The sequence below is a fragment of the Papaver somniferum genome, chromosome 11 (assembly GCF_003573695.1).
Source record: "Papaver somniferum cultivar HN1 chromosome 11, ASM357369v1, whole genome shotgun sequence".
NCBI lineage: Eukaryota > Viridiplantae > Streptophyta > Magnoliopsida > Ranunculales > Papaveraceae > Papaver > Papaver somniferum.
Window position 1 is genome coordinate 102,451,404 of NC_039368.1, and position 72,089 is coordinate 102,523,492.

General features: G+C 37.6%; 4 protein-coding genes and 1 long non-coding RNA gene across 6 annotated transcripts; 1 reads left to right on the top strand and 4 right to left on the bottom strand.

Annotated features, from left to right (window-relative positions):
- Positions 1–5,302: 5,302 nt before the first annotated feature.
- Positions 5,303–21,051, bottom strand: LOC113320764 (lipid droplet-associated hydrolase-like). Of its 2 annotated transcripts, XM_026568660.1 has the most exons (13): positions 20,843–21,051; positions 20,672–20,745; positions 20,475–20,546; positions 20,319–20,347; positions 19,944–19,994; positions 19,186–19,236; positions 7,562–7,621; positions 7,338–7,420; positions 6,697–6,844; positions 6,525–6,575; positions 6,042–6,146; positions 5,790–5,931; positions 5,303–5,681 (listed from the first exon to the last, which is right to left on the bottom strand). In XM_026568660.1, exons 1-13 carry the CDS (start codon positions 21,019–21,021, stop codon positions 5,653–5,655), a joined length of 1,074 nt encoding a protein of 357 aa, XP_026424445.1. In that variant the 5' UTR covers positions 21,022–21,051; the 3' UTR covers positions 5,303–5,652. The 2 variants fall into 2 exon arrangements, with proteins under 2 accessions (XP_026424445.1, XP_026424446.1); XM_026568661.1 differs by lacking the exon at positions 19,944–19,994.
- A 400-nt stretch (positions 21,052–21,451) lies between these two features.
- LOC113324840 (oxysterol-binding protein-related protein 3C-like) lies at positions 21,452–22,089 on the bottom strand. Its single transcript, XM_026573125.1, has 3 exons — positions 22,030–22,089; positions 21,804–21,866; positions 21,452–21,721 (listed from the first exon to the last, which is right to left on the bottom strand). Exons 1-3 carry the CDS (start codon positions 22,087–22,089, stop codon positions 21,452–21,454), a joined length of 393 nt encoding a protein of 130 aa, XP_026428910.1.
- Positions 22,090–22,449: 360 nt separating this feature from the next.
- Positions 22,450–23,762, top strand: LOC113321429. Its single transcript, XR_003346647.1, has 3 exons — positions 22,450–22,674; positions 22,881–22,952; positions 23,442–23,762. It is a non-coding gene; the product is annotated as an uncharacterized LOC113321429 (long non-coding RNA).
- Positions 23,763–29,358: 5,596 nt separating this feature from the next.
- Positions 29,359–30,154, bottom strand: LOC113324841. Its single transcript, XM_026573126.1, has 2 exons — positions 29,553–30,154; positions 29,359–29,461 (listed from the first exon to the last, which is right to left on the bottom strand). The coding sequence occupies exons 1-2, from the start codon at positions 30,152–30,154 to the stop codon at positions 29,359–29,361; spliced, it is 705 nt and encodes a 234-aa protein (XP_026428911.1).
- A 30,527-nt stretch (positions 30,155–60,681) lies between these two features.
- LOC113324842 (pentatricopeptide repeat-containing protein At2g22070-like) lies at positions 60,682–61,287 on the bottom strand. Its single transcript, XM_026573127.1, has one exon. It carries the CDS (start codon positions 61,285–61,287, stop codon positions 60,682–60,684), a length of 606 nt encoding a protein of 201 aa, XP_026428912.1.
- Between the last annotated feature and the right edge of the window lie 10,802 nt (positions 61,288–72,089).

A 72,089-nucleotide genomic window follows, 5' to 3' on the forward strand; every position in this document is an offset into this window, starting at 1 on the left:
CCTCACTGGAGAGAGGAAAACAATATCAAGAAATACCTTACTTTTTTTTATTTAGTTAGTAATGTGGCTTTTCAGTTTAAGAATAGAACTATACAGCTTTCCTTCCATAAACTAGCAAAAAAAAAAAAGCAAGATCTTTAAATGTCAATAGTTTCTTTACTGAATCCTTAGTGTGTGAGGCGAAGGCGTTATTTTTCTTATAAACTAAGAAGGAACTCGTTTCCTATCTTAAACTCTGTAATCTTGACTTCTTCTTGATATAATCGACGTTTCTTATTAAAAAAATCTGTTACCGTTTAAGTTTTACTAGAAGAAGAAGAAAAAAAAGGCGTCCAAAGTGTGAGATAGTGTGAAAATATAAATGTGAGTAGACCCTCTCTATTTTATTTTTTTTATACAGAAAAAAAAAATCGCACTAAAAATAACCAGATTATCAATATAAGTATTCATGTTCATAAGAGGAAGCTGCGAGAATACTGATATTTCATTAGATGCCCTAGTAAATTCTTTAAACCAAATTCGAGGAATTAGGCAGAGAAATACTCTATCTTCCTTCTATAGAAGGATTGACCACATCGCTAAGAAAAGAAGAGGCAAGTGGGAAAGTCCGAGTTAGGATAACCAAAGATTAACTTCCAAAAGTTTCGTACTTTATTAGTGAAAAATTTCTCGAATAAGTTTGGGAAAAATGATCAAGAAAATTCTTAAAATCCAGAAAATAAACATATCTGGTGGCTACTTAGGCACACTCCGTTTCAAAAATCAAGTGTTTTGATTCAATAGTAGCTAGATTTAAAAGTAGTTTCAAAAACATGGAAAGAAAAAGAATCATTTTCAAGCAGCTAGGATAGTTGCAGTCAAATCCATTTTGAACCTCTCCCCATCTACCAGATGAGCTGCTACAAGATTCCTAAAAAAATTTACTGACCAACTCATATCTCTTCAAATATATTTTTGGTAGGGAAAAGGTAGGAAATGCCTTTATGTTAAGTCGTGATCATCTTTTAACAAGCCCATAAATTTCGGAGGGTTGAGGTTTAGAGATATAAATGTCAATAGTATGGCACGACCATGAAGGTTAGTTTGGAACCTGGTAACGAACCTTGAATCCCTTTGGACTCAAATTTTTAGAGACGAATATTCTAATGAATTTAGACACCCAATAGATCCTAAAATCACCAAAATTGGTTCTTGGATTTTGGTATACATTCAAAAATATTCATAAGTCATCAAAGCTCGTCGCCTATGAGAAATAAGAGATGGAATTATAAGTGTCTTCTAGGGAATTCCGATTTTAGTTCAATCCACCTTCCTGGAAATATTTATCTTATCAATCATAATCAAGATTTGAAACACATAGTTAGCACACGGACAAAATGCTAAGCATTTGCGACGTAGAAACAGTTAGTAGCATTAGCCAAATTCTCATCAGATGTCGGAAACTTGACACAATCAAGTGTAATTTGGAACCAAATAGATTCTTCTCCCATGAATCTTTCTATTACAAAATTAATAATTTTGCTCACAAACAAAATTCTACTTGGACATGCAGCTCTTAAATCTTTACGTATATATATATATATAAATGTACGCATAACATAGTTCCAATAACTTCAATCATTGTTAAATATGTTAACATACTTATGCAAATTCTGCTCTAATCATGGTGAAACCCTAGAGCATATTTTCATGGAATGTTCCTTTGCTTTGTTTTCTCAGAATTTTTTTGTTCATATCTGCGGAGGCTTCGTAGTTGAAAAAAATATGTTTTTCTAATCTGTCATTGGTTGTGTAACTGTCTTTATACTTACCAATCCCAAATTGTTATTCTCTTAGGTATATTTGTTTCTTAAAAGACTACTGCACATAGTGCATTCCAAGAACCATTTATTTGTCCCAAGACTCCCAACCGGAAGACGTTAAGTTTTAATATCCAATCCATTAATTAGCAGAACGGTAATCGGTTCATGAGTGTTAATGGGTTCGCAAAGGAAGCAAACCACACGATTCAACAAAATAGGAAGTTAAAAAAGAGATGTTATAGTATTTTCCAGTTTATTGTTGTGGAGTGAGCAAGCTGCTGACTGTGGGCACCCAGTGATCCTCTCGGATATGGTTGAAGTTTCATTGGACTACTTCGCAAATGCGATAAGGTCTGAGTCAGTGCATATTTACGTTTTCTAAATTACTTCGCATCAAAAGTCAGAGCCTACAGAGAATCGAAGTTCCAATTGAGGACACCCAGAGACCCTTTCAGATGTGAATGTTGTTTCATTCATGACTGCTAATATGGGGTACCAATCTACTTGGGGGTGTACCATGTCAAAAGTAAAACATGTTTTGTTTTATTCGGAGTATGGTACACCCCACTAGCAAACTTGATTTCATTAACCTACTTCCTTTTCCCCCGCCAAAACTTCACAGGACGGAAGGAAAATTGGTTCGATATTTCTATTGGAATAAAATAACAACCCCATTGGCTGATGGACAGTAATTCCAAAGCAAATTTGACAACAACCATTCTCCCTACATGGGAAGTCCCCTTTCTAACTTCGAAGCTTACTCTCAAATCTAGTTGTGATCATGGAGTCAAAGCCCTCGATTTTGGGGATCGAAATGAACATGAATATGCTAAAAATGTTGCATTGAGTAGCCTGTAGATTTCTGAATACAAATTATTGTTTCCTAATAATTACCTTGACTTGATTGTGTCATTGGAAGCCTTAGTCAGGAGAAGACTCAGGACAAACCAAACGAGTGGAACTCATATCCATTTACCGATAAATCAGTTAACACCGTTAGATTCAATTATTATAGTAGCTGTTTGGGTTCATGTTACGTGCATTAAGCCACGCAGTACGCCGATTTTTAAACTTTAAAATTGATAGCAAATAAACTAAAACTCAGAGGATGCCCTTGACATTGTCATTTCTTCCCATACATTAGCTATTAAAGATTTAAACTAATGTTTTTGAGAAGATACTGAGAAAGTAGGAATAGAAGCTTGTATTCGTATTCATACCCGTTAACAGATTAATTAATTAAGTTAGAAAAGATTATAAATAATTAGATCCTCAAGAATGATTTGGGGATTGATTAATTTTGATCATAATAAGCCATTCCAACGGACCCCAAAAATCTAGGGCTAATGTGGTGGGTCTTCTACACGTGCTTTTCCCTCCTTTTTTCTCCAACTTATACCCAGCGACCCACATGAAGATAAAGTGTAACAGATGGGTTTGTGAGAACATGATTAATGAAGATAATAATTTTGGTTCATTATCTTCAAATGATGATTGCTCTTTATCTGCTAATCAGATGCAGCTCTTATCTTTGCGTCAAGCTTTCCGGCTCACTGTAGTACCTGAAGAGCTAGTTGATTTCCGGTGCATAGAGCTCTTATTCATACCCAAATGTGAACTTAGAATGAGGGTTCATTCAAATCTAACAGAATCCAATTATGAAATCTACTTGATGAATACTAAGTTAGGTGCAGATTAGCTGAATATGCAGTTTGTTTTTGTAATTTAATTAGGTCAAAGAAACGTGTCTTTTTTATTTTGAAGCATGAAAAATATTATTAAAATTAAGCAGCAATTACACGAGGGTAGGTGATACCCAAAGAGTCATCTATTACAATTTGATTAATGCATGGTGGGATTGTATGGTCCCAAAATAAAGTTGTGAGGTTTTCCAGTTGGCTGTTGTCTGCTGCCAGATTGTCCAATCCATCCGTTGTCTGATTGCCTTCCCTGTAGTTGTGTTTTACGGTGCAGTCGGTGATCTGTCTCATGATTCGTTTGGTTTCAGAGATCATTCCTAAGATGTTCCAAGGCGGATCGGCATCTGAGATTAGGAATCAAAGCAAGTTTTCCGAGTCGGTTTCAAATTCAATCTTTGTCCAGCTTCGTTTTTTTGCCGTCCTGATCGCTATCAGCATTGTCCATGATTCAGCTGTGAGGGCGGTGGTGATTCCTAGTGGTTGTGATACAGCTACTAGGATGTTAGTAGAAGCATCCCTACAAATGAAATCTGCTCCAGCTATTCCTGGGTGTCCTCGCGCTGCTCCGTCCGTGTTGATCTTGATCCAATCTAGATTAGGTTTGAGCCAGCCTATGTAGATTGTTGTAGTCGTTCGTGTTCTATTTCTTGGGTTTGCAAGAGCTGGCATTCCAGGTAGCACGGGAGGGAGGTTCTCCTGTGCCCAAAAAAATTCTTGTTGCAGATTAATAGCCATCTGGATAATGTTCTCTGAATTTGGTTGCTTTTGTCAATAAGTGTAGTCATTCATAGCTATCCAAAGAAACGTGTCTAATTTCATTTTGGGATTATTTTTCTCCAAAATGTAGTGTTTTCAGCGTAAGAACCGTAGTCATGTACACCAATTAATTATTCAGCCACATAACCGAGGGAGAATAACGTGGAAGTATGAACTACTAATGAAGTTGCGTAACAGGCTCGAATCATGTGCCCAAAGGTTGTACCTATCATAATTAATGTAATAAATCTCGCTTACTAATTTAAATTCCTTCATAATGATTACGACTAAGATGATTAGGAGAACTGTAATTATCATGATTATGGTGATGATGATGATAATTATGATGACTAACTAGAATATAACCAAGAGGCATTAATGAGTACGCGCCTTGAAAAGAATTTCGCTTTCGTATGAACTGCTTTTGTTACGGTGTGCGTTGTGGTGGTGGCCGCCCCGCATGTGGAAAGTTTGTATTATGATTCCAACCTTTCTTATAAAGACAGTAGAGATACCACATTAGTTGACTAATCATGATTTAGCAAATTAAACCAGAGTGTAATAGGAAAGTACGTGGTCAAACACTAGTGTCATGCCTCTGGAAGAAGGCATAAATCAAAAGCCATTATCAAAATCTCCATTACATGTATAAATATTAACGCTAATGTACGATCGATAAGGTCCTATCTGATCATTCCACTGCAGATGAACTAAATTATTTTAAAGTACACACATGAACTCGACTAAATTATACAAAAAACTCTGAAGAGGATTGATTCTATTTGTTTAGTGCAAGTTGTGCAGCGGAAATCACGATTTGCAGTGTTCAGCGTGCATTACAGAATTTCCAAGCAGTTGTGGCTGGCACAGTTTGGGTTTTCAAAATTTTAAAGGAACTTAAAGAAAATATAAAGTATAATGCGCGTGGTGTCAGAACTCGGGAATCATCCCTAACTGTACCTGGAGTTCGATCATATCCCCTTAAGAATTTGCTTCAAGCTGGTTTGAATGTGAGTAATAATGAATGATTCACAGTTTGGCCGGTGGAGAAATAAATATTTGGAACATAAAAGAAATAATCACCTGTGCATCTGTGCTAAAAGAAGAAATAAATATTTTACGTGTTTGACCTTGACTACTGACCACCAATACAACCATGAAAATGAAGTGTCTGGTCAAACATTTGGAACATAAAAGAAACATAATCTGTGTTTTAACAGTAATCTTTTTTCTTTCCTTGGTAATTGTTCAGCAGTAATCTTTGTATATTGAGATCTAATCATGGGTTTTGTACAGAAAAGATCCTTAACCTGGTGGGTGTTCAGCAAAGTGTGCTTCAGATCAGCTGAAGACTGTTGGTCCAATGTGGAAAGTTTCTAATTTAATAGCTATTCTCATCCAACCATCGTATCTTTGACTATGTCTGCACACCAGAAAATTGAAATAGCATAAATTGGTTTGTAACCAACAGAAGTTCATGTGGATGCAGTAGGGTCATAGTCAAGCCTTGGACTTAAAAATTCAGACATACCAGCTTTAACTTGTAATTGATGCTTAATCAGGCTTACTACATGGTCAGCAACCCACACTGAGCCTGCCTTGGTGCAACTAAATGAATGTGTATGCCCCTCTTTCTCGATTGATAAAGCTACATTTGGGACCTGCTTGGAAATCTGCAATGCACAACAAAAAAAGAAAAACACATTTACTTTCTCTTCAAAGATAATGAGATTCCTGGACATTAACATTCACTATTGAGTTCCATAAATTCGTTCTTAATTACCTCTTCAAACATTGTCAGTGGGCCCCAGTGATCATTAATCCCAAATAAAAAGGAAATTTGATCCTGCTTTTCCTTCATAAACATCCAATCTGGCTCTTGGGCAAACTAGTAAGAAGGGCCAAAGTCAGCACAAAGTTTACAATTAGTTATGGGTTTGATATTATGTTGATTTTCTTATTATTGACACATAATCCTGCTGAGAAACCTAACTGTGACTAAAAATTGTAATCATTCAACAAATTAGAGAAGAGCGCGGTACATATTACAGAAAGATCGAAGAAAAATTTGAACTCATAGGAGGTACTCCATACGACAGAAGACACCAAACAGTAATGGTAGCTTAATCGACTAAAGATTTTTTTTATGTTGAAAACATAACAAGCTAGGTGAAAACGGGTATTCTAGTTTTGTGAGCAAAGTACTCTTGCTCCGTTTCAATTTTCAACTCACTGATTGCAAATTGAAATTTGAGTTTAATTATACCTTCTCGAACTCTGTCTTTGCCAAAAAGAGGATATTCCGCATCGTGTGGTACTGTAGAGTATAGATCAACAAAAAACTATAAGTTTCCTTTCTGATACAGTGATACCCTTACCTAGCATTGCCAATCCATTAGCCAACTTAAGAAAGTGATACCCTTACGAGAGACGCTCACCTGCAGCAGGTGACCACAAAGAGCCTCAACTGATGCAGTAGACCATGACTTCCCAACAGATCTTTTCACGAGAAACCTGGTGAGGCGTCTTGGAAGTAAGCCCAGTGCTGATACAATACAACTAATCGCCGAACATAGAATTGAGGACCTGAAACCTCAATGCATCAATAAGCACAGCGAGTGAAAAGTATAACCATTAAAAAAAATACATTTCTGCATTTTGAGATGGACCCATTCATAAGAGTGATAAATAACTTGCCGAACTAACTGAAGTACAAAATAGACACAGATAGTTCCATACGAAGAGAGACATTTTCTTCAATTGTCTTTTGCCAAATAAATTCTGGCATCACACCAAGCAATTTCTCGACTTAAACTAACTTGCCAATTCTAGAAGGATTCAAGTTAACTTTTTTGGGCACTTGCTAAGTTGGTCTTTCCGCAGGTTGCCTCAACTTTGAGATTAAATGACATAATTATCAACCCAGTCCAGTGAAAACAACATATAGATTGATTCCCACATTTGATCAAAATGGAGAGATCCTCATAATCTTAGATAGGACCTTTAGCTAAGCACACAAAAGTAAAGCAACAGCCAAAGCAACTAGAGGTGATATTTCTCATAAGAAAGAGAATTTTACATTGAGATCTTTTCAATTACTGTCTGCGCAACAGATTCCTTGTTTGAACTCAAGAACGGGTATAGCCCTACACAATATTTCACCTGAACATGAAAAAAAATAAAAATGAACGCTCTAAGCTAATGAAAGACAGCTGAACAGGATATCCATTACCTTCTGCAGAATATAGGGGAAAAGAACAACAGCATAGTTTTATATGAAACTGTAAGAAAGACATTAGTTACCCGTTCTGGTAGACTCCTAAAAACCTCCAGAGACATATGCGAACCAATAGAATGCCCCACCTGCAGCAAGATAATGATAGTTAACTACCAATAAGAACTCCACCAAGGAAAGAATATAAATTTATCGTTTTCTACCATTAAAATCCCAGAGCTCAAACTACCAGAACTTAAAATATTTAGAATAAACTTAAATTGCTGGCAAAGTTTTCTTGTGAATTGAAGCGATACGACAAGTAAAACAGATGTATTTATTCATCTACAGCATCAGTTTTTCATTCAACAACTAAAGCACCACCTTTGGAAGACAGGAGATTTAAGTTTAACTGATGCATGTATCATGTATAACCTAATACTACCTCTGTCCCTATTATAAAGGCGGAGAAGGTGTATTCTCTTAGAATAAGAAAACCTCTAGTTTTCATAAATTTCTTCTTGCTTTCCTAATTTACCCTTACCTAATCCCAATATAAATATTAATCTATGCATCTCCATCAAATATTTAACTAAATTGTATGATACCCATGCATCATAAATAAAATAAGGGTGTTTGTGGAGAAAACAACATTGGAGTTGGAACTCCGCCTATGAGACTACACAATTTCTAAACTCCACCTTTATAATAGGGACAGAGGGAGTATATTACCTTTTCGTCCAATTTAAGTATTTTCCTTAGCTAGGAGACTTATAATTCATGTAGCAGCAGCATCACCTACAGTGAACATAGAAACTATTTTTATTCTGATAATTCTAATGTTGCATATATTTTTGCTTTAGCGCTTTAGCAAAGCACTACCACACCTAATTAGGATACTATATTCCTAATTTCAGAAAATCAGAATTGTCAAAAAGACCAAATAAAAGGATTTCGAATCATTGTAATTGTATGATGGCTTAGAATCAGTAAAATGTCTATGACACAAATAAATACTATTCACGTATAACAACAACAACAACAAAGCCTTGGGTCCCAAACAAGTTGCGGTAGGCTAGAAATGAAATCCATGTTGAAGTTACCCAAACCTTAAACAGAAGAATAGAGTAATATTAAAAAAGAAATAATGCTACCAATAAAGCTAGTCTAATCCTGATATTAACTATACTAATAAATCCTAGGGGCAAAGTTCCAAGCCCTAAGTCTTTGATCCCGGGTTGCTATACAGAGTCCTAAGCCCTAAATGTTACCCCTACCCCTAAACAATTCTTAATCCGACTCCCTAGGTCATGGTTTTGGTACCTGGATCGCTAACTTCTCCGCACTGCTAATCGACACCAGCTTTTTGGACAGATTCCACTCCTTCAAGTCTCTTTCCACCGCTTCCTCCCATATCCGTTTTGGTCGACCCCTGCCTCTTTTTGTGTTTACGACACATCTTATGATACAATGCGCACTGGTGCTTGCGGGGGTTCTCGTTGGAGATGTCCAAACCATCTCAACCAGTATAGGATATACTTCTCCTCAATTGGCGCCACTCAAGTTTATCGCATATATCGTCGTTTCTAATTCGTTGCAGTCTAGTATGTTCACAACTCCACCGAAGCATATGCATCTCTGCTACACTTATCTTCTAAATATATTCAGGGGGTTAGTCGTGGGAGAGTTCGAGAGATTTTAATGTATTTGGGTTTTCTCTTGTTAGTCCTGAGGGAGTTTGAGGGAGTCTCTCCAAATCCCCGTTAGTCGTGGGGGAGTTTAGAGGAGTCTCCTAAACTCCCTAGAAGATACCTGTTAGTCGTTGGGGAGTTTAAAAAAAGCTCTTGAACTCCCTGTTAGTCATAAAACCCCACAATATTAAGGAGTTGGTTTCTTTGGGGAGTTTGAAGGAGTTTTTAGTGTATTTTGGTCTCACAACAAATCTCTCAAAAGAGTAGAGATTTTAGTGTATTTTGGTCTCACAACCAAATTTGGTTCAAAATCTTTCTTTTCAAATCATACGGATTTCTCAAATCTCAGCAACAAAAATGTTGTTCCCAACATGATGAAATGATTATCAGATGATGGTCATTATGATACGATGAAACATTTCTATGAAAATATTAGGATAGTGATCTAGAGTCCATAAAAACGTGTGGATATATAGATTTGTTTAGATCTACATATCCCGTAAGATGCACCAGCAAAAAAAAATGTAGAAGTCTTCACAATTAGCGCTTCCCTGAGTTGAATTACATTACCACTTCTGCAACCACCGTCAAAACTATTTTCTCACCACTACCATCACCACCTATAACCAACCACTACTCCCTTAACCACCTCAAATAAGAACACTAATTTCATAAAAAAATAAAGGGAGTTAGAATTGTATGGAGACCGTTAAATTGAAGGGGAAAAAAATTATCTCGTTGCACAAAATAACATACTATTGATACAGAGATATGATCATTTTCATTTATTTTTTTCTTTTGATTAAAGATCAATGTTATTTGCAAATGAGGGTTTATTGTTTCTTAAAAGAGAATGAGTTAGGAGTGAACTCTCTCAAACTCCTCCAAACTCCCTCTAATAAACTCTCTCAAACTCCCTACACTCCCTGAACTCAAAAACACCAAACTCTCTCAAACTCCCTACACTCTCTCAAACTCTCTCAAAATTCCTGAGATTTAAAATACACTCAACTCCCCAAAAATCACTCGAGGACTAACCCCCTGATTGTCTTTCTGTAGCCTAATATTCCGCCCTACACAACATCGTAGGCCTGATTGTCGTCCTATAAAGCTAGCCTTTAAGTTTTAGCGGGACTTTTTGTTTTTTGTCACACAGGTGATGCCGGCTGCTTGTCGCCATTTCATCCATCTCGCTCAAATTCTATGGCTAACTTCTTCATCAATCTCGCCATCATTCTGCATCATCTATCCTAAATATCAAAAGGTATCCTTCTTAGGCACTACTTATCTGGCCAAAGTGGCATCTCTATCCTCTGTTTTAGTATCGCTGCATTCGCACCTCACATACTCGCTGTTAGTCCTACTAAATCCAAATCCCTTGGATTCTAAGGTTTGTTACTAATGGCAGGTTTGGATGTAGAATTTTAAAGATGGGATTTTTGGGTCCAGGGGATTTGGTGGAATTACGTTTCCCTCGCTACATTTGGTTGCCCAAATCCCTAGAATTAGGTTTCCGACGAGATTCACTTTTCCAGCAAATCCTCCATATGGAGTCCGACCCCTCCCCCTAAGATTTCCTGGGAAACTTATGAGGCGATTTATGGACCCTTTTTTTTTAACTCCAAATTATATGTATATACTATTTTAAGATTCTTAGGGAAATGACAAACAATACATGGACTTTAGCACAAGAAAATTTTATGAATCCTAAGAATCTCAACCGAGTTACCAAACAAATATGGGATTACAAATTCCTGGAAATTATGAATTCTGCAACCAAACCCACCGTAAATCTAAATCCCTTGGATTCTAAGGTTCGTCTCCATAACTCCAGGTGTCTATCGACCCCTATCCTACCCTCATCGTTATCACTACATCGTCAGCAAAGAGCATGCACCAAGGGATCTCCCCTTATATTCCCCCTGTGACTTCGTCCATCGCTAGGGTGAAAATGTAAGGGCTCAGAGCTGACCCTTGGTGTAGTCCTATCCTAATAGGGAAGTCATTATTAGTTTTGCTATCGCACGCTCTGGCATTGGTCAGAACGTCATCTTACATATCTTTGATGAGGGTAATGTACTTTGCGGGAACTTTCCTTTTACCAAGGACCCACAATATGACCTTTCTATTGAAATATTAGTCTCATGGTCAGGTTACATAAATAGTGTCTGTGCTCAAAAGTTGTGCATAAGTATAATCTGTGTACATTCAGTTATACAGGATACGAATAGTGTACAATGATTAGTGAACCGTGTTAGATATTTTCACCCTTGAAGGGTATAGTTGTAACTGTATAAATTTTATCTGTAAAAGAGAGGGCTTACTTCTGAATGGTTTACACTCTTCCATTCACTCTCTCTTGATTCCCACATGGTATCAGAGTTCAAGAGAGAGAAAGAAGTGAAAATCCATCTTAGTTCCTTCTTTAGCTAGATCTATTGCTGCTTCGATTGGTGATTAAGATCTTGAAATTATATCCTGAAGCTGTTTAAAAGAAACTACACACTGATGTTCTTGAAGAACCTGTGGTTGTTTGTAAGTTGGTTTCTCCTTGAAGTTTATCTTTGTTTGTTGAGTTAAAAAAAGATCTATGACTAGTACTTCTGAAAACAATAGTTTATCTAACTCTAGGAGTTCAGCATCTCTAGACTTTTCTCATAATGATAGTATGAATGTCAAGATGACATCTTGTAAGTTGGATGATTCCAACTACCTTGTTTGGTCTCATTGGATGAAGCTTTACATCACCGTTAAGGGAAAGATTGGGTATTTGACAGGAAACAAGCTATGTCCAGCAAACTCAACCATATTAATGAGTTGGTTGATAGACTTTATATCTCCTGATTTGAGGAGCAGTTTTATACGCCTAACCACTACAAAAAAACAGTGGGATGCAGTAGCTCAGATTTATGTGGTGAGTGGTGATGTTACACAACTCTACGATTTGAATCGTAGAGTTACAGAGACACGGTAGAATAATATACCCCTATCAGTCTATTATTATGCTCTTCAAGCTTTGTGGCAAGAAACTGGATTTCCTCCAGTCGTGTGACATGGAGTGTGTTGCTGACACTATCAAGCTGCAGATGAGAATTGAAAGTGGTCGAGTCATTGAGTTCCTTGCTGGTCTAGACTCTGATTTTGACCCATTAGAATTCCGATATTGGGAGGATCCATTGCTACACTTTGGGGAGTTTATGGAATTGTGAGGTCTGAAGAACTTCGCAGGGTTGCTATGACATCTCCAGTAGCTCAAGAAAGTTCAACATTGAAGGTTGTTGCCACCTCCATTCATATTCCAACAGTCGCATCAGAAAACATCCGCAAGCCTGACGAGAAAGATTCTTTATACTGTGACTATTGCAACAAGAGAAGACATGCCAAGGAGACATGCTTCAAGATCGATGGGCCCCCACAATGGTAGAATGGTAATAGGAGAAGGGGTTTCTCTGATGGCAGAGGTGGAGGAAGAAGAGGAGGTCGCAATGGTGGTCCAAGAGCATACACACAACTGATGAGGAGGAGTTTCCATCTACATCAACCGCCATTTCTTCCAACCATCTTCTCAACCATCTCAATCCCAAATGGAGCAAACGATAACGAAGTATGCTCGAGTGTTGTCTTCTAAGGAGAATTTTGTTGGTTCTACTTCCATGGCTCAATCAGGTAACAAAGGTACATTTAGTAATGCAGCTAGACCTTCATGTGAACAACCTAAGGATTCTTGGATTGTTGATAGTAGAGTAACTGATCACATGTCTACCAAGTCTAATATGTTTTCCACTTACAATCCCAATCCTAGTAAACCGTGTATCTTAACTGTCGATAGGTCTTCAACTGCTATTTCTGGTGAAGGAAATATTCTAATAACTAGCTTCATGTCCCTCTCTTCGGTGTTACATGTCCCGAATCTCTCTTGCAATCTCCTCCCCATCAGTCAGATAACTACAATATTAAAGTGTTGTGTTACCTTCTTTGACACATCGCGTTTTTCGGGATCTGCGCACAGGGAAGGCCATTGGTCATGGTAAGGAAAGAGGAGGCCTTTACTACCTTGAGTTGCAAGAGATGGAACAAGAGAGCAGCACAAGAGCCTACAAATCAACAAGTGGATCTAATTCCGAGGAACAAGTCTGGCCATGGCATAAACGATTAGGATATCCTTCTTTTGAGTATATGTAAATGTTGTTTCCTAAGTTGTTTTCAGAACTTGCTATATCTAAATTTCATTGTGAAGCATGTAAGCTAGCTAAACATCACAGTGTTCCTTATCCTTTAAGCATGAATAGAAGTCTATCTCCTTTTGCTATTATACACAGTGATGTCTGGGGACCTTCACGTGTCAATACTGTTCGTGGTTTTCGTTGTTTTGTTACCTTTATCGATAATTATTCTCGAGTCTTTTGGATTTACTTATTGAAAGATAAGAGTGATGTTCATGACATCTTCAAAAACTTTCATAAGTTTGTTCTTACCCAGTTTGACAGAAAAAATTCAGGTGTTAAGATCTGATAGGGTGGTGAGTATATGAAGCAAGGTCTTTCTTCTTACTTCTTGGAACATGGAATTGTCCACCAAACATCTTGTACTGATACCCCTCAGCAAAATGGAGTTGCTGAGCGAAAAAATCGTCACCTATTAGAAATCTCTAGGTGCTTTTTGTTCCAAATGAATGTGCCAAAAAGATTTTGGGGTGATGTTGTCCTTACTGCAACACAACTGATTAACAAGATGCCTTCTAGGGTTCTGAATTTTCAAACACCTGTTGATGTTCTTTCTTCTGGTATTTCACGTCAACCTCATGGCCTTGCTCCTAAAAATGTCTTTGGATGTGTTTGCTATGTGCATGTCCATAAACAAGATAGAAATAAATTGGATCCAAGAGCTTTCAAGTGTAATTTCAAGTGTGTTTTCTTGGGATGTTCAACTACACATAAAGGCTATAGGTGTTGTCACCCTCTTACTGGAAAGAACTATGTATCTATGGATGTCACTTTTTGTGAAGATCAAGCCTACTTCTCCGAGTATTCAACGGCTTACCTTCAGGGGGGGATATGATATATTGTGAAGATCAGCCTTGGTTTAATCTTCCTGGTTCAGTACCTATGGAAAGTGTTGCTCCTCAACCCTAGGTTGTTACCCCGCCAATTCAGGTTTACAGACGAAGAGACGAGGCTCAGGTAGCGGAATCAGAACCTCCTAAAGTTCCTGCTGAGACAACCTAAAGACTTAGTGAAGATGATATTTCAGCTGATGAGTCAACAAATATCAGAGATGGTGACGCGGCTGATGAGTCCACAAATGTTGAGGAAGATAGATATCCTACTCGTTTGCATAAACCTACAACTCGATATGGGAATTCTACTGAGCATCCAATTGCTAATTTTGTGTCTACTCATCGTCTGTCACCCTCTTATACTGCCTTTGCAAATTAATTGTCATCTGTTACAATTCCTACAAGGGTTGAAGACGTTCCTGTTGACCCAAAGTAGAAGCAAGCCTTGTTAGAAGAAAAGAAAGCTCTAAACGAGAAGTTTACATGGGATGAGGTTGAACTACCTGAAGGAAAGAAGACAATTGGTTGTAAGTGAGTATTTATCGTCAAGTACAAGTCTGATGGAACTATTGAAAGATAGAAAGCTAGATTAGCAGCCAAGGGCTATACTCTGACTTATGGAATTGACTATCAAGAAACCGTTGTTCTTGTTGCTAAGATGAACATTATTCGTGTCTTGTTATCTTTGGCACCAAATAAGGACTGGCTACTTCAACAGTTCGATGTGAAGAATGTTTTTCTTAATGGTGATTTGGAAGAGGAAGTATACATGGACCTTAGTTACTAGGAGCGGGAGCGCGGTCGGGAACAAAATCGAGAACGGATTCGAAAATCATAAAATTATCAAAAAATGAGATTCAAGGAACATATTGGGAGCGTAGATTAGATTTCATAAATACATTAGTTGTACTACTAATTTTCCAATTTCATAAACAATAAGGAACACAAAAACGTTTACTAATACCTAGATTTTCTTCCTACAATCTGATCAAAGTAGTGAATAAGATTGGTGTAAATTTAAAATTGTGGGCCTTTGTAATAAAAATACAAGACTAAGGAGAAGAGAATGGTTTAGACGACTTGTAAGGATTTAGTTTATCATCTATCGAGGAGTTTGATCACATAAGATATACATAGACCTGTTTTCTTGGTAGGATAAAGGCTAAACTAGATAAGTAATATAGATGTTATATGGCTAAAAAATAGGTAACCTAGAAGATATAGGAGCCGATACATGATATTCCAGATAAGGATATAAAGATACGAGAATAGTTACTAATAGATATAAAGCTAAATATCAGATATACTTGCTTATTAAAAATAAAAAAAGAGGAAAATAAGAGAAACGAATTTCACTCTTTTAGAGCGCGTTTCTCTCATGCTCGAAGCGCGCTCCCATCACGAATGTTAATGAGGAGCGCAAAATCGCGGTTCTCACTGAGATTCGTGACCACTTCTCATGTTCCTGGTAACTAAGACACGGACATTCCTCCTGGATTTCAAACAGCCACCAATGAAGGGGAAGTATGCAAGTTGAAGAAATCTTTATATGTTTTGAAGCAGTCTCCAAGGGCATGGTTTGGAAGGTTTACGCAAAATATGCGGAGATATGAATTTCGACAAAATCAGGCAGATCACACCTTGTTCCTTAAACGTTCAAAGATTGGAAAATTGACCATGCTTATGTGGACGACATCATAATGATAGGTGATGATGTGGAAGAAATAGGGAAGGTAAAATCCTACTTAGCCAAAGAATTTGAGATAAAGGAACTAGGAGAGTTGTGCTACTTCCAAGGAATTGAAGCGGCAAAATCAAAAAGGGTATCTACATCTCTCAAAGGAAATACGTCCTACATCTTCTAGCCGAGACAGGGATGCAAGGATGCAGGCCTATTGACACATCAATTGAACCAAATCAGAAGCTAAGATGACATTGATGGCATTCCGGGGACAAAAAAAGATATCAAAGGTTAGTGGAAAGACTGATTTACCTTTCTCACACTTGTCCTGATATTGCATACCCTGTGAGTGTTGTAAGCCAGTTTATGCATGCTCCACGAGAGACACATATGGACGCAGTGTATCAAATACTTCGCTACCTAAAGTCTGCACCAGCAAAAGGGTTACTGTTTTCTTAGAATAACACACAGAGGTTGAAGCATACACAGATGCAGATTGGGTAGGCTCAGTGATTGATCATAGGTCTACCTCTGAATATTGTTCATTTGTGGGAGAAAACCTAGTAACTTGGCGCAGCAAGAAACAATCAGTCGTAGCCAGATCTAGTGCAGAAACAGAGTTTAGGGCTATGGCTCATGGGATATGTCGAGTTATTATGGTTAAGAATACTATTCATAGAAATCAGTTTCAAGCCTAAAGGTCCAATGAAGTTGCACCGCGACAACAACGCCGCCATATGCATTGCACAAAATCCAATCCAACATGACAGAACCAAGTATGTGGAAGTGGACAGACATTTCATCAAAGAGAAATTGGATAAGGGGTCATCAACACTCCTCTTATAAGAACTGAAAATCGGATAGCAGACATTCTGACAAAAGGAGTTCCAAGTCGACCATTCAACTCTTTCCTTGACAAGCTTGGTATGATAGATATCTACACACCCGCTTAAGGGGAAGTGTTGAAATATTAGTCTCATGGTCAGGTTACATAAGTGGTGCATATGCTCAAGAGTTGTGCATAAATATAATCTGTGTACATTCAGTTATACAGGATAGGAATGGTGTAGAGTGATTAGTGAACAATGTTTAAATATTTTCACCCTTGAAGAGTATAGTTGTAATTGTACAAATTCTATCTATAAAAGAGAGGGTTTACCTCTGAGTGGTTTACACTCTTCCATTCACTCTCTCTTGATTCCCACACTTTCTCGGTACTTTGTCATATGTTTTCTCTAAGCCAATAAATACCATGTGTGGATCCTTTTTTTGCTTTCAGCATCTCTCCATAAGCTACTTGTCAGGAAGATAGCCTCCATGGTCGACCTCCCAGGCATAAAACCAAATTGGTCATTTGTCATGCGTATCATCCTCCTTAAGCCATGTTCAATAACCATCTCCCAAAGCTTCATTCTCTGGCTCAGGAGTTTAATTCCTCTGTAATTTGCGCAACCTTGAATTCTCATTTATTCTTGAAAACGGGCATTAAAGTGCTTCTTCTCCACTCGTTCGGCGTTCTGTTTGATTGGAAAATGTTAGCCAAGTGCATCTCCACACCTCAGTTGGGACGTTGTTAGGTCCCATCGCCTTCCCTACCTTCATCCTCTTTAACTCCTCTTTTACCTCCGACTCTTAAATTCTTCTAACAAAATGTCTTTTGGTGTCATCGAAAGAGTCATCTAGCTCGATCATGAAAAAATCATCCTCCCCATTGAAAAGCTTGTGAAATATTCTCTTTATTTTTTCTTTATCTTGTCTCCTTCACCAAAAGTTAATTATCTTCATCTTTGATGCATCTAACTTGGTTGAAGTTTCTCGTCTTTCTCTCTCAGATTTTGGCTATCCTATAGACCTCCTTCTCGCCCTCTTTCGTGCCAAGCTTCTGACACATATCTTCATATGCACAGCCCCTAACTTCACTCATAGCCCTCTTTGTGTTCTTCCTTGCCATTATATACTTCAATATGTCATCTTCTTTTCTTTGATGATGCAAGCATTTGCAGTATTCTTTCTTCTCTTTGATCGCCTTTTGCACATTATCGTTCCACCACCAAGTGTCCTTGGGCTCACGTCTATTTTCTCTTGTTACTCTAAACACCTCTGCAGCCACTTCCCGAATGCGAGTTGCCACCTCCTCCCACATGTTATTTGTATCTCCTTCTGCGTTCCATATATCTTCTGCCACCGCCCTATCCTTAACAACTTTGAGGCGTCTCCTTTGATCTTCCACCTCGTGATCCTCGTAACTTTGACGCCTTTGACTTGTCGAACACGTATCAGGGGGTGAAAGTTAAAATCGGATACCAGGAGCTAGGTGTTGCGAGACAACACATTCTCCAGGTATAACCTTACAGCGTGTTGGCCACTGGTAAAGCTCACTAAATGAGTTTCTCTTCCTAAAAGAAAGGTGTTAGATATCATGAGGAGATATGCAATAGTGAAATTCAGATTTCTACTCCCTCTTGGTTTCTAAATGTGACTGTTGAAGTCTCCTCCGATGAAAAGCTTCTTACTGCTAGGCACCCCTCTAACCAAGCCATGAAGATCCTCCCAGAATTTCCACTTGGTGTCCTCACTTAGACCTGCTTATGGGGCTCACGTACTAATGACGTCCAAAACCATATCCCCACTACAAGCTTGACTAGGATGATCCTATCTCCTTGTCCTCTAACTTAGTCCACTCTGTTCTTGAGGTTCTTGTCAATTAAGATGCCTACCCCTTTCTAGTTTCATTCTTCTCCGGTGTATCATAGCTTGAAGCCTGTTCCTTCCACCTCCTTCGCTTTCTGGCCCATCCACTTAGTCTCCTTCATGCATAAGATATTTAAACATCTTCTAATCGCAGTATCAACTATCTCTCTTAGCTTTCTTGTTAGGGTTCTTACATTCCAGCTACCTAGATTAATCCTACTTACATCAGCTAGCTTCCTTACCCCTCGCACTCGTCGAGTAGAGTACGAGACTCTTGTTCATTTGTCACTACACTTGGGCCGCAATGTAACACGCCACAAGAGAGGTGACGACCCGGTCCTCGCTCATTTTAACACCACACCCTGGTTCCAATGTGGTGCATCGCTAAGAAGGTTACGCCCTAACGAGAAATCTATGGGTTTCATAAGAGAGTGGCTAAAATACAGTCACTGGCTCCCCACGCTTATCACGACGCCCTCCTCCTTTACCCTGGCTTTGGACAGGCTATGTAGAAGAGACTACATAGGCGGAGTTTATTCCCGTATAGATAATAATAAAAAATCTAACTGTTTCAGCAGAAGGAAAAGTTCCTACCAGGAAAATAGGAATTTCAGTATTCTGAATCTCTTGATTAACGAAGGCCACCTGCAACACAAAAAATCAAATTAGGCCTATTATTTATATATACAAAGTGGGAAGTTCAACTGAAAGTTGGAAAATGAAAGGGCATTATTTGGCAGGAACAAAACAACAACGGTCGATCTGAAGTCCTACGAAAAATAGTTTCTCAAAATATATACGTTAAGATTTTTCTTAAGATTGGAATAGAAAAATATTTTTATAATTCAAAAATAGAGAATGTATGGCGTATCAACGCAAGACAATTTTCTTTTGACTTTGTAATAAAAAAGTGAGACTAATTTAGTTATATCTCCAAATGGAGAGACCTCCGAGAGAAAGAAGCAACAAGAAAAGGCCGAAAGTGCATGTATATGTAAATTCAAGGAGAACAGAACAAATTGGCTTGGCGGGCCAAGACTTTGTGAGAAGACTTTGAACTATCAGACCATGCAAGTCCTTAATTTTGTTTAGGTAACTCAAAGCTAATGCAAAGGCAACCTGTGACGACTCCTCTTATCCTCCTAGTTTTATTATCGATGGTTTGAACACTGATAAGATATGTGCAACTCAGCACTATCCAAAATATGTCACAGGCTTACTTAGTCTGTTTCGGATTGCTTATGATCAAAATATAACAAAAAGTGCCTGTATGTAGAAACGGTCCCTTTAACAACAAACAATACAACCAAAAAGATCTAGAAAGCTATATTTTAATTAACACAGTGCTATACCTTATGATCAATTTGGTCTTGCAACGAAAATAACCTGTTCGAATCCCAGTTCTACAAACGATTAAAAAGTTTCATTAACAAGTTGCACGTCTCATTTCCTAGATGCAAACAAAAATCAAAGTTGCAATTTCATGTAATTAACATAAAAAACAAACAGTGTGGGATTCAATATCTGTTTAACATTGGTGATGCAAAGCTGAAGACCTATAACCTCCCAAGCAAAACAGCAAAACCAAGATTGCAGTTCGACAACATAACTCCAACTAGACCATTTTATTTAACATCTCATATGTACATAAATTTCTTTGCATCTATATGTGTAACATTGATGAATCAAAAACCAAAGCACATTCATCAAGGAAGACATGAAGGTACCTTTTTAGTTTGTGAAATGTGGCCAATTGCTGAATTTTGTAAGCAAAACCACAACTTTCACATTAGTAAACAAAAAGTTCCACAATTGAGAAAGCAAACAAACGAAATCCAGAGTACCCAGAATAAAAAACACATAAGTTAAAAAAAATTACTTGCCTGTTACTGAAGCACGTCCATCAAGCATCTCATACACACCTTCAACAAAATGTTTATAGAACTGAACCACACCTGTAATGATAACAAAACCTAACAATTAGTTCTCAATATCTCCTAGAAATATTAAGATATTAAAGCTTATTAACTGGCACTAAATGAAGTTGGAAAGATTCGATTTCAAGAATTTCGAATAGTACCTGGATTTCCTGGGATGATTACAACATGCAATGAAGGGTTTTCAGCGCTTAATTCTAGCAATTCCGTCATAAAACTAATGAAAATAAACAATCTAATGTCAACCATCATGTCCAATTTAAACAACGGGACGAAAAAAAAAAGACAAAATCAAGAGAGTCAATTATAACTACCTAGAGACATTGCAGAGACGAAGAGAAGCTTGTTTTCTCTCTTTTGAAAGTAAATATTCTCCAACCATCTCAGTATTTGAACACTTTACTAAGTAATTACGCTTTATCCCAGGAACTGATGAACGAAGGGGGAAGAGAGTGCGAGTCTGGGAAGAAGAGAAATGAAGAAGGCGGAGCATTCTACTTCTTTCGCTGATCGGTACATTTAACTAGCCGATTTGCTAGTTATGAAACAAGTGAAGATTGGGCCCATCCATATCAGTGATTTAGTTTTATAAGACTTGTAGATTTAAGCCTGTTTTGGTAGCTTATCTGGGCTTTGCTATTTTTGATCATCTTCGGATGTGAAAACTACTGTGAGGCCCATTTTTCATTTTTTTCCCACCGTGAACCTACGAGTGTAGAAACTCACTCACGCACCCAATGCTGGCAAACGGACGGGTCGGGGCTTGCCCGTTACGGGTTACACGGGTTCGGGTTAATACGGGTTGAAACCCGCGGGTTGAAATTCTTCACGGGTTGTCATTCCTTCAACCCGTGCCCGTAACGGGTTGAACCCGCGGGTTCACGGGTTAGCCCGCCCGTTTCAGAACTGACAAGGGTTGCTAATTAAGCCATCTTTTCTTGTCCATACTGCCAAGGGTTGAACTCAATCGGTTGCACAACCTCGATTAAGCTATTCACTTTTGCTCCGTGTTCATTATACTTATAATTGTATTTGTAAATTGGTGTTTCGCCATATGGTGTAGTTACTACTTCATTAGTCAAGTCGAACCATTTTGGAGTAAATGTGTCGCCGTTGGCTTCTCTACTTTTCCTTTCCTTTATCTGTCTCGCCTCTAGGCTGTTTTTCTCCTTGTTGACTTTTGATAGTTCTCCCTTCTCAAGTGCATATCTATCAGGACGTAAACGAGAATCTGATGCCAACATCTGCCTAGGGTGCAGTATCCGAACTGTTTACCTTATGTGAAAAGTATGTAAACTGATATTTATCCTTGAGTGGAACATCAGGAACTCTCCACATCTGCATATCAAACAGCATCGTTAAAATAAATATATAAGCACCAAAATGCTTTTTCAAAGCGGGAAGTTATACTAGACTAAGAATGCAAATCCATATTTAAACATGTGAACCAATTTGACGAGGATTAAGAAAACGAATAATAATGTTCGATATTAACTCTGACCTCTTTTGGTTCAGTTCCTGAAAGCGGTTTTCCTTCCTCATCGCATGGTTGATAACTCATACTCTCTGTTCATTTTCCAGTCATAAGGATTTTGGGTTCCTTGGAAGCATTGTAAACATACCCATCCACTATAAAGCGAGTCACGGGTTTGCGGGTTGAACCCGCGGGTTCACGGGCCGAGACGGGTTAACCCGTTTACTCACAAGCCGACATTTCTCCAACCCGAACCCGGCTTGTTTCAAAACAAGTCGAGCCGGGTTCGGGTTTTCACGGGCCGGGCACGGATTAACCCGCGGATTTTGGCTTGTTTGCCAGCTCTACACGCACCCATTGGTTAGTGAAAAAAATTCCCACGCACCCGAATTTTCTAAAATTATGTTTTTCCCGTATTTTCTTTTCTTTTTAGAACGAGAGGAAAGAAGAGGATTTCTATATTCAACAGAGTAACTGAGATTTTATGATTCTCTCTAGATTCATCATCGTTTTTCATAGTTATAGATCTAAATCATCAGATTTAAACTTAACGGTGATAGTAATCATTAGTATTGATCGATTCAGGATCATTATGTATATGTTGGTGTCGATGAACCAGGCTTCATTACCCCAAACATCATCTTCATCGTGATGTAAATCTCAGGTTTTTGGGTAAGTCTTCCTTGGATTTTTCTTTGATTTTTTCGTTTAACTTTAAGTTTCTTTTTTTAGATCGGGATGGGGGTTCCAGTAGTAAAGGATTCCTTGGATAGTTATACTGTAATGTTGTTGTCTTATGGTTCCGAACAATGGAACTGAGGTGTTACATGATCAGAGCCACTTTATATTGATTACGACGATTATTCTTTTTTGAAAAGGGATGACGATGATGAACATTCGGAAAGCACATGTCTAACTGGGCACTCGCAAAGCACCGACGTCTGAGAAAGGTACATTCTTTATCATATTCTACTGAAAATCACTTCACCTAACTTCGGTTGTCCAAAACAAATCTTTCGATTTGTAAAACGACCACTGTTTTATAAAATAGGTTTTGATAAATTAATTTAAACAAGCCCTTTCCAGTTTCCACCATGAAATACACATTTTCTGTTTTGCTAGGAAAATTGAATCTTGAATTTAGTTCCGCACTTATCCATCATAAGTTTGACGATAAGAATATTGGATTTGTAGTTTCTTTGATTTATCCATATTACAAACCCCTTGAAACTTTGAGTTTTATTTTTATTGGTAAGCCAGTTATGGCAGATTCATCTAGTTCATTTAAGCTTCCTGCTTTAGACTTTGTTACTGGTACTGGACCGTGGACGTTGATCTTCATGATTTCAGCTTATAATGGGTACAATCCCCTTAAATACGTACACTTGTATAGGTAAGTTGATTTGTTTGTTTCCAACATTCACTCTGTTCTGCTGCAGTTGTTTGATGACAAGGATGCCAGGCCGAAATGTCCTCGAAGATGGGTTATTCTTCCTCCATTCCTATGAAAATTTCAGTGAGAAACCTGCCTCCAGTTGGTATCCAGTTACAAAGTAAGATTAGTGAATGCTCAGTACTCTCTGAATATAAACTGATTCATGTTGATTAAGTCTATTTCCGATTCTGTATCCTTATCATGTCTTACCAAATTCCTAGTTAATCTGAATTAGATCAGATTCTACAGGTTTTGCAGAAAAGTTAGACCTTCAATTTCTTGTTGTTAAAGTAGAGATTGCATTTTATTCGTGTAACTTACTGTAATTGGGCTGTTTTGAAGGTTACTTTCATGATGAGCTTCATTGTCATGTAAAATTGGTAAAAATATAATTCATGAGATGTATGGTTTAGAAACCTTCAAAATGAACTTCAAACTCATCCAAGTATATGCGGTTAAGTTCAAGAAAGTTCATTTTCCGCATCATTGGCTGTGGGCGTTTTAGCAATCTGTGCTAATATCTCTGTCTGCATACGTTGTTACCTGACCTATTTTTGAACGTCCAAAGCTATACATGTTGTGGTCGGGTACTCAGACGCACTCGTGATGGTCCGAAACTAGTTGAAGAAATAAAATTTGGAAAAGGAGATGGAAGTGTAGATGGGTTTGGTGTGCGTGTGACGTGCATTTAGAAGAAAATGGAGGTATGAATAGTGATGCATAACAGGTTATGCATCTACAAGATTTGTTGCATAGCTTGTTATGCATTCTCGAAATTGGTTGCATAACACGTTCTGCAGCTTTTTTGTTTTGTTTTGCAGAACTTGTTATGCAGTTCAGAAAACGGTTGCATAACACGTTATGCAGCTACTTTTTTCTTAGTATTAAAACCAACAAAAATAAGGTTGCATAACTTGTCATGCAACCCAAATTAATATCTACATAACATGTTATGCAGTCGTGAAAATGGATGTGTAACCTGTTATGCATCCGAAAATCTGACTGCATAATGTATTATGCATCGAGAAAATTGTTGCACAATCTTTTATGCATCGAGAAAATAGATGCATAACATGATATGCATCCATAAATATGGATGCATACTGCATTATGCATCAATTTTTTCATGTACGCACTAAAATTAACCAAAACAATGGTTCCATAACTTGTTATATATGCATAACTTTGTTATCCAAATGCATAATTTGTTATACAGTGGAGAAAATGGTTGCATAATTCGTTATGCGTCTGCAGAATGTGTTATGCATCTTTTTTGGTGACTGCATAATGGTTATGTATCAAGTTTTCGAAAATTTTGCCTAAAAATGATGATCACCTCCGATTTTTTCGTGAAAAACAAAAATTTGATATTCTTGTTTGTACTTGTTCTGTGGCTCTCTTAAAAAGATTTTCAACGATATAAAATTTGTAAAATTCCAAGGCGCGGATTTTTAGATATGTTATATCCAAGTTGCGTTTCCAATTATATCCCTGATGCATAACCCGTCATGCAAACATTTTTAATAATTTCATATAATTATGGGTGTCACGGAACTAAAAATTAATTATGGGCCTGAAAATGAGAATATTATTTTTTTGGACCTGCGCCTAATTTTCTCTCTTCCAATTCGTACTTGTTTCAAAGACAAATGGTTGCGCACCACGGCTTTATGATTTCGGGAGCATCGCCTGAAGACGAAAAAAATAAACAAAATATTATCTTGTTCTTTCAATGTAATGACCCAATTCTTCATCGACATTATCCGCACCTAGTCATTGCAGTCATTTCTTACTTAGCCACCATAGTCATCTAGTAATGTGGAGGTTTTAATGTTTCCGCTCTAAATGGTTAGAAGTCTAGTCCAAGACACAACAAGTGTTATTCATTCACTCAACGGAGAAAATAGCCCAACATTTTTTCCAAAGTACTATTTCCTTTCCCTCTATAGTCCTCTCGCTTACCTCGTACTGACGAGTTTCGTATATTTTCCTTTACTACCAAACTACCAGTTTCCTATTTTACAAGTCATCCTTGACTCCCTAATCACTTTGACTTTCCTTTTCCTTCTTCTATCCTAGGGTGTTATATTTGGGCTAACTCAACCTCCTTCCTTGGACGAACCGATCTCCAAGTTCTCAGTCTTTAGGCGGGCTTGGTCTTGTAAACTAGATAGCGCCTCCTGGTTTAGGTAATTAATTTTCACGTATTAACATTAGTCCCTTGACTGTTTCATGTATTAACATTATTTCAATATATTATTTAATGTCCGTCGGTAGTTTAAGCAGGTGTGTTCCAATTCGTAAGCGCTTCACTTTTACTCTTCTATAAATATAAGAGTCTCAACTCTTTTTTTTTTATTGTTTCTTTTCTCTTTATTCCTCCACTTGAACAAAATATTCATTGATTACCATAAGAGGAGAATCATATGACGATAATCTAAATAACGAGTCGTTTCCTTTTCTCGTGGATGGCATGTCATACACTATAAAGGATATCAAGACAAGTAGGCGTCTTACACACGTACTCCAGCTGCCCATGTTTGAGGATGAAAATATGATTCCTCCTACCGATGATAGTTTAGTAATCCGGATCATGAATCCTTATGTATTTACATTCGCTTCTTCAAAAGAGTGGCTTATACATCCTTAAGCGGACAACCCTCTCATGTTCTTCCAGAAATAAGTCTATGTCTGTCGACCGAGACATCTTCTTCGTGGGAACCTTGGATCGATTACCTATACTTTAATCTGAATCATGTGGATATTATTGGAAAGATAGGTCTTGAGGACACAATAACTTTATCCAACGTGGATACTTTTATCGATATATAAGAGCGATTCTGTATGTTTTCACGTTGGATCTCAGATTTTCATACATTCTGTTAAAGAATTGCTCGGTCGAACTTACAATTTTTACTATCTCAAGATTGTTGTCAATGTTGGATGTACGAAAGTATATTTTAATTTATAGTCTACCAAATCCAAGTCTCAGACTAGGATTAGAGCATGTAGTTGAGTATCATATATCACCTAATACACTCGGAGATTCAAGACCGAATAACAGACGAAGAGGTGTGTGTGTTAGAGCACTGCTCAGTCGAACTCGCAAGCATTGCTATCTCAAGCTTGTTTGTCAAGTTTAGTTGATCAAAACTATATACTTGATTTTAGTCTACTTATAGCTATGTCTCGGATTAGGATAGAATGTGTAGCTGATATTTAGACTTCACGGCGTTCACCAATTGAAGAAGAATATCTACTTAGGAGCTTGGAGGAACTTCATCAACAAAAGTTATATGGAGACTAAAACTTATCTATCACTCATAAGTCTATTATATTTTATCTTCTAACGAGACTAAGTCATATAACTATATAGACCTTTACATTATACACATTTAATATTTCGAGCAGAGTTTATCTCGCTTATCTATTTCTCGGAATACGTGTTGGAAGCTTTTTTGCTTTAGCTATGTTCATCGTATTCTTGACGAGTTTAGCTGGAAATAATTTATTTGTTGGAAACTAAATATTAAGTCAAAAATTGATCATGTAAAAATTACCTTGAACATCTTACATGATTTGTGTGAGATAGTCATTTGATGTTAGCTCAGGAAGTTTCATATTGGTCATTCGATCACTTGAAAATTACTTCAAGCCCACATTACCTCCCCTTCTCTTAGTATCTAGCTCATTTACTAGCTCAAAAGCAAGTACCATCTTCTCTTGAATGTTTCTTCCTTTTATAAAAGCACCTTGTTGACTAGATATTACCGTGTGAAGTACTTCATGTATTCTTGTTGTGATTATCCCTGTGATGATTTTAAAGCAGAAGTTAGACAATCCAATTGGTCTAAACTGCTCTGCTCTTTTGGCTCCAGGAACTTTAGGCAACAAGAAAAGAAAACTGGAGTTCATTCCTTTTGGTATGGATCTACATCTTTAACAGAATTGAATTGCATCAATCAGATCTTGACAAATTATGTCCCATGAGTATCTATAAAAACTTCCTGGAAAACCATCAGGTCCAGGAGAACTGTTTGGATCCATTGAGAAAACTGCTTCTTTGATCTCTTGTCCTGAAGGTAATTGATCCATCTGAGCATTCTCCTCATTAATTATTACCTTGGAAATAATATCAAAAATCCCTTCATCCATTGTAACTGCATGATATTCAAATTTCTTCTAAAAATGATTCACCAATAACTCTGAAATGGTTTCTTGATCTGCAAAAATATTTCCATTAGCATCTTCAAGTTCAACTATTTTATTATGTGCATTTTTGACTTTCACAGAAGTATGCAAGAAACTAGTATTTGCACCACCTTCTTTCACCCATTTAACTCTTGACTTTGACCTCAGCAACTCATTATATTGTTATCAGCCAACTCATGTTTGCCCCTTGCTGTAACTAGTTCGTTAAGAAGTTCCACATTTTCTGGTTGAGCATCTGAGAGTAAGGAAGCATTGAGAACTTCATCTTCAGTTTCTTTGACTTTAACTCTCAAATCTCCAAACACCTCCTAATTCCATTTTTTCACAATTACTTTGAACCTTTTGAGTTTACTCATAAATCTAAATGCAGGATTTCAGAACATTCTTCTTCCCAAGATTTTAGTATAAGTTGCATAAATTCAGGGTGAGAAGTCCATATTTTTGGATACTTTTATGTTATATTGCTTGCTTTAGGAATTTCAGATGTACCACCCATCAAAGCTCCATGATCTGATACTCCCTTGAATCCAACTTTATATCTCCAATCAGCATACCTCTCCATCCACTTAATATTGAAGAAAGCCTTATCAATATCACATAAAATCCTCTTCTTACCCACCCTATTATTGCACCAAGAAAATTGAATTCCTGATTTTGGAGATTTTAAAAGACCACAATAGTCCAAACATGTATTAAAGTCTGACATTGAAACTCTTGAAGGGCTTCTATCACCTTTCTTCTCATCACAACTTAAAACAGTGTTAAAATCACCAATTACCATCCATGGACAGTTCATTTCACTAATTCTTCCCAAATTATTCTTCTATCCACTGTTAAACATGCAACATGAATATTAGTAACTAGTACTTCCCCCACTCTAATTGTGATAGCTTGTTTAGTGCTTGAAACTACAGATGGAGTTGACAACGAAGTATGCCATAATAACCAAATGTTCCCTATTTCAGTATCACTAGTGTTATGACTTAACATATGACTCATTCCAGGTAACCTCAAATTCTTAACAAATTTATTTCTTACTCTTATTTTAGGCTCAGATAACCAAATCAGTGAAGTCTTAAATTGATTTACTAATGATCTTAGTTTATCTTTGGCTCTACTTCTTTGTAGGCCTATGATATTCCAAAATACTACCCTCATTGAGTTAAATTTTGAGAGGATTCAGGACCTCTAATGCCCTTATTTTTAACTAAATTCTTCTTAGTTTTTCTGGTTGTAATAAGAGATATACCTTTTGTATGTGCACCTTTATTAATTTCCTTAGCAGCTTTGCCAGTTGAGAGACTTTTTGTTCCCTGCTTTGGAGATTTTATAACTTCTTCTGAACTTTGCTCTTCAGCTACCTCCACCAGTACCTGAAATTTGCTTGCAGATGCAAAAGATTCTAGGGCACCAAACTGTAATGATGAAGAATTCTGTAAACCAGTGATAGGAGTTACCACTTAACTTTGTGTATTTTCAAAAGGCAACATAGATGGGATACTAGTTGATACTCTAAGTAAGCTCTCTGTAGATGATGGTGGAAACTCATCAGGAGAGAATGAACAATCTGTACCTCCCCTTTCAAGATTATCATTTTTTTCAACAGTTGTGTCTAAAGCAAAATTAACTTCCTCATCATCACTGAAAATCTTATCCACAACCTCTTGAGATCTTGAAAATTTTGGAGTGTTACAAATATCAAAACCAACTTATTGTGGTTGTTTCTTCTCCTTCTGCTTCCAAATCTTTCTTTGAACAAAATTATTCTTCCCATCAACAACACCTTCCTGTGCATTCTCTTTTTTCTGTAATCTACATTCAGTTACCAAGTGACCAACCACTTTACAATGACTACATAAACTTGGTACTTTTGGAATTTGCCTCTTGTTCAAAACTACCATACTTGGATTTTACTAAAACATGGTTAGGAATGTTATTTGCCAAGTCTACTTCAACTAGAACACTAGCATAATACCCTACTTCTTTTTTAAGAGTAGTTTCATCCACCTTTATAGCTCTACCAAATGTGTCACCCAAAGACATAAGAATTTTTTCCTTCCAATACTTAATACCAAGACCAGGAAAATTAATCCAAACAAAAGCAGTAATTGTCTTCTGAGCAGCAGGATTAAAATTTGGTTCCCAAAATCTCAGTTTTAGAATTTGAGATTCAACCTTCCAAAACCCATTCCATATATATTTCATATCAACCTCATTAGTAAGTTTAATGGTGAAAAATCCTTTTGCAAGAGGTATCAGTTGATAATTACCTGAAGTATTCCACTGTTTTCTCAATGATTCTCCAGCAACAGAAAATTTCATCTTAACAAAATCAAATCTACCAATTAGACTAAACTGCCATTCATTCAAACTATCATCCATATCTTCATCAGAAATGTAACACGAAGGAACTACTGATGGAATTTCACTCTCAATTCTCTTCGAATTTGATTCAGAAGAAAAGAAACTAAAATTATTGTTGTTTATCTTAGATCCAGATTCCATAGTTAAAAACTCGAAATCGATCCAAAAAACAGTTTAAATCTCAACTAAAAACCTTATTCAGACAAGGATTACAGTAAAAAAGTGCCATCAATCATTGAAATTAAAAGCTGAAATCACTTGAATACCTGAATTACTGAGTTTTTTCGCCGAAAACGAAAAAAATTACTGAGTTTTGTCGCCGATTTGCACAGCGTAACTCGGACCGATTTCCCTTGAGAGGAATCCATAGACCTCTGTCTATAAAACGATTGGTCCATACTTTCTTCTCTAATGGTCTTTTTTTATCCTTGGAAACTAACTTCTTAGATGAAGATAAAATCTTACATACCTCAGCGGTCTTTTGAACAAGTTTGAGCTTGTTTGCTAATCGATTTGCTCTTCGTTGAAGTTTGTTGACATGTCTCAATTTGTGTTTGTACTTGTAACACTTTTATAGTTCATGACCTTTGAGAGAACAATATGATCATGTCAACCTTGAATATAACTCAGGCATCTGAGATGTGAAAGCTGCTAGACACATAGTTGAACCTGAAACATTATTCACAGAGTTTCCAGTAGAAAGGTCAGCTTTATCTTCCATATTGGTTGAGTTTTCTTCTGAAAGAATATCAAGATTGATGTATGTATTGCTACAATTATCAAAATCAATATTTTCACAAAGAAGTGCAACACTTGATCTTTCGTCTTCATTAGAATCATAGTTGTCAGACATTTCATTAAGAGTTGCAGCAAGACCTTTGTTCCCAGTGTATTTCTTTCGATTTGGACACTCATTTGCAAAATGACCAAAGCCTTTACACTTAAAGCACTGAGGCATATCCTTGTCATCAGTTTCATCATTATCCCTATTTTTAGGAGGAACACGATTATATGGTTTATCTGATGACTTGGATTTATCTCTGGAGAACCGTTTACTTCTCTTCAAAAGAAGATCCCTAAACTGTCTTGTGATCAACGAGACTGACTTGTCAAGACCTTCATCTGATGAGTCAGCCTCAGAAATATCATCTTCAGAGATGTAAACACTTTTACTTTTGTCAAGTAATTTAGTGTTCTTTAGTGCTTTGAAAGAAATATCCTTACTGGACTTGGACGTGTGCTCATGATCAAAGATCTTTAGCTTCCCAACCAGAGTATTTCTGGACAACGTTGCGAGATTATTTCCTTTAACGATGGCATGCTTCTTAGAATCGTATCTAGATGGCAACGATCTGATAATTTTCATCACAATGTCCTTTTCAGGAATGGTCTTACCTAATGCAAAAGATGCATTAACAATTTCAGACACTTTGTGATTAAATTCATCAAATGTTTCTCCATCTGCCATACGAAGGTTTTCCCAATCAGAATTTAGATTTTGAAGTCTAGCTTCTTTCTCACCGGTATTTCCTTCAAATATGGTTTCTACGATATCCCAGGATTCTTTAGACTTAGTGCACGTAGTCACATGGTGCTGAAGATCTGGGTAATGGCATGTATGATAACATTTAAGCCGTCAGAATTTTTCTTTAAAGAAAGGATTTCTTTTGGACTATATCTACCAATATCCTTAGGTATAGATAAATCTCCTTCTGTATTAACCGGAGGATCATAGCCATTAACAGCACGTACCCATGTTTGAAAATCACGAGCTTGAAGAAAAGCACGCATAACAATTTTCCACCATATGTAGTTTGAGCCATCGAAGACTGGTGGTACGTTTATGGATATAGAATTCATTTCCATAGAGTCACATCGCTACAAACACAGACTTGTAAGGCCATTAAACGTGTTTGCCTGCCTTGATACCAATTGAAAAGGCGGAGGTCTAACAACCACATCCAATATTTCGATTAGCAATCTGTATGGACTAACTCCAATTTACTTTTAAGAGAATCAACTAGACAGTCAGACTCAATCTTAATAAAAGTATATCAAAGAGTTATATCTCTCTTTCTCGATTCAATACTTACTCAAACAAATAGAAATCTGCGAGTCTAATTTAATACAAGAGAAATCACTTGAACGGTACAAAAGACCAATATTTAAGTATCAATCAACAACCAAAGGTTGGATTTCCCAATTGATTGATTCAACGCACAACCTGTGATATTTCAATTATATAACAAAATATAATGCGGAAAAGAAATAACACAGACACCAGAAGTTTTGTTAACGAGGAAACCGCAAATGCAGAAAAACCTCGGGACCTAGTCCAAATTGAACACACACTGTATTAAGCCGCTACAGAAACTAGCCTACTACAAACTAACTTCGATCTGGACTGTAGTTGAACCCCAATCAATCTCACACTGATCCAAGGTACAGTTGTGCTCCTACGTCTCTTATCCCATCAGGATACTACGCACTCGATTCTCTTAGCTGATCTCAACCACAACTAAGAGTTACTACCACCCAAAGTTGAAGAATTTAATAAACAAATCTGTATCACACAGAAAAGTATACGGTAATAGATAAATCCATATCTCACAGAAATACCTACGAGTTTTTGTTCCGTCTTTTGATAAATCAAGGTGAACAGGAACCAATTGATAAACCGGACTTATATTCCCGAAGAACAGCTCAGTATTATCAATCACCTCACAATAATCTTAATCGACTAGCGAAAGAAGATATTGTGGAATCACAAACGATGAGACAAAGATGTTTGTGACTTCTTTTATATCTTGCATATCGAAGAAATCAATCTCAATCCAATCTTATGATTATACTTAGTACGATAGAAACAACAAGATCATATCACACAACTACAAGAAAAGTAGTATCGGTCTGGCTTCACAACCCCAATAAAGTCTTCAAGTCGTTAACCTACAGGGTCTCGGTAGAAACCTAAGGTTAAAGGAGAATCGACCCTAGCTAATATAACTAGTATCACACATGAGGTGTGGGGATTATTTTTCCCAGTTGCTAGAGTTCTCCCTTATATAGTCTTTCAAATCAGGGTTTGCAATCAATGTTAGCTTAGTAACAAAGCATTCAATATTCACCGTTAGATGAAAACCTGATTAGATTCAAGCTAATATCTTTCAACTGTTATATCGAAACTTAGTTTGTTACACACAAATGAAATGCACGCTTATCTAGGTTTGTGTAATCGTACCCAAACATGTACATCTAGTTGGTTCAACAGTAGTTAATCAAATGGTTAGCCATATGAGAACTTTCATATCAACCATATTCTTCTTTACCATAACTAGTTCAAATGACTCAAATGAACTAGTTAGATAGTTGTTCAATTGCTTAGATCTTTATAATAGAAACAATTGAAACAAAAACGATTTGACTCACTCGAATCGATTCATGAACTTTATAGCCATGGTTTGCAAACTTGCATTCCTTATTTTATATGAGTTTAAGTTCACGAATAATCGTTTTTAGAAAATAACCAACTTAAGTACGCGAACTAGTACGCGGACTTAAGTACCCGGAATAAGTTTGTGAACAGTTCACAAACTCCAACAAATTTTCTCGGGAAGAGAACCTCCGACAATACGCGGACTGGGTACGCGGACTTTGTTCCGGTTTTCCTGAGTAGCTTCAAGGAATAAAGACTTATACATGTATGAGTTACCTCACAATGCTTACATCCCACCATGGTTATATAATCTAAACTCTCTTTTCAATCATTGAAACATTCTTAGAGGACGTTATATAGTTGTTGTTCACAAACCATTTTTCGTCAAAGCCATTTTCAAGTGATTGAAACTTAACATGAATTTCGTCACTAGTAAAGATGAACTTGGCCAAAGAGAAAGCTTACCAACACATATTTCAAGAAATAGATAAGCGAGATATACTCGGCTCGAAATAGTAAATGTGTATAATCAAAGTCTATATAGTAAAACGACTTTTGTCTCAAGATAGTAGATAGATTAGATAGACTTTTGAGTGATAGATAAGTTCAAGTCTCCACATACCTTTTAGTCAATGAAGTTCCACCAGTTCCTTGAATAGTTCTTTGTCTTTGTATGATGATCTCCATGGAGTCTTGAGCTCAACTACACATTCTATCCTAGTCCGAGACTTAGGTATAAGTAGACTAGAAATTAAGACTTATAGTTTTGATCACTAAAAACATGCTTGAGATAGCAACGCATGCGAGTTCGGCCGAGAAGTGCTCTAACAATGATGACATAATATGCTTAACTTTTGACATATATGGGACAATCATAGTTCACGGACGCAAACACACATATACCATAACAAGTTTTAATACATAAAACCATAAAGATTAATACTGCAAAATCATCTTCCAAATAAACTTTAGAATTTAAATAAATAAATCTAAAAACATTGCAAGATGAAAATCGTTGGCAATAGTTATGTGTACTCACAATAATTGCTATTCCAAATCCTAGTTATCCTTCTTAAAACACAAAAATAAATTCTCATAAGAAGTTTCCAAACAGAAATAAAGACAACAAGCAAAAATCAAAAGACTCCTAAACCAACAAAATCGATCATGAACGGAAATCAAAGACCACTTCCGGAACCCACACGAGTCTTGAGTCCTTTGAGCTTGTGATTGACATCGTCCACTGCACCTTCAGAGAAGATATCCTCATTAAGAAGATCTTTAACATGTGTCTTCATGAGAACAAGGTCTGAATTAACCTTTTTCAACTCAGTTCTTAACACATCAAGACCCTTCATAGTATCAACGAGTTGCAGTTTTGCTTCATCAAAGTATTTAATAAAATCATGAACCAATTCAGTAGAAACCATATCGTCATTCTCAACATCCTGGTGAGAATATGCATAGTAGCATGAGGCATTAGGATTTTGATCGTCATCTTCTACTAGGGTTCTTTTATTCCTCCCCTTGGACTCGAAACCAATACCTTTATCAAGAAAACCTCTTGCAAAACCACCAAGGAGAGAAGGTGAAGACATTCTTGACAAAACGACAAAAACCTAGAGTATGCGTACGTGACTCAATAGGTTTGGTATTTAAATGGTTTCTTAGGGAAGGTAACTTTTAGGGTTTCTAAAGAAGTCATGGGTACCCGTACGAACATAATTCGAACCCAAAAGAAGAAGAAAAAAAAACGAACGTACCTTTTTTACAAGTCAAGGCAAAACAGTACATTTTTTCTACGTGAAGATTTTCTTTCACAAAATTTTGGCTCAATAAATTTTATATCTCCATAGATAAAGAATTTAGAGCACAAGAGTAGCAGGCAACATAGTTGCAATAAAAACTTTTTCAAAAACAAAAAAAAAATCGACGAGATTCTTGAGACACAACCAATACTTAGGCCAAGATGTCTGTGGACAATAGCTAACGATAAGAAAACAGCTCAACTAATCAGAAAGCATTTTTTGCCGAAAGTATACCCGATTATTAGCAATTCATACTCAAAAAGATTTTTATAAGTAAGCATTCAACCCTTGTGATTAATTAGCACAAGTATGACCCCTAAGCTCATTAAATGAATGGTGTTCACGGTTGGGTCTCTTTTTCCTTCCAATTCTAGGAAAGAATCCTTTTTGATGTGAAAAATTATCATAAAACTTGATGTCATCAAAATACGAGACAAAGTTCGAGTCCTTACAAGAAGAATTTTGTTCGGAGGATTTTGACAGCATGTTGATAAGATCCTTGTATCCTTCAATTATCAGATTTAGGTTGTCCTTCATATCTCCATTGTTTCTTCCATTTACAGGAACTTTTTCACATCTTGAACATCATTCATCACATTAGGTTGAGAGGGATCTTTCTGAATTCTCCTTGAACGATTTTTATTAATGCTACAATTGGTTCGAGCGTTCGATGAGGATTTTGAACTGACTTTCCTGGGAGAATTCACAGGGAGAGTACTATAACCAATAGGTTTAAAAATCCGAATGTCAGTTACGCATTTGAGAATTAAATCCAAGGTATGCTGAAGCCGACCAAAGTAAATGTCATTCAGCTTCAGTTTGATCTTCTGTTGAACATGTCCATTTGAATAACAAAAAAGACATACTTTCTGATCACAACAGTGATTAGAGTGTGTATCACTAAAAACATCGTTAGAAGATTTCTTTCTTCCATGAGATGAGGTAAATCCGTGATTAGTGGAAGAACCAAGCACTTCTTAATCAATATGAAAGGTTTGCAGTTTAACTTATGAAGTTGTTTTCATTTGAGAAACATGATTAGACTTAGTCATATTTTCAAATATCATAGCAGATTCAGAAGTATTTGGTATGACAGACTCCCACGAATGACTTTTATCTTGAATACAGATATTACACAAAAGTCGTTCAAATTTACAGGCATCTTCTTCGAGTTTAGCCTCGAGCAAGGTTCGTGATGAACAACCTGATTATAAATTTTTCGTGGGTTGTAGTAATGAGGTTCAAACTCTCGGACTTGTGAAGGATAATTTTTTTAGAAAATAAAAATATATACAAAAAATATTAACAATACGAGCAAGAGTACTGGGACTAAAGATTCGGCCATTTTTCATTTTCAAGTGGTTCAGAACTTAATTCTAGGCGATTATAGTTCAAAACAAAACAAATATTAACTCTAGTTTATTGCCAAGATAGATTTTATAAAATATTACTTGTATTTCTTAAGCATGGCATATCAAAAATCCCTAGGACTAAGCATACTCCATCAAATGAAATCACAAGTAATTAATTTAAAATCTTAATTCAATTAAAATTAGTGCAAAAAGTAAATAAAAGAATTAATGAAATTACCACATGGATGAAACTCGACCTCCTCCGTCGTCCCAGTGTTGGGTTTAGCTCATCATGATAAAAACACGCTCAAAGTATTTATTTATTGCTCAAAGGGTTTTTACAAGGATGAAAATGGAGATGAAATAATAAAACAGTGGATGTGCGACCCACAGAAAGCGTCCAAAATGAACGACACAGAAGAAGTGCTATTGTTGATGTATCTTTAAGACCCACACCTACGACCCACGATCGCGAGTCGTTTCACTGTTTATAAACGACTGCTACTGCTGGTCCGTTCTTCATGTTCTTCATCTTCATCACGAACAGCAGCAGCAGCAGAGAGAATTCGTGATTCTTCCTCTACAGCTTCCTCTCTTCTCCTCCCAACTCTCGAAACCCCTGGTAGTCGACCCAAGGAGCCTTTATATACTCACATGCACGCTGAAATCCCTCACAACAACTCCAAATAATTCTTCTTTACTCGGGCACTGAAGAGAGAATATTTTGAGATATTTTCTTTCTCCACGCGTTTCCAGGTCTGATTCTTCCCTTTTTTAGAATTTATACGCATCAAACAATAGTTATAACTCTCCCAGATCATCTCATCCATACGCAAACACAAGAAATCCCGTGAATAATTCTTCTCTGCACGTTCTCCCCTGTTTATAGTTCGTGACTTCCCTAGCCAATTCTATCCAAATTTAATCGACCACAACACTCGCAATAGATTTCTAAATGTCCCAGGAACAATACCACAAATTTTCAGCGATTTAATCTCCCTATAACACCTTCATTTTGTTGATTGAAAATCTTCCAGAGAGTAAAAATATTTTCCCGCCAAAAAGTTTATTTGAATTTGAGAAGAAAGAAGCGTGTCCCCCTATCCTGAACTGGGGTGCAAATATCAGTTGTCCAACTGAGGTGCCCCTTAACCAATAGTGAGAGTCCGAATAATAATTGTCCTTCAAGGTTGCCGCGGGCAACTTTTCGAGCTGATTTTTCCAAAATTGTTTATTTCCTAAAAATACATAAAAACACAATATTAGTACAAAAATAGAGTTCCAACAATACGGACATTGAGGACAAATTAGACACAAAAATGTGTTTATCAAATACCCCCAAACTTATTATTTGCTAGTCCTCGAGCAAAACTAAAAAATAAAACCGAGTTAATCTCGAGTGGGTTTAACATAGGTGTACCCACAAAAACCATGACTTCTAATTGGTTACAAGTATCCAAAGAGCTATGAGGACATACATATTCTCAACATATCTCCAAGTAACTAGAATGCCAGAGAAATTAAAGGTGTCAGCTCTAAAGCTGACTGAAGAAAAGGGGAGACACATCTGCACGACTACTAGATAAAGAGATATCCGCTACACAGCTAGATAAACATTGTAAGATGCGTCCGCTGCTTTACAACTGGATAAGATTAGGAGAGAGATAAAGATGAGAGGGACATCTGCTACACAGCTGGACTAATTACGTGTGATGAGTTAAACCAGTGCTAGAAAGATCTTGTGCCAGATTGAAAGCAGACTAACAAAGCAACCAAAATGCATCTTTCTTCGACTCTCTCACAGTGCTCAGTAGAAATAACGTCTTCTTCGGTCTTCAACTGTTGATGATAAACTCTCGAACCTCATAGAACCTTGAAAATTAACTCTTCTCTTTGATTTCTTGCTTGACTTATAAATTTCTTCTTCCCTATGGCCTTATTGAACAAAAAGAACGTAATGATGTTTTTTTTTTTTTATTTATTTATTTTTCATTTCATTTTTCATTTTTTTTTTTTACAAGACAAAAATTTACATGGCCATGAGAGGACTTTAGAACTTGGATCTTCACAACTTGTGATGTCTTGATATCATGAACTTCAACAACTTATATCATTTGCTCTTGTACTTCTTGTAACTAAGTCTTCAACTTTGATTTTTGAATTATTCTTTTCTATTGTTGCTTCTAAACCTTAAACGTCTTCAACTTTTTTTATAAATTTTGCTGTCACTCTGCTTGTTGATGATGATAAGTTTCTACTGAGAGAGAGTCGTAATCCAGTAACTAAGACTACATTGTGAGGTTGCTCTGTCTTTCTAGCATTTCCTTCTGACCTACTTGCCTTTCCATCATGGATGGTTAGGTCCATCACGGTTACCCTCTAAAAGGAACAAGTTCTCTCCTGAATTTCAAGGATCTCAATGTCTTTTTCTCTAATGTCTCAATAGGTTGTTATCTCTAGCATTCCAATTTCTATCTTTTCGGTGAGAAACAGTATGTAAACTTAGTTAACCGGGTACCATGTGACGCTAGAAGTTTCAAAGATGCGACTAAAATGTTTCTCCCATACCCCCAAACTTAAATCTAACATTGTCCTCAATGTTCTAAAGATGAAACTAAAAGCATGAACAAGGAGAAACTGTTACCATTTGAAGCAAAAAGAGTTAAGGAAGGATATTACCGTGTTGCATGAGATTGGGTTACCTCCAAAGAAGTGCTAAGTTTAAAGTCTTCATACAGACGTAGGAAAGGTTTAGTCAACTCGAACCGTATAACAGTAGCCGGAATAATTGTGGGTCTTTAAAACCAAAAAGAGCTGACAAAAGGAAACTGCAGTGAACCAACGAAATGAACAACACTAGCATGCCCTTACCTAGTTTCCTGATAACTATTACTAATTGTGGTTCAGGTTCAGGTTCTATGAAAGGGTCTAAATAGAATATTTTCATTGGCTGCGTTTCTTCATAGGTTGGATCCAAATTATTAGGTCCTAGAGTCTGGAAAAACTCAAATAAGAACTTAGAATCACAAAATAATAATAACCTAAATAACTGAGGATCCTCTAAGTCAATCAGGTTTGACTTACATAATTGACCACAGTGAGAGTAGTGGTCATTCTTAAGCAAATGTGTCGATTCTAATTTCCTAAGGCATTTAGGTCTAGTCTCACAACTTAATATTCGACACATTTGGAATATAAACGTTCCCACAGTTGGAAGAAAACTATTTGGTGGGAAAACAAATTCAATCTGGGGATCATATCCTGGGCAAACCAGAGGATGGGTTTCTAACGACTGAACTTCTTCCTGGACATCATTAGGTTAGGGAAAACGAGTATGAAGGTAATCTTGTAAAATTGTAGAGGCAGAGATATCAAGTCCTAAGTGAAGGGACTTTCTGAGAGTTAAAGCACATGGAGAATGATAATCACCCCCAAACTTAGAGTTTTCCGTGTCTCTAGAAAGACTAGTCACAACTTCCCTAATTTCTAGGTCATCAGATTCCTGGAAATGGTCAATTGATTCTTCTAAGTCAGGTTCATACTCACTCATCTCTACGAGTTCATCTTCTTTGTCTAAGACTATTGTTTCTAAGTCGCTAGACTCTAAAACAATATTTTCGAAATGAACCCGTTCCTCTAAACCACTATCGGCTTCGTAATCAAAAGGAAAAACTACATCGTCTAAAACGGTGGTATCCCTAATCAAATCCTCGTCCTTTTGAATAGGTGAATAATCATAAAAATTATTTGGATTTGAACTAGAAATAATATAATCATTATACAGCTCAATTGGATTACTAGACTCCTGATCACTATGCCTACATATTTCGGATTCTTCATTACTGCTATCCTCATCATCATAGTACGAAAATGATTGAACCTTATCTAAATAAGTAGTGTTACCAATTCTAACCTCGACATCTTGATTATGCAAATAACTATCCTCATTTTCAAGGGTACTATTGGAAACACTATATTGGAAATTAAGACTATCTTGAGCAGTTCTGTTCTGGGCCTCTAATGAAAGCTTTTGAATCGACTCACATGACTTCCTTATGGTATCGTGTACAGAAGGTTCACTCATGGGTGCATTTTGTTTATTCATTTCTAACACAAACCTATTTGTATTCTCAGTTAATTGTTTGAGAGACTCTTCTAGAGGAAGAACAGGTTCAGAAGGATCATAATAGGGACTAGTTTTCAATAGTTTGATTGTATCATCTAGAGACGAAGAACTAGTACTATAATCTTCTTGCTCGTAAGACTGATGCATGTGTGGATAGTAATTGGGCTCACCATGGTATGACCCATATCCTTCCAAAGGATGGCGTTCCCAACTGCTATTCCCAACATGGTCATAAAAAGGATGATGTCCATATTCAAATTCAGGTCGATACTCATTGTATTGGCTTCTATTATACCAGTTCGACATTCTTAATTTCAAGGGAATTCTACACAACCACAAACAAGGCTGACTCGACCAAATCAAACCTATAAATTCTAGCAAACAAAAAGCATGATGGCTCCACTTAGATTGTTTCTAGACCAGCTTCTATCTTTCGAAAGGGAATTCGTTGCAATTTGAGCAAACCCCTATGGAATCAATCCGAGTCAAAGTAAGTTGAATTAAGGCGAGGGAAGCTCAGTGGAGCTTTGATACCCAAGGCCTCACCGCTATCACAAGGCGGCGCAGTCACGCATTCAACTCATAGAAACCATCATGAATTTTGGAGTGTGCTTAATTAAAGAGCAACCAATATATTTCGAACGAGTTTCCTATTAAGCTCGTTACCCTATCGGTCTCGTTCTATTCCAAATTTTAAGCTTGGGTTCGCGTTAGGTTTTGTTTTCCTAAAATGGGCAAGAAGGGAACGGTGATGAAATCCGAACCCTTATCTTGTTTAGGCCAGGCCTTTCCCTTTACTAGGAAAATAAAGACAGTCCGGTTCGTCCTCAAACAATTATCACCTTAAGGCAGACAGTAACCCGCTTGCAGGAGATTCGCGAGTGTTTCGATGGACTTACCTCCCGTACCAGATGGGCGAAGAACCGTTAAAGTCGACTCGGGCCACGAATCCTATGTCATGTACGAACCCGAGGGTCCGAGACGATATAGTAATCGTCGTCCTTCCCTGCACACAGTTTATATAATTTTTTTTTTTTAATAATACCCTTCTGTAGGGTTAAAAAAAATAAAGTCCAATTGTTTAAAGTCCAAAGTCCAAAATAAAAAATAAAAAAAAAATTACAGTTTTCCTCACACACTCTAAAAAAAATTAAAAATTAAATCCTAAAATTGTCCTTTTTTCTTCTCTTTTCGCTTTTCGCTTTAAGCTTTTTCCTCTCCAAGTCCTTAGTGCTCCACTTCGAACCTGTAAATCAAAGAAAAAAAGACAAAGTAAAAAGGAACAAATAATAAAAAAAATAAACCTAAAAAAAAAATAAAAAAAAATCTATATACAAGTCCGCGTCGGCGACGCCATTTTGTTATAGTTTTGAAAGTGGTAGTAAAGGTTCGTTGCTCGGACTTGTAAAGATTTAAAAATAAAAATATATACAAAAAATATTAACAATATGGGCAAGAGTACCGGGACTAAAGATTCGGCCATTTTTCATTTTCAAGTGGTTCAGAACTTAATTCTAGGCGATTATAGTTCAAAACAAAACAAATATTAACTCTAGTTTATTGCCAAGATAGATTTTATAAAATATTACTTGTATTTCTTAAGCATGGCATATCAAAAATCCCTAGGACTAAGCATACTCCATCAAATGAAATCACAAGTAATTAATTTAAAATCTTAATTCAATTAAAATTAGTGCAAAAAGTAAATAAAAGAATTAATGAAATTACCACATGGATGAAACTCGACCTCCTCCGTCGTCCCAGTGTTGGGTTTAGCTCATCATGATAAAAACACGCTCAAAGTATTTATTTATTGCTCAAAGGGTTTTTTACAAGGATGAAAATGGATATGAAATAATAAAACAGTGGATGTGCGACCCACAGAAAGCGTCCAAAATGAACGACACAGAAGAAGTGCTATTGTTGATGTATCTTTAAGACCCACACCTACGACCCACGATCGCGAGTCGTTTCACTGTTTATAAACGACTGCTACTGCTGGTCCGTTCTTCATGTTCTTCATCTTCATCACGAACAGCAGCAGCAGCAGAGAGAATTCGTGATTCTTCCTCTACAGCTTCCTCTCTTCTCCTCCCAACTCTCGACACCCCTGGTAGTCGACCGAAGGAGCCTTTATATACTCACATGCACGCTGAAATCCCTCACAATAACTCCAAATAATTCTTCTTTACTCGGGAAGTGAAGAGAGAATATTTTGAGATATTTTATTTCTTCACGCGTTTCCAGCTCTGATTCTTCCCTTTTTTAGAATTTATACGCATCAAACTTTAGTTATAACTCTCCCAGATCATCTCAGCCATACACAAACACAAGAAATCCCGTGAATAATTCTTCTCTGCACGTTCTCCCCTGTTTCCAGTTCGTGGCTTCCCTAGCCAATTCTATCCAAATTTAATCGACCACAACACTCGCAATAGATTTCTAAATGTCCCAGGAACAATACCACAAATTTTCAGCGATTTAATCTACCTATAACACCTTCATTTTGTTGATTGAAAATCTTCCAGAGAGTAAAAATATTTTCCCGCCAAAAAGTTTATTTGAATTTGAGAAGAAAGAAGGGTGTCCCCTATCCTGAACTGGGGTGCGAATAGCAGGTGTCCAACTGAGGTGCCCCTTAACCAATAGTGAGAGTCCGAATAACAATTGTCCTTCAAGGTTGCCCCGGGAAACTTTTCGAGCTGATTTTTCCAAAATTGTTTATTTCCTAAAAATACATAAAAACATAATATTAGTACAAAAATAGAGTTCCAACAATACGGACATTGAGGACAAATTAGACACAAAAATGTGTTTATCACAACCCACGACATTTTCCTCACGAAGAACCCTTAGTTGGGAATCACGATCTTTTTTCATACCAACCATTGAATTGACCTTGTGTTTCAGCCTGTTGATTTCAATTGCCCGGATTCTAAAAAGTTTTAGAATCGCTGCACTTTCTCGGGTTGCTTCCCTTTCTACTTCAGAATCAGAATCGTCAGTAAGAAAAATAGGGTAACACATATCAATACTTGTCTGTTTCGTAAGAACATAATGTTCATCTATATGTGAGATTGACAAGTCTTTCTCTTTAATAGATTTCATCGAAACAAAATTTTTGTCTCTGGTGATGTGTTTGTCAGAGATAGCACTACTGTTAATAGAGTTAGATCGCCACAAACATAGACTTATAAGGTCTTAAACGTGTTTTCTTGCTCTGATACCAATTGAAAAAACGGGGGTCTCACAACCACACCAAATATTTCTCTTAACAATCTGTATGGACCAACTCCAATATACTTTCAAGAGAATCAAAGAGACAGTTAGACTCAATCTTAAGAAAAGTATATCAAAGAGTTATATCTCAATTTCTCAATTCAATCTACAATCAAAAAAATAGCAATTTGCGATCCCGAATGAATATAAGAAATAACTTGGACGGTATCAAAAACCAATATCCAAGTGTCAATCAATTCAATGATCAACAACTAAAGATTGTATTCACAATTGATTGAACTTACGCACAACCTGTGATATTTCAATTATATAGAAAATATAATGCGGAAAAGAATAATACAAATACCAGAAGTTTTGATGTTTCGAGCTGATTTTAACTCACTTATATCTTTCTCGAAATATGTGTTGGAAAGCTTTTTGATTTAACTGCGTTCATCATTATTCTTAACGAGTTTAGTTGGATTTCTTTTTGTTGGAAACTAAATAATGAGTCAAAAGATAATCATGTGAAAATTTCCATGTAACATCTTACACGATTTGTGTGAGACAGTCATTTGATGTTAGCTCGGGAAGTTTCATATTGATCATTCGATCACTTGAAAATTACTTAAAGCTAATGGTATGTGTGAGATTACCATTATCGTCTTCTAAGGATGTTTCAGTGATTGAAATAAGAGTTTAGAACGTTTACCCATGTCTGGATACAACACGGTATGCATATCCAGTATGCGAACTGTATTGTGATGATTCGGGTCCAGAACTCTTGTTTACGCACTTAATTTGCGAACTTATTTACCCAAGAAGGTCTGAAACTGTTGTTTGTGAAAAACGGGGGTTTAACAACCACACCCAATATTTTTCTTAGCAATCTGTATGGACTAACTCCAATATACTTTCAAGAGAATCAACTAGACAGTCAGACTCAATCTTAACAAAAGTATATCAAAGAGTTATATCTCAATTTCTCAATTCAATCTACAATCAAACAAATAGCAATTTGCGATCCCGAATGAATATAAGAAATAACTTGGACGGTATCAAAAACCAATATCCAAGTGTCAATCAATTCAATCAACAACCAAAGGTGGATTCGTAATTGATTGAACTTACGCACAACCTGTGATATTTCAATTATAGAGAAAATATAATGCGGAAAAGAAATAACAAAGACACCAGAAATTTTGTTAACGAGGAAACCGCAAATGCAGAATAACCCCAAGACCTAGTCCAGATATGAAAACCATACTGTATTAAGCCGCTACAGATACTAGCCTACTCCAGGTTAACTTCGGACTGGAATGTAGTTGAGCCCTAACCAATCTCACACTGATCAAGTTACAGTCGCGTTCCTTATGCCTCTAGAACCACGTCGGATTCTGTGCACTTGATTCCCTTAGCTGATCTCACCCACAACTAAGAGTTGCTATGACCCAAAGTCGAAAACTTGATAAACCAATCTGTCTCACACAACAAAGTCTATTGAATAGATAAATCTGTCTCTCACAGATATACCTATGAGTTTTGTTCCGTCTATTGATAAAACAAGATGAATAGGAACCAATTGATATACCAAACTTATATTCCTGAAGAACAACCTGGAAATATCAGTCACCTCAAAATAATCTTAATCGTATGGTAGAAAAACAAGATATTGTGGAATCACAAACGATGATACGAAGATGTTTGTGGCTACTTTTTATCTTGCCCATCGGAGATTAAATCTCGAACAAATCTTAGAGAATATAGTACTCAATCACGATATAAAACAACAAGACCAAAACACGCAACTACAGAGAAAGTAGTTGGGTCTGGCTTCGCAATCCCAATGAAGTCTTCAAGTCGTTAACCTACAGGGTTTTAGAAAAACCTATGGTTGAGAATCAACTCTAGTCACAACTAGTATCATACAAGAGGTGTGGGGATTAGGTTTCCCAGTTTCTAGAACTCTCCCGTATATAGTCTTCAAATCAGGGTTTGCAATCAATGTTACCTTGGTAACAAAGCATTCAATATTCACCGTTAGATGCAAACCTGATTAGACTCAAGCTAATATCTTTCAACCGTTAGATCGAACTTAGCTTGTTATACACAAATTAAAAGTGACTTCATTTGAGTAACCATACCTAAACGTGTACACCTTTGTTGGCTCAACAATAGTTAATCGAAGTTAGCCATATGAACACTTTCATATCAACCTCATTCATCTTAAACACAACTAGTTCAGATGACTCAAATGAAACTAGTTATAAAGTTATTCAATTGTTTATATTCTCATAGAAGTATACAAGACACAATTGAAGCAAAATCGATTTCGATTCACTCACATCAATTCATGAACATTATAGACACGGTTTGCAAAATATTGCATTCCTTATTATATAAATGTGTTAGTTCATGAACAAACCGATTTTACAACATAACCCAATCAAGTATGCAAACGGGTACGCATACCTAAGTAGCCGGACTTGGACTGTGTACGTCAGTATGAAAACGGGTACGCATACCGTTGTACACTTCCAAACTTCAGTTAAATCCAGCACGTGTACAGTAACGCATACTATAGTACCCATACTTCTAATTACTTCGCTAGTACGCGTACATGTACGCATACTCTTGCTCCCGGACTTTTACATGACCTCGCCAGTACGCATACAGGTGTGCATACTGCATTCCAGTCTTGGATCAACACATATGCAAGTACGCATACTGTGCTCATAATCCAATTATGCTTAAGTGTTCTAAACTCCAATTTAAATCATTGAAACATTCTTAGAAGACGACAATAGCTGTCTCACATAAACTATTAGCTTCAAAGAAATTTTCAAGTGATCGAATGATAAATACGAAACATTCCGAGTCTACCTCGAATGATTGTTTCACACAAATCATGTAAGATGTTATCAGGTGATTTTCACATGATCATATTTTGACTTTCGTCAAGAATATAAGATGAAATTGGTTAAAGCGAAAGCTTACCAACACATATTTCGAGAAATATGTAAGCGAGTTAAACTTAGCTCGAAATATCAAATGTGTATAATCGAAGTCTATATAGCTATACGACTTTTGTCTCGAATAGGAGATATAGTAGATAGACTTTTGAGTGATAGATGAGTTCAAGTCTCCATATAACTTTTGTTGATGAAGTTCCACAAGCTCCCCTTAGTAGTTCTTCGTCTTTAGTCGATGAATACCGTGAAGTCTAATGCTCAACTACACTTTATATCCTAATCTGAGACTTAACAATAAGTAGACTATAAATCAAGACTTATAGTTTTGTCATCTAAACTTTACAACAAGCTTGAGATAGCAACGCTTGCGAGTTCGGCCGAGCACTGTTCTAACAGTTTGTATACCTAGCATGCGAATGGGTTTACCTGAGTTGGGTCCGGAACGGTTGTTTACGTACCGGGTTTGCGAACGGCTTTGCTAGGCCAAGGTCCGGAGTTGCTGTTCGCGTACCCAGTTTGCGATCACAGTGGTTAAGTTATAAAATCGGTAATGTATGATTCTCATACTCATGAACTAAAAAAATTATGATTTAAGGAATGCAAATTAACTTTGCAAACCGTGGCTTAATGTTCATAAATTGATTCTCTTATAAGTACTTTGTACGATTACGAATCAAACCGATTTTCTTTCAATTTGTTCATGAATATTCTATGAGATAGTGAACAATTGAGTAACTCTAATTGAAACACAATTAGATTCATTTGATTATATATCATGATTGATTGATCATCATATTTGATCTAGAAGTGTTAGATGAATACGACTGAGTCAAAAGTGTTCACATGGCTAACTTAGGTTAACTGTTATTGGGACAACCCAATATACACGTTTAGGTACGGTTACCCATACCTAAATATAGGTATATTTTATTTGTGTGTAACAATCTAAGACCATCTAACAATGGAGATTGATTGCTTAATTTATAAGAATACTTAGCTTGAATCTTAAATTAGGAGTTCATCTAACGGTTGTTTGTGGGTAAAAACGACTCACAGGTTTTCTGGTAAAAAAGTGGTGAAGGAGGCAAGTGATCGCTGAAGCAAGTGCTCGGAGTTGTGAATCGTCTGAACCTTTAAACAAGTGTACTGCACGAGAGTATTTTAATTGAGTTCGAAAGACTAATTTGTAAGACCTTTTCCTAAACCAAGACAATGGCCATTTCAGGTTCAATTCAGTCATAAGAGGAGGAGAAGGGTCGGTCTGTAGGGAGGGAAGCTGGGATTGTGTGGAGATCAATGGAGATTGATCTTTAGGTGATATGATGTGTTGAACTGCAGTGAAGATGATTCTCTGTGTAATAGAGAGAAATCTTCTGAGTGTGTTTGATAACTTGACAGTGATGAGTCTTAGTTGACAGTGATGAGTCTTAGTTGTAGTTAGTTATCAGATCATAGGTTTAAAAACCTATTTATAGCAGCACATCAATCTCCTATAAGTGGTGACAGTTGAAGGTAGTGAGAGATCGTGTATAAACCATTTCCATTTTGTGCGGAAGACTAGGTTGATCGACCATCCACCATTCCATTTACTACTTAACTGTGAATACAACTTACCACAATTCTCATTGTGGATGTACCTCACATCGCACGTGTTGTAGACCGCTAGGCCAAAACCCTAGTGATATCCCCCCATGTGACGTGAATTCATGTCTCATGTGTGAGTGGTCAATCTTTGACCTAAGACTATGAGTCTTATGACCTGAACTGGCGAAGTTCAATACTGTGATAGATGAAGCATGGGATGTTGAAATAAAAACATTGTTAAAGCACTTCTCAGTCGAACTCGCAAGCGTTGCTATCTAAAGCTTGTTTGTCAAGTTTAGTTGCCAAAATTATAAGTCTTGATTTCTAGTCTACTTATAGCTAAGTCTCGGACTAGGATAGAAAGTGTAGTTGAGTTCTAGACTCCACGACATTAATCATACGAAGAACTACTCAAGGAACTGGTGGAACTTTATCGACAAAAAGGTATGTGGAGACTTGAACTTATCTATCACTCAAAAGTCTATCCACTCTATCTCTTATCTTGAGACAAAAGTCGTATTGCTCTATAGACTTCGATTATACACATTTGCTATTTCGAGTCGAGTTTATCTCGCTTTATCTATTTCTTGAAATATGTGTTGGTAAGCTTTCGCTTTGGCCAAGTTCATCTTTACAAGTGACGAAAGTCATGTTGATTGTTTCAATCTTTTGAAAATCACTTTGATGAAAAATGGAGTGTGAATAACCTCTATATAACATCCTATAAGAATATTTCAATGATTGAAATGAGAATTTAGAATATGTAACCATCTTTGATATAAGCATATAATGTGTTCGCACATTAGTGTATAAGTCCGAAACTGGGAACCAAATGTATGCATACTTGTGTGTGTACTAAATGGTTGATGGAGACTGGGTAAGTATGCGTACTCGTACGCATACTGGCGGAAGTTCACGACCGTGAATTTCTGCTGAGTTTGGAAATCAGAACCAACTCAATCCAGTTACCTAAGTATGCGTACCTGTACGCATACTTGCGGAAAGTTCACGTCCGTGAATTTCTGCTGAGTTTGAAAACCAAAACAAACTCAAATCCGGTTACTTAAGTACGCATACCCGTACGCATACTTAAGTGTGTTACTTTATAAAATTGGTTTGTTCATGAACTAAAAAATTTATATATTAAGGAATGCAATTTTCAAACCGTGGCTATAATGTTCATGAATCGGTTCGAGTGAATCAAAACCTATTTTACTTCGACTGTGTCTTGTATACTTCTATAAGATCTAAGCAATTGAACAACTCTCTAACTAGTTCTTTTGAGTCATTTGAACTAGTTATAGTGAAGATGAATATGGTTGATATGAAAGTTCTCATATGGCTAACCATTTGGTTAACTACTGGTGAACCAACTAGGTGCACACGTTTAAGTATGGTTACACAAACCTAAATGAACGTGTATTTCATTTGTGTATAACAAGCTAAGATTCGATCTAACGGTTTAAAGATATTAACTTGAATCTAATCAGGTTTTCATCTAACGGTGAATATTGAATGTTTTGTTACCAAGGTAACATTAACCCTGATTTGAAGACTATATAAAGGAGAACTCTAGCAACTGGGAAACCTAATCCCCACACCTCATGTGTGATACTAGTTGTATAAGCTAGAGTCGATTCTCCTTTAACCTTAGGTTTCTATCGAGACCCTGTAGGTTAACGACTTGAAGACTTCATTAGGATTGTGAATCCAGACCCAACTATTTTCTTTGTAGTTGCGTGATCTGATCTTGTTGTTTCTATCGTATTGAGTACAATTGTAAAATTGTCTCGAGATTAATTTCTCCGATAGGCAAGATAGAAAAGTATTCATAAACATCTTCGTCTCATCATTTGTGATTCCACAATATCTTGTTTCGCTAGTCGATTAAGATTATTGTGAGGTGATTAAAATTTCTTGGCCATTCTTCGGGAATATAAGTCCGGTATATCAATTGGTTCATGTTCACCTTGATTTATCAAAATACGGAACAAAACTCGTAGGTATTTCTGTGGGAGACAGATTCATCTATTCATGTATACTTTTCTGTGTGATACGGATTTGTTTATTAAAGTCTTCGACTTTGGGTCGTAGCAACTCTTAGTTGTGGGTGAGATCATCCAAGGGAATCAAGTGCGTAGTATCCAGCTGGGATCAGAGACGTAAGGAGCTCAACTTTACCTTGGATCACTGTGAGATTGATTGGGGTTCAACTACAGTCCAGACCGAAGTAGTTTGTAGTAGGCTAATGTCTGTAGCGGCTTAATACAGTGTGTGTTCAATCTGGACTAGGTCCCAGGTTTTTTCTGCGTCTGTTGTTTTCTCGTTAACAAAACTTCTGGTGTCTGTGTTATTTCTTTTCCGCATTATATTTTGTTATATAGTTGCAATATCACAGGTTGTGCGTTGAATCAATTATTTAGTAAATCCAACCTTTGGTTGTTGATTGAAATTGATTGATACTTGAACATTGGTCTTTGGTACCGTTCAAGTTAATTACTCTTATATTCAATTAGACTCATAGATTTCTATTTGCTTGAGTAAGTATTTGTTTTGGGGTAAAAACTGATTCTGCTGTTTTTGGTAAATTTGGGTGTGTTTATGAGAAACAAATTCAAACCCTAAACAAATGCACTGCACGGGAGTACTTTTAGATTCGAGAGATCAATCTGTAAGACTCTGGCATAAACCAAGAAATGGTCGTTCCAAATTCAATTCGATCACAAGGTGAAGGAGAAGGGTTGATCTTAGGGAGGGAAGCGAAGAAGGTGTTTGAGATCAGAATGTTGAATTATGAAGGCGTGGCTGTTTTATGACTTGTATCAAAAAATGATTTCTGGCTACTTGTGTTTTGAAATAGGCTGAAAACCTATTTATATAACTCATTGAGCGCACCCTGATCTCTTAGGAAGTAGAGGAAGTTAAGTAATTGAGAAGTGGAGTTGTGCGGAAGGTGGTGATCATCGTGTTTCCGTTATGAGGGAAGACTGATCACAGTTTCACTCACTACTCTCATTACTGTTAACCGTCTGTCTTACCCGATACTTTCTCGTAATGGGCGCGTTGCACGCTGCACGCTATAAACCGCCAAACTAATACCCAGTGAGCATCCACCAGTTTGTGATATGTTTGATATCTCGAGTGAATAGGTCAAGTCGCGAGACCCGCCGCTAAAAGCAGCACATAGTGCTTTTAGGTTAAATAATGAAGTTATTTGTGAAATCAATGTTTATGAAGCATTGTTTATAATCGATGTGTATAAAGCATCTCTTTTTAAATAAGCAGCTGAAAATAGTCGATGTGCTAGAAGCATCGTTGTTTTAGAGCTCGATCGAATCAGTCACGGATTGAGCGTCTTAAAAGAAGTAGCACGGCCGGCCACTTCTGGGTGATCGTTTGAAGACCCTATGGACGATCTATCACTTGGTCGATCGCTCCTTGTGAAGGAGGGTGGCCGGTGATCACGGCATCACCCTGTTGGCCATCTAGAATCCGATCTAAACCGTCCGACCGGTCTAGCGAAGTTGGACGGACGAGATGATTTGCGCTAGTTGTACGCTTCCGTTGATTGTATTTTAGGATTTGAAGCCGTGAGGACACCCTACCATCAGGAAAAACTATTCGTGGCATTTTCCACTGACTTGGACAGGCCGATTAGGTACACACACAGATGGGTTGCTGGTGAGTGTGCAAGCATCTCGTTGGCCTCCTGAAATTAGATCTAGGCCGTCCGACCAGGCTGGCGAAGATGGACGGCCGTGATCGATTTGCGGAAGTTGTGTAACACCGCTTATTCAATTTAGGTTTTATAAGTGCGCGATCGACCTACTTTGGGCAAGCGGTTCGACGTGCTTCTGGATCACCGCATGTAATTCGATCAGCTGGGGATAGAGGTGAGCCTCCAGCGATCATGTTGGCGCTTCTTTGATCATCTAAAATTAGATCTAAGCCACTTAATTTAGCTGGCGAAGACGGGCGGTCATGATCGATTTGCGGCAGTAACATACTGCCGCAAACACCAATTAGAGTTTCAAAGCAGCGCATTCACCCTACTTTGGGTGAACGATCCTATACGCTCTTGGCTTGCCCTGAGCAAGTCGATCAACCATGGGTGTAGTTGGGTCGCCAGTGACCACGCAAGCTCTTCTTTGATCGTTAAAGGTACGATCTAAGCCGTCCAACTAGGCCGGCTAAGTTGAACGTATGCGATGCATTTTGAGACCGTTTTTGCCGGTCTTAGCTCGTTTGAACTATTTTTAGACAGCGAATCACCCATGTTTTGGTGAACGTTCAAGGAGGTAGCGGATGAGCTAAAGGAATTTCGACCGGCAGGGATGCTAGTGGGTCGGCCGGTGTTTACCATGACGATCTCCTTGTTCCGTTAGGAGTAGGCTAGGCCTGTTAAATTGTATGGCCAAATCATGTGGTCGTGATCGTTTCTTAAGACTGATATGGACAGTCTAGATTTCCCTTAAGGAATTTAAACGCGTTCGATCGCGCTAACTTTTAACTAAAAGGTGTGTTAACACGCTAAACTCTTTGTCAGAGGGTGGTGTAGCCTACGCAAGTGTTTTCATGCAGATTTCAATACTGACATTTCGGGAGATTCGTGTTACTATGCTGCGAGTGAACATTAATCGTCATGTCATGCCAACATTGAAAGTTCAGCTGGGGAACATAGCATAGGAAAATACTACGTGGGCCATGTATTAGTAAACAATGCAATATATTAAAATTTACAAAATATCTGGGATTGTTGATTCATGCACCATTCTGGATAAATTTCAATAAATATGTTGAATTTCTCAATACATATGTAAGTGAAAAGGTTCATGCACTCATCACTTCCAAATGGATTTTGTTCCTTTGCAGGACGACGACGATTTTATTAAAATACAGGGTTTCATGATTTTAGCCCTAAACCGAAAACCACCATCAACATTAAGTCCCCTGCTTAGCACATAATAGCGATGCTATTGTGGGGTAAGCATTAGATGGTGACAGACGAAGAAATTCACAAGAGAAGTTCGACGTACATTACTAGGATAGAGGTTGGCTCAGTTCTTGAGTAAGATAAGTTTCCTTCCGGCGCACATCAGTTGTCTTCAGATAGATAAGTATCTACTTGATTGTTATCTCGCATCTGGAGCCTTTATACATGGCAAGTAGAGACTCCTTTTCTTCCCGGGATCTTGCTGATTTGTGGAATATAAAGAAGATGCTGGAGCCTTTCTCCCATCGCAGAATCGCTTCTTTTCTTCGTTCCAGGTAGCTCCATGTTCATTATGCGGTTTGATTTTTGATTGATGATGATAACTATTTTTTTTTATATATATACCAGCTGTTGATATGATCATGACGCCCTTTTTGCAGTATATGATGGGAACTGCTGGTGATTATTACTCTTTTACTTCTCCGGAAAAAATCTTTGAAGTCGACAAACCCAAGGCTAATGCGTTCGAGGAGGTGATGGCCAAAATAGATTCCCCGTTTCGCGAAGCTGGTCGCGCCATACAGGGTATGTTTCTTCTGCACTTACGCATCGTTCGAGAGTGTACCTAGGACTTTTTGGCTTGAGTTAGCATGGAGGAGAAATGGAGACATGACGAAGCGCCTCATCCGACGAGTACGAGAGATGAAAGGTTTGAAGCTCGGATAAAACGGCGAAGGATCGAGCATGAGCGGCCTCCCAGTGAAAACAAGTATGATTACCCTATCCGCAACGGAATCATAATCCTCGATTCTGACATGGACGAACCAGAGCATCCTCAAAAGGTTGTTGGGGAAGTTCCTGATGAAGAGGTTGAAGTAGCTTCTGTGGAGGGTATGAAGCAACTGTTGGAGGGAACACTGAAGTGGTTGCTGAGGAGATCATAGGAGCGGCATCTGGAGAAGATGTTGAAACAACTTCCAAGAAATATGTTGGCGCGTCTCCTGGAGGGAATATTGAAGCAGCTGTTGAAACAACATCAGAAAGGGATGTTGAGGAGGTTTCCAGAGAGGATGCAGTAGTGGCTTGTGATGAAGGTATTGAAGCAGCTTCCGATGACGGCTCCGGTGAAGACACTGTTGATCCCTCTAATGACTAGACTTTTCTTTGTTGCTTTCATTCATAGTTGAGCACTTTCCATATTATGTAGACATTTTCTTCTTATACTCAGTAGTTTTGTGGTTGAGCCTGGTTTTCATTGAATGATGTTATTTATTTATTCACGATAACTGGGAGCCCTAGTTGTAGTACTCCCCAGTAGGGTTGCAATAGAATCTCTCCATTCCATCGTACAACCAAAGAGAACACGACATTCATAGGCGATGATGTGTTTTTATGTGATCGTGCACTGTCTTCGTGATGATTGCACGTAACCCTAAAAATAATGAAGGAGATGCAATAGTGGAAACCATAGATTGACCACAAACCTGTCTGTCTTCCAGTTGATAACGTGTTGCAATCCGCCCAATCATGTGGTGATTGAGAGGCCGCTTTATTGTTGGAGTAGACTTCTCTTCAGAGTACGAAGCGCTTGCTCTAATAATCATATGATTCTCTTCCCCCTTTTCTTTCTGCATGTATTCCTTCAATTTTTCTCGAAAGATATGAGATGTTTCTTTTTGGGTTTTTGTCTTTTTGGTTTGAGCTGATGGGTAATGATGAGGTTTTAGGCTTGCTCAAGACTTTGTGTCAAAATTCAGGAGTAAAGAGATTTCTAAAAGGAAATAATATTTCGATTAACTGATGAATTGAAACCCTAATTATGAATGCAAGCAGTGCAATCATTTCGGAGGAATTACAAATATTGCATGAAAAGGGAAATTGCTGGAGAAAATACTAAAGAGAACGTTGGAGGGGAAAAAAGTAGCACATCGTTTTAGGTATTGAAAGGATGAGCCATCGTGAGTGAATTTCCACACCTTCCAGTTTGTCGGCATTGATGAGCTTGCAGTAACCGCCTAAGATAACGTCTGCCACCAGGTATGGCTCGTCTTCCATTTCTGTAGGCGAATCAAGATGAGCCGGTCACCTTCACTGCCACATCTCCAACTTGAAACGCGGTCACCTTTACTACCATATCTCCAATTTGGAATGAGTTTGGGTGTTGCACATCTACTTGATTCTTAGACTAGTTGTCTTTGATTGAGACGACTTCTAAATTTTTGATAAAGCATTTGAAAGGACCAGCAACCCATTCACATCTTCTAGTAGCGGCTGGGTTGACGATCGGGTCAAGTACCCGGCCCTTGACGGAAGGTGGGTTGACTGATTATAGAAAGGGTTGTTCAATAAGACTTACTTGGGTTCAGAATATTCGAATGTACGTCGATGGGATCCCCCCAGGTTGATGCATCACATTGGCAAGCTGTTGATACGGCAACAAATAATCTTCGAGGTTGGACGGCTTGTTGGAAATCCTTTCAGGTATAGACACTGGCAAATGACATACTCCTAGCTTTGCTTTGTTGTCATGCACCCACGAACGGCCCAGAATCATATCATAATTCGGGCATTTTTTAAAAATATGAAACTTGCCGCGTGTTAGAGCATCTCCTATCTTGATTTCGAGATTAATGTACCCGTAAGCATTTTTTGATTCTCTTTCAGCGTTTTTAATCATGGTTGGGCAATGAACAACTTCCTACTTCAAAATCCTTGCAGCTCTCAGAGTCTTGACGGTAACAACATTGAAGTCAGAAGCCGCGTCGATCAACGTGTTTTCGAATTCGACGCTCTTCAGGTGAGTAGTAGCCAGCAGTCCCCAGTTGCATTTTCCAACAGCGCCTTCTTAAGGAGGTTGGGGCTTTCGACTGAAAACAACCGCTTGCCCGACACAATGCGATTGAGGGATGCGAATATGTCTTGACGCTGTGCTCTGGAGAAATAAAGAATTTCACATACACGCTCCATCATGGATTGCACGGCTTTGTGGACAGAGTCCTCAGAAAGTGTGCAACTTCTGACTGGAAGAGGGTCTCTGTGTACTCCCTCAGTGCCTAGTTGAATCTCTCCTGCATCTATTTTTTATTTGAAAATGTGCTTCAACTTGTTGCATTCATTTGTGGCGTGATTGACGAACCTGTGGAAGCGGCGGTATTTTGGATTTGCCATCTCTTCCTCAGTTGGTGGGCGTCTGACAGGAGGTAGCTTGATAGCATTATCCTAAATCCATGCTTCCAGGAGATCAATTACTTCTTCCATTGGGAATGGGAAGTCAGGAGCAGTATCTCCGGGCTCTTGTTGTTGCGCAGGCGTTTTAGCTGGTGCTTTCCGTGGTTGAGATGCCTGATGCGCGGGTGCTGCACGTTTGGGCTGTTGTTCCGCCGCTGGAGCTTCATTCTTTACTCCTTCACCTACTACACTTACAGAGGGTCCAGCATTTTATTGTTTGTTGATGAGACGTCTGCTTCCTCGAGTCTCACGTGAATCTTTGTTTCTGGAGGGTCTTGTCCTCTCAGTAATGCTGGTGCTATCGTGGCCGAGCGTTTAGCGGCTTCATGAAGTACAGAAAAGGTTTGGAAACGCAAGTTCTCCATTAGAGCGCGATAGATGGGTACCATGCCATTAATACATGACTCTACCAACTGTTTTTCAGTCACGTTCGGATCGTGACAATCCAATGCTTGAATCCTGAATCTCTTGATGTAATCATTTGGATGCTCATTGTTTCGTTGGAACATTCTCCCCAAGTATGAAAAGGTGATTTCTCGGATACGAAGAAATACTTATTGTAGAAAGCAGTTACCATCTCACACCAGTTGTATATGTTGTTCGGTGCAATGTTGTTGTACCAGGTGTACGCTCACCGGGTAAGTGACTTTGAAAAATCTTTCAGGCGAAGGACATGATTGTATTCGTGTTCTCCTAATGACTCCAGAAAACGAGAGATGTGTTCACGAGCATTGCCAGTTCCGTCATAAAGGGAAAATTGAGGAGAAGAGTATCCTCTCGGGAGAGGGACTCTTTGCACATCATGAGGATACGGAGGTTGGTATTGGTGCATGTCCACCAGATTTTCCTTGCCTCGATTTTGGAGGAGACGCTTCAGGTCCTCACGTGTGACGAAGTTTGGCGTCTGATTCCTTTCTCTTGAGCGCTCAGGAGAAACACGAACTTCTTCATCTATGAAGGCACACCCTGTTGAATCGCTTGCGCCAGGACTATTGAAAGTACTCCTAATTGGCTCCATGGGTTGACACGGCTCTTTTGGTAGTCGCTTCGTTAGCGTCTTGAGGAAAGTGAGTGCATCCTTATGAGTTGTAGCCATGTCTGTCTGAGCCTTAGCAAGAACCTCTTGTATTTCTATAAAATCGACAATAGTAATAGGGGTTGGCCTCCTCTGGATCCTCCAGTCTCTCGTCCTGATGGTGGAGTGGCAATAGCTCTAGTAACGACCGGGGGCGCTACGCTCGAAGAAACATTGGGGTGGAGGTCTCTGGTGATTGGAGGTGTCACGCCTAAGGGGATGTTTCCTGCGCCGCTGGTGTTGGTGGTTGAAGACGCAGTACCACGAGATGCGTTGATCGTATTGGTAGGCGGTACATTGGTGTCACCGACAGGAATGTTGACACTAGGGGTGTTGTCAGCGCTAGTAACATCGGGATTTGTCGCTGATCCAGACCTAAGATCCACCATCTTGAATTTGAGGGAATTGAAATGAAATTGAAAATTGATCTTGCAACCGAGAGATTAATCTTCCACTGTGGTCGCCAGCTGTTTTGGGGTAAAAACTGATTATGCTATTTTTGGTAAATTTTGGTGTGTTGATGAGAAACGAATTTAAACCCTAAACAAATGCAATGCACGGGAGTACTTTTAGATTCGAAAGATCAATCTGTAAGACTCTGGCCTAAACCAAGAAATGGTCATTCCAGATTCAATTCGGTCACAAGGTGAAGGAGAAGGGTTGATCTTAGGGAGGGAAGCGAAGAAGGTGTTTGAGATCAGAATGTTGAATTATGAAGGTGTGGCTGTTTTATGACTTGTATCAGAAAATGGTTTCCGTCTACTTGTGTTGATAACACTTGTGTTTTGAAATAGGCTGAAAACGTATTTATATAAGTCATTGAGCGCACCCTGATCTCATAGGAAGTAGAGGAAGTTAAGTAATTGAGAAGTGGAGTTGTGCGGAAGGTGGTGATCATCATGTTTCCGTTATGAGGGAAGACTGATCAGACTTTCAACCACTACTCTCATTACTGTTAACCGTCTGTCTTTCCCGATACTTTCTCGTAATGGGCGCATTGCACGCCGCACGCTGTAAACGGACAAACTAATACCCAGTGAGCATCCCCCAGTTTGTGATATGTTTGATGTCTCGAGTGAATGGGTCAAGTCGCGAGACCTGCCGCTAATAGCAGCACATAGTGCTTTTAGGTTAAATAATAAAGTTATTTGTGAAATCAATGTTTATGAAGCATTGTTTATAATCGATGCGTATAAAGCATCGCTTTTTAAATAAGCATCTGAAAATAGTCGATGTGCTAGAAGCATCGCTGTTTTAGAGCTCGATAGAATCAGTCAGGCATTGAGAGTCTTAAAAGAAGTAGCACGACCGGCCACTTTTGGGTTATCGTTTGAAGACCCTATGGACGATCTATAACTTGGTCGATCGCTCCCTGTGAATGAGGGGTGGCCGGTGATCACGGCGTCACCCTGTTGGCCATCTAGAATCCGATCTGAACCGTCCGACCAGGCTAGCGAAGTTGGATGGACGGGATGATTTGCGGCAGTTGTACGCTGTCGTTGATTGTATTTTAGGGTTTGAATCCATGCAGCCACCCTACGATCAGTCCAAACTATTCGTTGCCACTGACTTGGATAGGACGATTAGGTACACACACAGATGGGTTGCTGGTGAGTGTGAAAGCATCTTGTTGGCCTCCTGAAATTAGATATAGGCTGTCTGACCAGGCTGGCAAAGATGGACACTCGTGATCGATTTGCGGCAGCTGTGTAACACCGCTTATTCAATTTAGGGTTTTATAAGCGCGCGATCGCCCTACTTTGGGTAAGCGGTTCGACGTGCTTATGGATCACCGCATGTAATTCGATCAGCTGGGAATAGAGGTGAGCCGTGGGCGATCATGTTTGCGCTTCTTTGATCGTCTATAATTAGATCTAAGCCACTCAATTTAGCTGGAGAAGATGGGCGGTCATGATCGATTTGCGGCAGTAACATACTGCCGCAAACACCAATTAGGGTTTCAAAGTAGCACGTTCACCCTACTTTAGGTGAACGATTCTATACGCTCTTAGCTTACCGTGAGCACGTCGATCAATCATAGGTGTAGTTGGGTCGCCGGTGAACACGCCAGCGCTTCTTTGATCGTTCAAGATGTGATCTAAGCCGTCCAACTAGGCCGGATAAGTTGGACGGATGCGATGCGTTTTGAGACCGTTTTTTCCGGTGTTAGCTCGTTTGAGCTATTTTTAGACAGCGCAATCACCCATGTTTTGGTGAACGTTCAAGGAGGTAGCGGACGAGCTAAAGGAATTTCAACCGACAGGGATGCTAGTGGGCTCGCCGGTGTTTATCATGACGATCGCCTAGTTCCGTTAGGAGTAGGCTAGGCCTGATAAATTTTGTGGCAAAATCATGTGGCCGTGATCTTTTCTTAAGACTGATATGAACAGTCTAGATTTCCCTTAAGGAATTTAAACGCATTCGATCGCGCTAAATTTTAACTAAAAGGTGTGTTAACACGCTAATCTCTTTGTCAGAGGGTGGTGTATCCTACGCGAGTGTTTTCATGCAGATATCAATATTGACACTTCGGGAGATTCGTGCTACTCTGCTGCGACTGAACATTAATCGTCATGTCATGACAACATTAAAAGTTCAGCTGGGGAACATAGCATAGGAAAATTCTAAAAGGGCCATGCATTAGTAAATAATGCAATAGATTAAAATTTACAGAATATCTGGGATTGTTGCTTCATGCACCATTCTTAAGGGTGCATACGGTACGGTTCGACTCGATTCTTGTCGAGGCCGAGTACCTGTACCTCCCTAGTCTCGGTTCTTAGTTTTTGGACCGGTACTTGTACCTTGTACCTTGTTCCTCGGTTCCGGTACCATTCGGGACAAGTATGGTACCAGGGACGGTTCCGGTACCAGCCGGTAATTTCTGCCAGCATTCCAAACATATTTTCTAGTATACTTTAAGCATTCTAGGATATTAGAAAGGTACAATCTTATGTACATTCTGCAACATACAAAAATAATTTTGGCCTTGTTTAACCAATCCAGCATGGGTACATGCAGATAATACCCCAACATACGTTATATGATGGGGTTCAATTTTAAGCGCAAGCATCTCCTCAAACAGTTCAATAGCTTCTAATCCAAGACCATGTTGCGCTAAATCTATAATCACAGACGTCCATGAGACATTATCTCTCATCCAAGAAACCTGACTGAAAACCCGTTTAGTATTTTCAATACTTCCAGCTTTAGCACACATGGAAATTAGAGCATTTGTTGGAGAAACTGAAGATTCCGCTCCTGATCTCAAGGCACTAGCGGGAATCTGCTTTCCATGGTTCAGCGAAGCCAAGCTTGAACATTCACTCAGCATGACAGATAACGTGAAATTGTTAGGCTTCGGTCCATAGCTAAGCAAACATCTAAACAGCTCTACATCATCATTATTTAATCCATTCTGCACATATCCTACTATCATGGCAGTCCATGCTACCACGTCTGGGTCATTCAGCGAATCAAAGAAGTTTCTATTATGCTTTACATCTCCAATTTTAACATATCCATCAAGCAGAGTTGTCATTGATATGACATTGAGATTCGAAACCATGCCTATATCAACAAAATACTAGGGTAGATACGAGAGGAAGAGCCAAGGAGGTGGTGTAACTGGTGTTCCTTCTTAGAGAGAGAGGCGCTGCAAAGAAGGAGGAGGAAAAAGAAAATGAAAAACTCTTTGACCGAAAATTTCTATATATACCACCATCAGATTAAATCCCTAAATCTAATGGTCAGTATTAGTCGGTACAAACTGGACGTGATGGTATGGGACATGAATAGAGCCGTGTACTTGTACCCCCTAGAGAACAGTTCTCAATTTTTGGACCGGTACCTATACCTCCTTCCTCGGTTCGAGACAAAACTAGGTACGGTTCCACCAGTTCCGGCACGGTTCCTATACACCCTTAACCATTCTGGATAAATTTCAATAAATATGTTGAATTGCTCAATACATATGTAAGTGAAAAGGTTCATGCAGTCATCACTTCCAAATGGCTTTTGTTCCTTTGAAGGACGACGACGTATTAAAATACATGGTTTCACGATTTTAGCCCTAAACCGAAAACCACCATCAACAGTATTGAATCGAGAAATTGAGATATAACTCCTTGATATAATTTTTATTAAGATTGAGTCTGACTGTCTAGTTGATTCTCTGAAAAGTATATTGGAGTTAGTACATACAGATTGCTAAGCGAATTATTGGGTGAGGTTGTTAGACCCCCACTTTTTCAAACATGCCCTGCAGTGTTGAATTATTATTATGCTAGTTGAAGCAAGAATGACAGTCGAATGACTTAGTGATGGTTTTATGAGATTTCTGGATCGATCATAAACCATCATGTTGATGCGCTGAGCACTTGTGAAAATGATCATTGTTGAATGGTCATAAAAGACCTTTCTCGATCCATGTTTCATGAGTCTGTCGAATGACGAGGAGAGATTATAATGTTAGAATAATGGTTGACAGACGAACCAAATGTTGATTGATGGATCAATAAAATACTGATAGCTGGATAGTGTTAAATTCTCAAATATTGATAGCTGGATCAACATGAGAATTACTGCAACTCGAATACTGATAGCTGAATCAATATGAGGAATATTGTTCTGAGCAATTAAATATTGATAGTTGAATCAATATTATTGATTCTAAACCGATAGAAAGACCAAATAAAATGTTAATTAAAAATATTAACCAAATATTACTTAATTATTTAATTAAAATATTGATTGATGAACCAATATTAAAATATTGGTGTTTGAACATGTTTAGAATTATGCTAGACAGAGCATTTAGTTCAAAACCCTAATTATGATCAATGGATGACTAACTGAGAGTCAACCAATGGACGAAAGAGGGACCGCCTCTATGAGTGATGGACTGACCATGTAGCATCTGGATGCTAGACTGATCATATACCAAACTCCTTTGCAGAGCAGTTGGTGAAAAGGTGATTAATGGTTGTTTAGTCATTATTAATTTGTGTTTGACTGGGCAATAGATAGTAGAACCTAGTCATGGAGAAAGAAGGGACCGACCAAGAGATGTACTGCACGGGAGTACTTTGAGTTCGAAAGACTCGTCTGTAATACCCTGGCCTAAACCAAGACAATGGCCGTTCCAGGTTCAATTCGGGTGACAAGAGGATGAGAAGGGTCGGTCTCTAGGGAGAGAAGTTGAGATTGTGTGGAGATCAATGGAGATTGATCTATAGGTGATATGATATGTTGAACTGCAGTGAAGATGATTCTCTGTATAGACGAGAGAAATCCTTTGAGTGTGTTTGATAACTTGACAGTGATGAGTCTTAGTTATTTTTAGTTATCAGATCATAGGTTTAGAAACCTATTTATAGTAGCACGTCAATCTCCTGTAAGTGGTGACAGTTGAAGGTAGTGGAAGAATGGGGAAGTGGGAAATCGTGTAAAAACCATTTCCATTTTGTGCGGAAGACTAGGTTGATCGACCATCCATTATTCCATTTACTACTTAACTGTCAACACAACTTACCACAATTATCATCATGGATGTACCTCACATCGCACGTGTTGTAGACCACCAGACCAAAACCCTCGTGATATCCTCCCATGTAACGTGAACTGATGTCTCATGTGTGAGTGGTCAATCTTTGACCTAAGACTATGAGTCTTATGATCTGAATTGACGGAGTTCAATATTGTGATAGATGAAACATGGGATGTTGAAATAACAACATGCCCTGCAGTGTTGAATTATTATTATGCTAGTTGAAGCAAAAATGATAATCGAATGACTTAGTGATGGTTTTATGAGATTGCTGGATCGATCATAAACCATCATGTTGGTGCATTGATCACTTGTGAAAATATTCATTGCTGAATGATCATAAAATACCTTTCTCGATCCATGTGTCATGAGTCAGTCGAATGACGAGGAGAGATTATAATGTTAGAATAATGATTGATAGATTAACTAAATGTTGATTGATGGACCAATAAAATACTGATAGCTGGATAGTGTTAAATTCTCAAATATTGATAGCTCGATCAACATGAGAATTACTACAACTCGAATACTGATAGCTGAATCAATATGAGGAATATTGTTCTGAGCAATTAAATGTTGATAGTTGAATCAATATTGGTGGTTCTGAACCTTATTTGCTGTGACCCATTGCTAGCTGAAGCAATTAGGGTATTGCCAGATAAAGCATTGGTGATTAGAGCAAGTATTGTTAGTCAGAGCAAATACTGCTAGATCCATGAATTATTGGTAGAAATACCATACAAAATATTAATTAAAAATATTAACCGAATATTACTTAATTAATTAAAATATTGATTACTGAATCAATGTTAAAATATTGGTGTTTGAACATGTTCAGAACTGTGCTAGACAGAGCATTTAGTTCAAAACCCTAATTATGATCAATGGATGATTAACTGAGAGTCAACAATGGATGAAAGAGGGACCGCCTCTATGAGTGATGGACCGACCATGTAGTATATGGATTTTATACCGAGCATTTACCAAACTCCTTTGCAGAGCAATTGGTGAAAGGATGATTAATGGTTGTTTAATCATTATTAATTTATGCTTGACTGTGCAATATGTAGTAGAACCTAGTCATGGAGAAAGAAGGGACTGACTAAGAGGTGTAAGACCGGCCCTTGGTGGTCATGGGGCCATTTGATGGTGAGTGGATCATCATTCCCAGTTGCAGGAAGGAGTTTGAACCATATATGAACTCTGGATTATTAATTAGGTCAAAAAATCATCAAGAGAGGTGTGGCTTATGCGAGCCAAAGGTCCGGCCATGATCGGTCATGGTGGTGTGCCCGTGTTTCCATGCTCTTTGCGTACCAATCCTGAGGATTTTGGTATTTTCTGATGGTCCATCGAGCATTTATTCATCCTTATATGAAGAATTCGAGTTTAAATGAAACTCTTAATAGTGGTAGAAGGAATACTATTAAATGTATTAAAATTAAAAAATATTATTTTAATATTTCTCATGGTGGTAAGTGGATAAGTCATGGTTGCGGGACCACTTATTTTTCTAACCACATGGTTCATGGAAAAATATGGAAGTTTCATGAGTTTTGATCGAAAGAGGAATCCTTGAAAGAGCAAAACCCTAATAATAATAATATTATTATAATAATAAAAAAAATGGAAAGAGGAGAAGGCCGGTTAGAACCGGGGGCATGGCCGGCCAGAACCGTGTAGGCCCGCCCTCACGGTTCCTTTATTATTTTATCTCTTCCTTTCCTTCTTTAATCAGACTTCCAATCCTAGTTCTTCCATGAATGCTCCTTTGAGCATTATCACTACATACACCCGTGCCTCTTGCTCGAGGCTTACTCGGGGTTCCCCAAATTCCCTAAAGGTTAATATCCATAACTTTCCATGGAATTCGACTGAGAAAAGCCATGGATCCTGAGTAGATGAATATTTAGGGTTTAATTAGCACATAATTTCTAGGAATTCAATCCAATGAATACTGCGACTAGATTCAATTAATCTATTACTCTGTACTATCATACAATATGTCTAGGATCATTCAGATATGATACACCAGGAATGAATTCCAAATTCAAATAAAATGTGCTGAATCTTTCAGCTTTTAATAATGAAATGCATGGAATATTAAAAGTTCAGCCTCAGAAACCCTAATATTGATATTATACATTATTGCCGCCATGATATTACAGAACTGCGATTCACCCCTTGTGAAGATACAAATTTCTTGTGATTCCGATACTGATCAGAGATACATGATTTCCAATGTGATTTTACGAATATGACCTTCGTCGAAAATCTACCATCAACAACGGGGTGAATATTAAATGCTTTGTTACTAAGCTATCTTAGCTTTGATTGTAAGCAACCCTGATTTGAAAAACTGTATAAGGGAGAACTCTAGCAACTCGAAAGCCTAATCTCGACATTTTCTTGTGTCCTAGTTGCAAACTAGAGTCGATTCTCCTTTAACCTAGGATTTCCAATACCACCATTAGGTTAACGACTTGAAGACTTCATTTGGGATTCGTGAAGCCAGATCCAACTATTTCCTCTTTAGTTGCGTATTATGATCTTACTTGTTCAATCGTATTGAGTTTTATCTTCTCTAATATTTACTCGAGATTTATCTCCGATAGGTAAGATATAAAAAGTAATCACAACAGTTCTTCGTCTCAGACTCTTGTGATTCCGTAATAACTTCTTTTGTTAATCAGCTAGGTTATTGTGAGGTAACTAATATTTGTAGGATGCTCTTCGGGAGTATATGACCGGATTATTAGTTGGTTCATGTTCACCTTAATTTTCATATCAAAATACGGAACAAAAAGAATAAAGGATAGACATATATGTGGGAGACAAAATTTGTGTATAAGTCTTCGAATTTGGATCGTAGCAACTCTTATTTGAGGGTAAGATCATCTAAGGGAATCAAGTGCGCATAATCCGACGTGGTTCTAGAGACCTAAGGAATGCGACTGTACCTTAATCGATGTGAGACTTGGTTAGGGCTCAACTACATTCCAGTCCGAAGTTAACTTGTAGTAAGCTAGAGTCTGTAGCGGCTTAATACAATATGGTGTTCAAATCTGGACTAGGTCCCGGGATTTTTATGCATTTGCGGTTTCCTCGTTAGAATTTTTTTTGGTGTCTGTGTTATTTGTTTTCCGCATTATATTTGTTTATATAATTGAAATATCACAGGTTGTGGGTAGTTCAATCAGTCGATAGATCCAACCTTGATTGTTGAATATAACTTGGTTGATACTTGGGAATTTTTCTTTGGTACCGTCCAAGTTATTTCTCATATCAATCATGTTTGAGCATTGCTCGGTTGAACCCACCAAGCGTTGGTATGTCAATTTTGGTTGTCATTTTTAGTGAATCAAAACTCATGTTAAGAGTCGCTTGATTATGTACTAGAGTTAAACTTCGTATAAGTTAGCTTGAAAGTAATAGGATATGAGACATTAAAAGTATTGCGAAGTCTTGAAGATGTGAAGAAGCAAGGAGATACAACGACAATAATCATCCTTCCACTTGAGGTTAGTGATATTTGACTTGAACTGTTTCATTCCCTAACGTATCTTTCAAGTCGTGCATATTGAAAACATAAATGTGAAGCATATATGAACTCTAGATAGACATAGTATTAAAGAATACAATACGAGGTTTATTGTTTAACCATTAAACTTTGTAGATAAGACATTGCCATAATCATTTGAATGTTATTGTGATTATGTATGGGTATGACGTGAGGATTTCATCCTAGGGAACAATGTTTACATGTGTTCTAAGGAAGTAAGTTCATAAACTTGTTTGTGAACCGAAAAGGAAATTGCCAGGAGTTATTGGTTTTGTTATTCATTGCGTATCTTATAAACAACCAATATGTGTGATAGAGTATAACCACTCACAACTTGTTGTGTTCTTGGTAGAATTATTCACAAAGTCCTGACTTATGTATTGGTATAACTTTTATTAGTAAAACCAATCTTAAGTAATCACCTGTGGTATGATCATATTATATCTAACCTCGGGGAAAGGGAATCGATCCTAGTAATGGAAAGGGAACCGATCCTTGTAAGGGAAAGGGAATCGATCCTAGTAAGGGAAAGGGAACCGATCCTAGTAAGGGGTGCAGTACATCAAGGGAACCGATCCTTGTATGGGGTGCAACAAGGTTTATAACAGAAAGGGTAACCGATCCTATGGACATGTGAAACACATATAAGTTAGATACCATATATATGTGGGGAACCGATCCTAGTACCTAGTCAACTGAATCTTTGGGAATCTAGTGTGACTATGCGTAGTACTCACATGGAGGTAGAACCGAAACTTGTTTTGGTAGAACCGTTAAACCCATGATTGTGATTGAATGTTGGTTTGATCAATCACATAGTTCTTGAAAGTCAGATGAACCAATTCTAAACTTGTTTGGAAGTGTGGCAAATCGGTTTCAAGGTTGTAAGTGTGAAAGAGAACTTACAAAGTAAAGATGTCGACAAACTTTGAACACGTGCTGTGAATGTTTATTTCTATAATTGTTCAAAGATATTCCTTAACGGCTAAGGGAAGAGAATCCCATGATCGAAACATAAGTAAGTTAAGAATCTTTTAATTAAGGTTATTAATTTGATTTTGTAGGAAAATTACAGAATTAGTAATGTGCATTTACTAATTAGATTTTTCGAGAGATTTCAATCGTTATTTTTGGACAGAGCATTTCCAGGAATTATGGAAATAAAATTTGTGCTTTAATGAATATCTTGAGAATATTTTCGGTTTTGGAAATTCCTTGGTGTCTAAACTTCCTTGTCTATAAATATACGAAGTTTTCCTTTCTAGCAAACTAATCCTTCGTAACAACAGATTTACTCTTTTGTTGTTGTTACTGGTGTAGCCGCCTATCAGAGAGAAGAGTAATCTAATTAGGTGAAATCTCTTACGGACGCTCAGTCTAAAATCTTCTTTGGGATTGAGAAGCTATAGCGCGACCCGTTGGTGGGAAACTATATACTTGCGGTTTATCTTTGTTTTCGATTGATTTGATTGACTAACGGTGGTTGAAATCTGATTGCACCTGGTTTGTTTATTCTTGAGAATGTTCTCTTCTGATATAAGATTCACTCAAACTAGTTTAGAGTTTCGACAGGGATCTTTAGACTTTTGTTAGTTCTAAAGACGATCTTGTGATAATCCATTGTTAACATACTCCGTTCTGTGCGTGATTGATCACAAGAGATTCAAGTGATTGTGTGCAGATTTTTATTGAAGATTTAAGAAAATTTGAAGACAAAGAAGTTATTGAAGATCTGACTTGGGTTTTACAATCTTTGGTGTGCATAATACTTGTTTCGGTAAAAGAGGATCCAATTAATAATCGGTTTATCCTTGTGGTAGATTGGATTGATTAATTGAGTAGGTCGGCATCAACACGGTTCTTCGGATTAAAGGTGTTGTTGGCTTAATCTTAATCGATTACCTTTGAGTGATTGAACATAAGATAGATCTAAACCTGACGAAGGAGTTTATGTTGAGATAAACGGAAGAGCCTTTGTCCGACTCATATCACTTGGTTGAATAGAGTTAATACCAAACAGATTTCTTGTTCCTTTACTGTTTAGAATATGAACCAAAGGGATTGATCCAAGTACGTAACTTATTTTTAAGTTGGAGGCGTGGGAATACAGACGGAACTAGGTGAACTATAGGGTTAGTTACTTGGTCTCAACTATACGAAGTTAGTGTAATTTTGTGTAGCAGCTTAATCCTGAGAGTATTCAATTCTGGACTAGGTCCCGGGGTTTTTCCGCATTTGCAGTTTTCCTCGTCAAAAAAATCTTGCTGTGTCATTTACTTTTATTTTTCGCATTACAATTGTTTTATTATAATTAAAGTAAATTACACAAACGTTAATTCCTATTTACTTGATAAGCAATCCTATTGTGTTTGGTTAAGTCTGAACCTTTGTATCAAGTAAACATACTTCGTTGTTGTATTGTCTCGATCTCGTATCCATAGACAATCACACTAAGTGTGAACCGATTAGTTGTATTGTCTCGACTCAGTCCATAGACAAACACTTCCGGAGAAAGGACTTATAGGTAGGAAAAAATTTAGCTTGAGGTATATTTGGGTACCCTCACCTTCTCAATTGGTATCAGAACAGGCAAACACGAAAAGATCTAACAATCTGAGTTTGGGGCGATCCAACCTATATGAATTGAATCTATGTCCGATTCAGTTAACGTTATGAAAGAGTTTGAATACTCAAAAGTTGAAGATGTTAATACTTCGTTGTCTCATGATCCAGGAATAACGAAAACATCTATATCTTTTTCTGAGGAAAAAGAAGATGCTGATAAAGAGTTGGTAAAACTCCTAAAGCCTATACAATCTCTGTCTTCTAAAGTATTTATTTTAAAGACAAAGTCGAATCTTCTTAAGAAGAAGATCAGAGAAAAAGACATTCAACTGAACTGTCTAACCAAAGAGAAAATCGATTTCGTTGTCAAACTAGAAGCTCTTGGTAAATCTCTTACAGATAAAGAGACACGTCCTATGATTCTGACTAATGATGTTGTTGTGATTTCTTCTGATGAGGAAACTAGAAGTCCTTGCTCGAATTTTACAGATTGTGACAAAACCGGGTTAATCACATCTGAAACAGATCAAGATGATGGTAGTTTGCCTAACTACATCAAGTTAGAAGAGGATGAGAAACCAATTTCTAGATCTACTGATGATCAAACGAAATATTGTCCAAAGGAAACTTTGAACCGATTCCGTGATGATTCTAAGGAATGCAATTTTCAGTCACTTGACAGGAAACTTATACTTCTTCAACATACGGTGGTAAAAACTTTGAAAGAAGTTTCTTGTCTTAAAAAACTGAAAGATTATTCCTCAGTAGAAAGACAAATTATAATATATCCCAATAAGATCAACTCAAAGGAGTCAGGGGAAAGAGTTGATAATCGCTTCTGGAAAAAGGTTCCTCCGTACCCATATCGAAACGGTTATGGTTTTGATGAGGAACGAGTTCAGAAGGAAGGGAAAGAACGAATCTCTTCCAAAAGAAACAATCAGAAATTTCCGATAGTTGTTTCAGATGATCACACTAATGTGAATAATAAGGAAGTCCTTAGAATGAGAAAATCTTATGAAAATCTCGTTGAAATAATTAAGAGATATCTAGCTATCTCCGAGAATTCTCACATTAGTACAGTTTCTCCACATGATCATATCTCTAGAGTTAGAAAGGATCATCGTCTTGGGAGAAAATATCTTGGGCAGAAATTCCCTAAAAGAAACATGAACTATGTTTCTGATATTCACGGTAAGCTGGAAAAAGATTACTCCGATACAACTTAGTTATATCATATGTTTTGCTTTCTCATCTTTTCGTGCTCATAATTTTTGACGGGAAAGGCACAATAAAACAGGAGCACAATTGGTTGTGTAGTTGATTATCAGAAAAATTTCTGTGGAAGTATATGGATTGCTGTGAATCCATGGTAGTCAAAATTGTTCATGTTTAACATGATTTTCAAAAATAAGTGATTATCTGGAATTTTCGGATGAGTTTAATAAACCTTCCAACTTAGAATTCTCGGACTAAGGAAACGTAATATATTGTCTTATATTTTCGGATTTTCCAGAGGTCTTTTGGTCCGGAAGTTGTCTCTTTTAATAGGAGAAGTTTTTTCTTGTATGTGTTCGAAACCCCGAGGAATACTTTATATCTCTTCATAACTGATCATGCCTCCAATAACTCGCAGTGTACTAAAGACTAATAAGGAGGAAGCTCAAAAGGTAAGGATTGTCAAGAAATCAATACAGAGAGAAAGAAGAAAGGCATTATGTCTGATTATGACTCTGATAGCTCAGTTGGATCACAAGATGAGTCATGTATGTTGGCTTACAACATACAAGATCCAACCAAAACCCAATGGATTCTTTCTGATAGTATGTCTCAATATATCCAAGATTTTGATGAACTAGAAACCAATCTTGTTATGAATAATCGACATCAAGATTGGGTAAAAGAGAAGTATGAACAAACAAGAGGAATTCTTGTTGAGCTCAAAGATCTAATTGAAGATCTGGAAAAATAAGAAGTGATTGCAGACAAATCCCTCGAGAAATGCTTTAAGAGTTTGAACACTGAAGAGACCTCGGTGAACAACAAGAGCACCACTAGAGATTAAGTTAGTTGCTGTAATACTTAATCTAGTATAATAGACATCAATTTGTGATTTCTTTCATTGATTGTATTGGTATATTATGAATAAAATTATTTGATTAGTAATTTTTCTTGTGATAGTTTTCGGTTTACATAGCTTGTGCTTAATTGCTTTTACCTTATTGCTATGTATGTTTATGAGATGTATGTTTCCGGTTTTACTACCTTAATATTCAATCTCATATATTGTGAACCCTTATGGTTTGGGTGACTTTTTGATTTAGCGGGATTAATTTCTAGCCCTAGTAGGTAGGCTTTATCAAAGGATCATGAGGGGTTCTAATAGAAACAGTACGTGAAAAGTCACAATATGTTGAATCGGTTTTAGTTTAGCATAAAAGAATATGTGTTTCGACGGTTTTCAACTCTTGCTTGCAATTGTTAAAACCGGTTTTGAACCTTTCTCTGGTAAAGGTTGAGGTGTGATGTTATTCTTTTGTTTATGCATAAGGATGACAACGTGGTGATATTTCGATATCAATTCTCCCTGGACGAAAATTCTATCATATTGGAGAAGTGGATGCGAAATTTGAGGTAACAACCTTGTTAGTTAATTGTTTTCCTATTT

Coding starts and splice junctions, on each gene's coding strand:
- LOC113320764 (XM_026568660.1), bottom strand. CDS start 21,021: ATGCTCCGCCTTCTTCATTTCTCTTCTTCCCAGACTCGCACTCTCTTC. Junction 7,421..7,561: donor TTAGGAGTCTACCAGAACGG/GTAACTAATGTC, acceptor TTTCATGTTCAG/GTGAAATATTGTGTAGGGCT. Junction 5,682..5,789: donor TCAATTACAAGTTAAAGCTG/GTATGTCTGAAT, acceptor TCTGGTGTGCAG/ACATAGTCAAAGATACGATG.
- LOC113324840 (XM_026573125.1), bottom strand. CDS start 22,089: ATGAGTTATCAACCATGCGATGAGGAAGGAAAACCGCTTTCAGGAACT. Junction 21,867..22,029: donor CAGGAACTGAACCAAAAGAG/GTCAGAGTTAAT, acceptor TTTGATATGCAG/ATGTGGAGAGTTCCTGATGT. Junction 21,722..21,803: donor TTACATACTTTTCACATAAG/GTAAACAGTTCG, acceptor GCACTTGAGAAG/GGAGAACTATCAAAAGTCAA.
- LOC113324841 (XM_026573126.1), bottom strand. CDS start 30,154: ATGGAATCTGGATCTAAGATAAACAACAATAATTTTAGTTTCTTTTCT. Junction 29,462..29,552: donor CATGTTTTAGTAAAATCCAA/GTATGGTAGTTT, acceptor AACTGAATGTAG/ATTACAGAAAAAAGAGAATG.
- LOC113324842 (XM_026573127.1), bottom strand. CDS start 61,287: ATGACAACTCTGCTTGATGGATATGTTAAAATTGGAGATGTAAAGCAT.